This window comes from Equus przewalskii, chromosome 7 (genome assembly GCF_037783145.1).
Source record: "Equus przewalskii isolate Varuska chromosome 7, EquPr2, whole genome shotgun sequence".
Taxonomy (NCBI): domain Eukaryota; kingdom Metazoa; phylum Chordata; class Mammalia; order Perissodactyla; family Equidae; genus Equus; species Equus przewalskii.
The window spans coordinates 13703131-13772860 of NC_091837.1; the positions used below are offsets into that span (position 1 = coordinate 13703131).

General features: G+C 54.1%; 1 protein-coding gene and 1 long non-coding RNA gene across 8 annotated transcripts; one reads left to right on the forward strand and one right to left on the reverse strand.

The window, feature by feature from the left end:
* Positions 1 to 876: 876 nt before the first annotated feature.
* Positions 877 to 4632, reverse strand: LOC139084443 (uncharacterized). Of its 2 annotated transcripts, none has more exons than XR_011541811.1 (4): positions 4336 to 4507; positions 3306 to 3511; positions 3000 to 3200; positions 877 to 2616 (listed from the first exon to the last, which is right to left on the reverse strand). It is a non-coding gene; the product is annotated as an uncharacterized lncRNA (long non-coding RNA). The 2 variants fall into 2 exon arrangements; XR_011541812.1 differs by having other exon boundaries at positions 2173 to 2616; positions 3000 to 3197; positions 4336 to 4632.
* Positions 4633 to 6811: 2179 nt separating this feature from the next.
* Positions 6812 to 54831, forward strand: CMKLR1 (chemerin chemokine-like receptor 1). 6 transcript variants are annotated; one of them, XM_070627067.1, is made up of 4 exons: positions 7090 to 7380; positions 8016 to 8251; positions 51405 to 51480; positions 52122 to 54831. In XM_070627067.1, exon 4 carries the CDS (start codon positions 52125 to 52127, stop codon positions 53238 to 53240), a length of 1116 nt encoding a protein of 371 aa, XP_070483168.1. In that variant the 5' UTR covers positions 7090 to 7380; positions 8016 to 8251; positions 51405 to 51480; positions 52122 to 52124; the 3' UTR covers positions 53241 to 54831. The 6 variants fall into 6 exon arrangements, with proteins under 6 accessions (XP_070483167.1, XP_070483168.1, XP_070483170.1 ...); XM_070627066.1 differs by lacking the exon at positions 8016 to 8251 and having other exon boundaries at positions 6812 to 7380; positions 52122 to 54635; XM_070627069.1 differs by lacking the exons at positions 7090 to 7380; positions 8016 to 8251 and adding an exon at positions 18675 to 19099.
* Positions 54832 to 69730: the final 14899 nt, after the last annotated feature.

Sequence of the window (69730 nt, forward strand, 5' to 3'; positions counted from 1 at the left end):
CACGTGCCAGACGCTGCTCCAGGAGCCTTACAAGGCTCTGCGAGTCTTTAATTCTCACAATACCCTGCCAGGCAAGGACTGCTACTATCTCATGTTACAGAGGAAGAACAGGCTCAGAGAGGCGAAGTCACTTTCTTAAGGTCACACAGGAGCGGCAGAGCTGGGATGCAAATCTGAACACCTGGCTCCGGAATGTGGCTTCACTTCTTCTGTGTTGACAACGCAGCAAGAACAGAGCCTTTGGTGACCGATCCAAGGTCAGGGCCAGGAGGGAGGGTGGGTGCAGGTGGGCTTCCAGAAACGACCCACAATTATGGCAACACCATGTACTAAGCGCTTACTCTGGGCCCCGTGCCTTACACGCTACATGTGTCATCTCAGAGAATCCTGCCAACCAGCCCTGCAAGGCTGAGATTACAATCTTCATTTTACAGAAAGGACAAGAGAAGCCCAGAGAGGGCAAGTGCCTTACTCAAGATCACACAGCAAGAAAGTGGCAGGGCTGCGATTCAAACCCAGGTCTTTCCGACCCCAAAGGCCTGTGTTCTTGACCTCTAGGCTGAAATGCAGTGGGGTTGGTGCTTCTGATCCATTCCTAGTAGCTCACAGTAACAGCTGGCCCTGGGGAGGGAGGAGTGGGCATGAGGGCTGGCTCAATTCATCACATGTTTCCAGTATGGGTCGGGTCCGGTGTCGGGAGCTGGGGTGACAGCAGGCCAGAGGTAGAATGAAAAGGCAGTGTGATTTAAGAAGGGGTGGATGTGTTGGCAAAGCACAGACTTGCCCGGCAGAAGGGGCGATCAAATTTCCCAGGTAGGTGGGAAGAGAAGGGGCAACTCCGGAAGGCTGCCTGGAGGTGAGGACACCTGAGCTCGGTTTTTTTTTTTTTTTTAAAGATTTTATTTTTCCCTTTTTCTCCCCAAAGCCCTCCGGTACATAGTTGTATATTCTTCGTTGTGGGTCCTTCTAGTTGTGGCATGTGGGACGCTGCCTCAGCGTGGTTTGATGAGCAGTGCCATGTCCGCGCCCAGGATTCGAACCAACGAAACACTGGGCCGCCTGCAGCGGAGCGCGCGAACTTAACCACTCGGCCACGGGGCCAGCCCCCTGAGCTCGGTTTTGAAGAATGACGAGGTTACCAGGAGGCTGGGCACAGGGCAGCGAGAGAGAGCGTTCCTGGCAGAAGGGGAGCCCCAGGCAAAGGTCATGGGTTTGAAACTGCCTGCTGGGGTCAGAGCAGAGGGAGGGGAAAGAGTGGGCCATGTGGCTGGAGAGACAGGCAGGGGCAATGTCACAAAAAACCTACATGTGTGTGCGTGTGCGTGCGTGCACAGCAGAGGTGGGAGAGTTCCAGGGAAACTGGGAGGAGCGTCTGCTCAGGACTTGCTGTGTGGCTTTGAGCAGCTGCTAGCCTTCTCTGGGCCTCCATTCCACACCCTGGAAAATGGAAGCTTTCCCATCAACAAGCCATGTGCAGCCAGACACCACCTGAGGACTGGGAACAGCGGGCAAGCTCCTCCCATCCGCACGGCTGGGACAACCCTGCTGTCCGCACCCCCAGGCCTCCAGGGTGGTCCCACCACTCCCTGAGCGGAAAGCTGTCTCCTCCAGCAGGAGGAGCTGGGTGGGTGTGGCCCCAGGGCTCCCGGGGGAGCAGCGGGCCTTCTCCACCCCCACCAGGAAAGCCCCCGCCCCTGGCCCCAGACCGAGCCTTCCCGCTGTGTCCCACCCAGGCCCCACTCAGTGCTGTTAACCCTTTCCAGGCTGGACGGAAGCTCAGTGGCTGGGCGCTGGCCGAGCGCACAGAACCAAGCGGGCTGCCGCGTCCTCCTAACTCTGCCTCCTTCACAGTTCCCAAAACTCAGCTTCTCGCCTGTGTTTCTTCCCTTCGCCTCAGACAATCCCCACCAGCTCCAGGAACCCCGCTTCCGTCTCCCGGCCTCCCCGGGCCTGGCCTGCAGGACGGGAGAAGGAACTGTCACCTTACTGGAACACACAGCGCACAGTCACAAAGCACGTCTCCAACACAGTTTTGGGCTCGACCCACCCATCGGGTCACTCTGCAGTCCTCCCGGTGGTTGAGAACCAGACGTTGGCCGTCAGGAGGAAGTGCCTGGGTCCTCGGCCCGGCTGGCCTGAGCGGGCTGCTGGCTGTGGTCATCCATCTATTCATTCAATTGACAAACATTTATTGAGCAGCTACTGTATGCCCAGCACCAGGCGCCGCCCCGCAGAGCTTCTGTGCGGAGGGGGAGATGGATGTTGCGTCCACAACATGAAAGATCGTTGCATTACAATAGAGCTGGAGGCCACCGCAGGGACAGGCTGCTGTGAGAATGCACGACAGGGGTGCTGACCCGGAGAAGGTGACATGTGAAGTGACATCTGAAGGTTTGGCTTCTTCAAGTCTTATCTCAGCTTTGCCGTCTCTTTAGTTTTCTCCTTCCTGGGAGATGAAGGAGGCAGGAGCCCCGTGCAAACAGAGTGAAGACGTTGTACTGGGGAGCCACGGAATGTTGTTGAGCAGTGGCATGCCACTGAACAACATGGAGCATCAGGAAGGCGGCTCTAGCAGTGTCCCAGGGGAGAGGAGAAGCCTGCATTTGGGAAGGTAGCCTAACGGAAGGGGAAAAATTCCAATAATTATTGAGAGCTAACTGTGTGTTAGACTCTGTTCTAAGCATGTTGTGTGCATCAACTCATTTCATTCTCCCAACAATGGTTGGAGGTAGGTACTTTATTCCTCCCATGTGCAGAGGAGAAAGCTGAGATTCAGAGAGGTTAGGAAATTGCCCAAGGTCACACAGCTAGCAAGTGCAGCAGGGACTCAAACACAGATCTGCCTGCCACCAGGCCAGTATTCTGGTCTCCTCTGGGAACAGCCCTGTATTCATTTCCTATTGCTGCTGTCACAAATTGCCACAAACTTAGTGGCTTAAAAAATACAAATTTATACTTCTACAGTTCTGGAGGGCGGAAGTCCAAAACGAGTCACTTGCCGCTAAAATCAGGGTGTCAGGAGGGCTGATTCCTCCCGGAGGCTCCGGGGGAGAATTTGTTCCTTGCCTCTTCCAGCGTAGAGGCTGCCGGCATTCCTTGGCTTGCGGCCGCAGCACTCAGATCTCCGCTCCAGTCCTCACCCTCTCCTTCTGACCTCAGGCCTGCCTCTTAGAAGGACGCTTCTGATGACAGTGGGCCTGCTTGGATAATCCAGGACAATCGCCCTGTCTCGAGACCCACAATTTAATCACCCCCATAACTTAACCACAGACCATTGAAGGAATCGGAGAAGACAAACGACTTACCCAAGGCCACACAGCCTGTCATTGGCTGAAACGGAGCTCCCATTCCTAAAGGAAATCCAAAATAGGCAGAGCTTGGACTTCCGGAGAATCCTTCGCGTCTCTGAAGCTTCCTGTGGTTTGACAGCCTCTGTGGCGGGCGCAGGTTAGCATCCTATGACCAGGGGGACTGAGGAAGCTTCAGGCAGAGGGTTAGGAACCCGTGAGCGCTAACGATGGAAACGGATACCAAGGGGTGTGGAATTAAGACATAAGTTCATCTACACTGGGGTGGGCCAATCCCTGGGACAGGATGGGGCGGACCGGGACCAGCCCCCAGCCTCCAGGGCCCGCTGGGGACTTTTGCCCGAGGACAGAGTGGGATGGACCAGGCAAAGCCCCTCCCCGGGTCCAGGGCAGGCATTGCTAATCGATCACCGCGCTCTTTCCAGCCAGGCCGGGATGCGGCCTGAGATGCCCTTTGACACAGAGCTCCAGGATTCCAGGACCAGCCAGCGGCAGCGGGGCGTCGATGGAGCTCATGGAGCATCTTGGAACTACACACGGTTTCCCAGGGAGTAAACGGAGGCCCCTCCGCATGCCCCGGGGGCACCGCGCTCGCAGGCCCCGTATCCCCATGTCAGGACTTAAAGAGTTTGGAATCTGTTATTTTTTTTAAAAATCCCAACTCCTTTTCACTCGAAGCAAGGAAAAGCCAAACTTCTCAGCCGTGTTCAGAATGGTGGCCGGAGACCTGCGGCTTCTGATCGGCCGGGGCGTCCCGAGGCCCCTGCTCCTCCCTGCGGACCCCGTGGGGCTGTGCCTCCCGCCTCCATCTCGCACGCAGGGGCCTGGCCTGCAGTCCGGCATCCTCACTCTGCCGCTGGTGGAACCCGCACCTCATCACAGCCTCTGGCTGGCTCGGGAGGCAGCAGGAAGCCGGCTCCAAGCACCCGTGCAGCGCCTGCTCACCGCCCCCCTTCCAGGATTCCCGCCGGCCTGCTCTTCGCACAGGCTGCTTCCTCCCCTCCTCCTCCTCCTCTTCCGCCCCTACCTCCTTCCCCGTCTTCTCCCTCTCCTCCTCCGTCCACAGCAGGTGAGGAAACTGAGGCTCAGAGAGGTGAAAGCACTTGCCCAGCTCACACAGCTCACGGTGGTGGAGACGGGGATTCCATCAAATCCATCCCGTCTGGTCCCAGCACCTCCGTTTTCCATCACTGTTCGCCGGAGGGACGCGGGGGTGTGTTCCGGGATCCAGAACATATCCCTGATGGAAACGCGTGTATCCGTGGGTCTCAGACTTGAGCGAGCACCAGAATCCCCTGGCAGCTCGTTAGCGCACAGCCGTCTGGGCCTCCCCGAGAGGGGTGATCCGGCAGGTCTGCGGTGGGGCCTGACCGTCCGCCTTTCTGACGAGCTCCCCAGTGACGCTGCGGCTGTTGGCCCGGAAACCGCGCCCTGAGAACTGCGGGTCTCTAGTCACGATGAACCTTTACATGGTGGTGTGTAGGGTCCCCGTTGCATTGTGGGAATAACCTGTCCCGTGGACCAGGAGACTTTGGGACGGCTGCTCTGCTGCTAACTGTGGGGTGACCTCGGGCGAGTCCCTTGCTTTCTCTGGATCCAGTGTTCCCATCTGCAGTCAGGGTGTGGATGAAATGCTCTTAGGCCCCTGGGCAAACCTGGCAGAGTGGGGAGGAGAGGGGTTTGGAGTCAGGCTGGCTCTGACTTCTGACTCTAGGGAGCTGTGTGACCTTAGGCAAGTGACTTAACCTCTCTGTGCTTCCAGTTATTATCTTTGAAATGAAAGAGTTAGACTAGATGGTTTCTAAGTGTAAATCTGTCTTACTTAAGGGTTGAGGATTGTGGGGAGAGGAAGGTGAGCTTTTAAGGCTCCTCGGATGGTAAAGGACATGTTTCTCCACCTGCGCAAGCCTTTGAGGCTCAAAGAAGAGGAAGTGTCCCTCCTTCCCTCCCTCCCTCCTCTCTGTTTCTTTCTTTCCCCTCTCCGCTCTCTTCTCTTCCCTCCCTCCCTCCTCTCTCTCCGTTACCTTCTTCCTTCTGCTCCCCCCGCCGCCCTCCCCTCTCTTTCCCTTTCTACACAAGTTATTTTCAGCAGCCTCGACTTTGGAATCAGACAGACCTGGGTTCAATCACGCCTCACCATCTGGGGGCCTTTTTCCCGTCCGTGGCCCCAGCATACTCATCTGTAAAATGGGCGAGTGGCCCTCCTGCGGCATTGCTGGAGGTCCCATGACTTACTCCACGGGAAGCACTAGGCACAGGGCCGTGTGCACAGTGGGCCCTTCTGTTACTTCTAAGAGCCCGGCTCCGGAGCCAGACAGCCTGGTGGGAATCCCAGCTCTGCCACCTACCAGCTGTGTGGCCTTGTGGGACTGACTTAACCTTTCTGTGCCCCGATTTCCTCATCCGTGAAACGAGGGCAGAAATAGTATGTACTTCCTAGGGTTCCAGGATGATTAAGTACCAAGTGCCTAGCACCCTGCCTGGCTGTCAGCTATTTTGATTATTTTGCTGCTGATGGCGATGATGTCACAGTAATGCAGGCGATGAGCCAGGCACCGTGCTTTGTGCTGGGGACAGAGCAGGGGACAAAATACAGTCCCTTCCCCGGGGAATTCCCAGGGCAAGGGAGAGAGACCCCACAACAGCAGGGACAGCACTGCATCAGTGCCAAGATGGGGGGAGCCCCAGGGCCGAGGGGAGCCCAGAGCAGCCCCCAAGGGGCGGGGAAGTCTTCCCCTCGAGGTGGCCCCCAGGCTGAGACCTGAAGAGCATGCAGGCGACCCTCTGAATAATAAATATGCTCATAGGAATTTTGTGTAAGAAAATAATTGAACAAGTGTGAAATGGTGTGTTTATCACAGTCACAAAGTTGAAAATAACCTTCACCAAAAAACTAAATAAACTGTGGTGCATCTATTTAATGAAATAGCTGTTAAAACAGAGTCGGGTATGTATTATATATATATGTATACATACACCTTGTCATTGATGAAAAAGCAGGTTGCCGTATGGTATGTATACTATGACTGAGCCATTTTGCATTTATATAAAATATATATATGGATGTGTGTGTGTTCATAAAAGGTGTTAATGATATTTGTCTCTAGGGCGCAGAGTTTGGGTTGAAAACAGACTTTATATTTAAAGAGCAAAGGGTCTGAATGAAACTAAAGGTTTTGATGTATTTTGTCTCAGAGCTCTCGGGAAATGGTGTATCAATGTATATTCCACTTACATATAAGATTTTTGCTTGCCTATAACATTTACTAAAATCAAACATTATAAAACATTTTAATCTTTGTTCATTTGATAATTTAAAAAAATCTCATTGCTGTTGTAATTTGCAAAAAAAAAAAAAGAGAGAGAGAGAGAGCGCAGGAGGTCATCAGGGCACAATTAGGGGCAGGAAGGGCGGCCAGGTGGAAGGAACAGCACGCACAGGGCTGGGGTGAGGCGGCGGCCAGGGCGGTGGGATATCCGGCAGCCAGTCTCGCCGGCCGTCTGGAGCTCCCGAGGCCCTTGCAGGGAGCGGGCGCCTTCTCCCAGCCGCGGGGCTGCATGTGCTCCTTGTTTGCGCTCAGACGTGGGCACTGCTCCCAGCTGGGCTTGGCCGCCAGAGGGGAGGGTCGTCCTGAGCTGGCCTTGCCACCAGCCACCACCCACGAGCCTGGTCCCGGGCTGGCAGAGGCCCCCACTCCGTGCAGCTGGCCACCCCCGCCCTCGGTCAGCCCAATTTCCTGCCCCTCCCTCCCGCTCTCCTGCCTCCAGCTGTTTCTCTGGCAGAGTTCTGTCTCATTCGGGACAGCAGCCCCAGCAAGCAGGGAGCTCAGCACAGAACGGGGCCTCCCTGGGAGCCTCCAAAGGGCATGAGGGTGTTCTAGGCTGGGCTGCCCTCCGGGAGAGTTCAAGGGATCTTGAATGAATGAATGAACTACTTTCTGGGCAAACAGCCGCAGTCAGAGAACCGGGCGACTGGGAGAGAGAAGTCGAGGGACACGGGTCTCCTGCACAGCCTGGAGTGGCCTGAAGTGAGGGGAACCCTCTGGAAGACCTGGGCGAGACCAGCCACAAGGTATCATGCTTGGCTTTGACATGACCCCAGGGGCCATGAGAGGGCAATGCTAGTAGAGACAGAAGTTTTTTGGTTCTTCTTAAAATTCAGTTTTCATCAAAATGAACACAGTTCTACTATGATGCTCAGATTTCCAAAGTAATGCGTACTAATTGTAAAACATAGCAAGGTGACCCCAGTTTTCAAAGCAGTGAGCTCAGCGTTTTCCGTAGTCACTCTGTGAATGCTCACAGCAACCCTGCAAGGGAGGTGGTTTCGTTGTCTTCAGTCTACCGGTGAAGAAACGAAACCTCAGAGAGGGCAAGGCACCAGCTCAGGGCTGCAGAGACGGTAAGCTGGGGCGGGGGGTGTGTGTGAGATTGGAATGAAATGGACTGCACAGCCCACCTTCTTAGCCGCTGGGCTGTACCTCCTCTTAGGAGGGGGTGCTGACCCAGAGGTGGCCTTTCAGGTGCCTCTCTCCATCGCTCACACCCTCGCTCACTCACTAAGTTACCTGTGATGTTTGCTGAGTGCCTCCAATGGACCTGACCCATATAAGTTTATAAATGTGGATACCCACATGCATTTATCCAACATTTATCTTGTTGGGTAACTTCCCTTCCTTCTTTTTTTTTTTTCATTATTATAAACAGTGTTTCAATGACCGCTCTCGTAAATCATCTTTGCATGAGTGTCCGACAGATATGTTTCCAGAGGTGACATCGCTGGGTCAAGGTTCGCCTGTTTTTAAGGCTCTTGAGGCTTTTGGGCACATTGTCCCCAGAGCGTGTGCCGGCCTGCACTCCCCTGTGCCAATTTGGGGTGTGACATTCTCATGGCCTCATGCACCGGCTGCTAACTATCTCCTAAAACTTCCCTGATGAGAAAGGTGAGCATAATGTCTGGCTGCTTCATTTAACATTTCTTTGTTTGTGCCGATGATCTTTTATAACCTTATTGTTGCCTTTTCTGATTATTGTGTTCAAGTCCATTCTCTTTGTTTTCCTCTTGGCATGTTGATCTTTTTCTTATTGACATTTAAGAGTTCTTTGTATATGAAGGATAGGAACCCTTTGCCAGTGTTATCTGTTGAAAATATTCCATTCTTCCTTCTGCTTTCAGACTAGCACATTTTGAGTGGGTGAGCCATACACACCAGTTTTGGGGGAAAATTTCAAAGAAACAACACATCATAGGGACTGAGTAACTGCTACTTGATGTAAGTCTGGTCAGTTGGACCTGTGTGGTTCAGAGAGGCCAGTGGGGAAGTGGCCAGGCCCTGCGTCTGCCTTCTCTTTCCATTAAGAGGCCTGGTCCCCAACTTCCCTTTTGGCATTGCCCACGCCCTTGTCAAGACCAGTCTTCCCTGTGGTTCTTGCTGTCTCTCCTGCTTTCTCCAGACTTGATCAAAGGAAGGGCTCTGCTAAATGCCTCGGTGGCTGAGATGAACAGGACTGGCTAATCCAGGCCTCCAGGAGGGGGAGGTGGGTGGCTTGGCATTTTCTTAAGAAAGAAGGTTTAACTTAAACCAGTGATGTTCAAGTGGTGGGGTGTCAGGCCCCGAGAAGCCCATGGCAAGACTTATCTGTTGGTACACAGGGACCTTCTCTGGATTCTTCCAAAACTTCAGGGAGTAGATGAACTTGACTTTGGGCAAGTTGCTCCCCTCTCTGGCTTGACCCCTTCTGATAAGATCCCCCCAGTTGGGTCAAGGCCTGTCCACTAGGCTGTCTCAGGGTCCGTTCTTCCCCCGTCATGGTGCCCATTACATTGTGTTGTAATTGTTGGTTATCTTGTCTGTCTCGCCTACTAGCCTGGGGGCTCCTTGAGGCCAGACTTGGGGTGTTATTCTCTCTGAGTCTTCAGTCCCCTGCATAAGATCTCACAATAGCAGGTGCTCAGTAAATGCTCATTGAATGAATAAAGTAACCAGGCCTCGGTTTCACCATCTGTCAAATGGGATGGTAGGGAGGTGGATTCATCTCTTGGATGTTTACTTAATAATGCCTCTCAGTTTGCAAACCACTTTATTGTGATGGTACAAGAAAACCAAAAGCCTGTGTCATGCTCTTGGAGCTATACTGCGTGGGTGCAGTTATCACCGCCAGTTTCAAGGCTATGAAGTAGACTCAGGGCTTCTGAAGTGCAACCCTGGGTCCACTGACATCAGAATAATCATGAATGCTTCTTAAAGCGTCAGTTTTTTGAATCAGAATCTCTGAGGGTGAGGCTTGGGAGTCTGCATTTTGGACCAGCTCCCCTGGATGATTCTGATGCACCCCAAAACTTGAGAACCACTGGGCTAGAGTACTCGAACGTCTTTTCTCTTTGCCCTTTGTCCAGGTTTCTGGATTCTTGGCTGCACACTGAGGTCCTTTTTTTCCTTTCTAAGCAAATATTTGTGTACTTCTGTGAGTCCGCATGTCCTGTGTCAGCAGCTGAGGCCAGGAGGCATGGCAGAGAAGAAGTGAAACTTCGTCTTGTAGAACCACAGAGCGTCAGATCATGTTAGCAATTGTTCAGTCTGCTGGCTTTGAAATTATTTTAAGCCACAGAAACCTTTCCTCTAATGAAAATATGTAGAGAAGTGCAATTTGGAAACAGATAAAAGTGGTGTTATTCTGGTTGAAACAGAAGCGGAAGACTCTAGACTCCAGCTCACTGAACCTCACTCTCATTGCTGAAGGGCCTCTAAGAACACTTATTTGAAAACTGCACATCTACTCCAAATTTTTAAGATACCAAAGTTCTTGACCTTTGCTGAATTTGCTGTGTGACCTTGGGCAAGGTACTGTCACTCTCTGGCTATAATCGTCTCATTGGTAAATAAGGCAGTTGAATGTTGTATTAGTTAGGGTAGTGGCTGCAATAACAAATAGACCCAGACATGTAGAAGGGCTCAAACAAAACAGATGTTTATGGTAAGGCAGTTATTTCTGAATGGAGGGTACCCTCTTCCACACAGCAATTCAGTGACCCGTCTCATGACCCTGACTATTCCCTTGGACATTATCACTGATGAAAGACAGCAGGGCAGTGGCATTTTGCTTCCTGACTGCCTTCTGCCCCATGTGAGAACCTGTCATGTGGCCAATCGAGTTGCAAAGGAGGCTGGGAAATGTAGTTTTTGGCAAGGGCAGTTCTTTCCCAGCTACAGCGGTGTACTGTGGGTGGGGAGCGGGCACTTTTGTGGACAGCTAGCTGTCTTTGCCACAAATGTGGTGACATCTTGGCTCTCTTCCATTCTCTGATTCTAAGGCTAAATTTTCTTTAGTCGATCTTGAAGTTAACATGATAATCTGGATCCACAAGTGCTTTCCTATCCTCAAGAAAATCCCCATAAAATATATTAAGTAAATTCCTGCCTTATAGGTCCCTAAACATGGATTTACCTGGCACTTAGGCAATTCTCTTTCCCTCATAGAAAAAGGAAATACAAATAACGATTTTACTGAGCATGGCACATTTATAGAGCCAACGATGATCATATCCATTATTTCATTGGGTCTTCCTACAACCCTACATGGAAAGCCTTCAGGATTATCATCCGCATTTCATGGATGAAGAAAATGAAGCACAGAGAGGTAAAGGGACTTGCCCAAGGTCACAGAGCAGATAAGCAAAAAAACTGGGATTTGAACTCAGAAAATCCTACTCCTGTCCTAGGGTCCCATTGCACGTTGGAGTGTGTGTGCGTGCAAGTGTGTGTGTGTGTGCATGTATGTGTGTGGTTAGGCTAGGGGCTTTCCTTGGGCTGTATTCCCCCGGGACTGGGCATAAGGGAAGTGGGAGTGCAAGAGTCATTGCCCAGGTCCCTAGAATAAGCCCAGCTTGCTGATCAGAAGGCAGCTGGGTGTTCGTGCTGGCCTGGTCAGCCCAATGTGGCTAAGTGTTATAGCCACTGGCCAGAAAAAAGAGAAAGAGATGGCACGTGAGGACCCAGACTGACGGCCTCTGGGTCCTGGATGATGCCGAGGCTTTGACTGGGCCAGGCGTGCGGTGCGTGTTATGGAACAATTTCCTGTGTGAAGAGTGAAAGCTGAACCAATGTGAGAACTGAAGATGAATCAGGCTCAGTTCCTCTTCTTAAGGCCATCGAGGGAGAGGAGGCAAACTTGTAACAAGTACTTTTATTCATTCACTCAACAAACATTTATTAGCACCAGCTATGTGTCTGGTGTTTCACGGATAGAATGATGAAAAAGGCAGGATCCCTGCCTTCATGGAACTGTGGAAGGGCCTCTGGATACTTCCGTTTGCCTCCATTTTAGAGACGATGAAAGCGGGGCCCGGGTTGGTCAAGTGACATTCCCAAGGTCATTTGGTGGGATTAGGACCTGGGGCTCTTGGTTCCCAGGCCAGGACTCTATGCCCCTGGCTGAAGGGGAGGCCCTAGTCCAGGCCTGGGATGCAGGTGCTGTGATTTGGCAGCCACTTTGTGCTGCTTCTGGACTCCAGGACATGCTGGTTTCAGGCAAAATTAGGAAACCAGTTAATCTGCTTTTCTTTGGAACCTCTATATTTTTGCAGTGATGGGCACAAGCATGGCAGAGAAAGAGAAGAATTTCTTGCCCTGCTGGATGGAACCAAGAGGCAGTAATTCCACACAGTGTGATCAAAGAAAGAAATACTACCTCCTGGTTGGCATCGGTTGACAGCACAACATGGTCATAGACTCCACAGCCAACCGCCCTGGAGTTCAGATCCCGTCTCTGCCCCTTAACCTCCTGCCACCACAGTGTCCTCATCTGTAAGGTGGGGATACTGTCGGTGCCTACTTTATAGAGTTGTTGTGGATTTAGATGAGTTAATATACATCAAGCACTGAGAACAGCACATGGTCAACCCATCGAAGGCATTTCTATTTTTATTTTCAGGCAAGCAGGCATTGAAATTCACCTTTGCACGTCTGGCTTGATGTGGGCATCTGGTGCCTTGTGACCTCAGGTTCCCAGGCTGGGAAAGGTCATTTCAATCTTCTGGCTTCCTGCCTCGCCTGGTGGAGAAGTCCCGGGGTCCAGTGGTGGGGGCGGGGGGCGGGGGGGGGGGGTGGCTCCACCCACCATCTAGGCGCTCTGGCAACCTTGAAAGTTCCAGCAGCTGACTCAGCTGGGATGTCAGCTGCTGTCTAGGCAGAATGTCAGAATCGGTTCTGCTTTCTTAGGATACATGACTTGGGTCCTCTGATCTTAGCCCTGGGCTCGTGCTCTTGTGCAAGGGGGTGGGTGGGTGGGGCGATGGGTGCAAGAAGCGCTGGGTTTTTCCTTCTGGGGATCAGAGGTCAGAGAACAGGAGGGCCGGTGGGAAGCGGGTGTGGTGCAGCCAGGCCGACCTGGGTTCTAGTCCTGACTTTGGCACCAGCCACCTGTGTGAGCTCCAGCGACTCGCATAAGCTCTCTGACCCCTGTTTCCTCTTGTCTCGGACTTCCTGAGAGCTTCTGCAGAGCTCAATAAATGACCTGGGGCGGTGATTAAGGACGAGGGCCGGGCCGTTTGAAAATACATCCATGCTATTATCAGAGCTTGTGTGAACAGTTGTCAGAATCTGTGAATTCCTGAGCGTGAGATGAAGTCAGAGCTCAGATAGCCAGTGGATAAGTTTCCTGTTTCCGTTATAACAATCACCACAAACTTAGTGGCTTAAAACAACACACGTTTATTATCTTAAAATTCTGGAGGTCAGAAGTCCAAAGGAATTTCATGGGGTTAAAATCAAGGTGTCAGCAAGATCGCATTCCTTCTGGAGGCCCTCGGGGGAGAATTCATTTCCTTGTCTTTTCCGCCGTCTAGAGGCCGCCCCGTTGGTTGATTCATGGCCCCTGCCTCCATCTTTGAAGCTGGCAGCAGTGAGCCTCCTCACACGGGATCACTGGGTGTCCTGCCCCCCTCTTTCATTTATAAGGACCTGTGCAGTGACTTTGGGCCGCTCAGATTATTCGGGATAATCGCCCCATCTTGAGATCCTTCACTTAATCACACCTGCAGAGTCCCTTTTGCCATGCCAGGTAGCATGTTCTCAGGTTCTGGGGGTCAGGACGTGGCCGTCTTTGGGGGCCCGTTATTCTGCCCACCACAGTGAGGGGTATCTCAAACATTGACCTGCGTCTATTTGTTTCCTGAATTTGGGCATTGAGGGCCCAGATGGCCATCCTTGTATTTACAGTGGCTCATCGGGGCACGGACCAATCAGAACAGATGCAGGTGTAGCAACCCACGAGGCTGTCCCAGCACGTATGGAGTGGTTATCAAGCTTGGCTGAGGCCCCAGGCTTTGGCATCATTCAGGCTGGATTCAAGCCCCTGCTCCACTTCTTACAAATCTCCTGGCTCTGAGCAAGTGAGTTTTCTCACCCGTGAGATGGGATGGCCTTATGCTTTCCACAGGTGGTGGTTAGGAGGAAATGAGAGCGTGGTTAGGAGGAAATGAGAGCGCTCGAGTTAGGTGCTTAGCGTGGCACCTGGAACCTGGTGAAGGGCTCGACATGAACCAGTGGTCCCCGGGTCTCCACGTTGGACACTGGCCATTTCTAGACACCCTCTGTTTCTGCCCCATGCTGGGGAGAGGTTCTGGCCTGGCTCACGGGCTGCAAGGAGCAGAGCTCCCTCCTATTCTCTTGAAGGAAGAGAGTTCATCGTTGAGGATGTGTGTGCAACTGGGGGGTGGGGCGGACAGGTCCTAGCCAGGCTTGTGTTCGCCCAGAAGATTCCCAGGAGCTGAGGTGTCTCGAGGCAGGGGCTGTCTCTGTCCCCTCGGCTGCAAGACCCTGCAGCTCCCGGTTCTGCTGTTCTCCTGTCACTGTGGCCCAGTTTCCTCCAGTCCTGTCTCTGTCTGAGTTTCTCTTTGAATTGGATTGACACTGACCTTGACATTCTCTAACCCAGGGATGGAGTTCCACACGCCTCACTCATGGGCGGTGGCCGACGTCACGAATCCAGTCGTGTCTCTCCCTCCAGCTGAACCCAAAGGTTTCAGTTATTTATCTCCGTGTATGAAACCACTCCAAAGCGTAGGGGCTTGAGAGGACTCACCTATTCACCATTCTGTAACTGGGCAGAGTTCTGCAGTGATGGCCATTTTGTTCCATATGGTGTGGGTTGGGTCACTCACGGGTTGCATTCAGCTGGGAGCTCGGCTGGGGCTTGGATGTGTAAGATGGTCTCGCATCCCCCTGGGACTCCTGCTGTCTCTCTCCGTGTGGCAGGACCGCCCAGACTTCTCCCCCTGGAGACTCAGGGCTCCAAAGGGTGAGAGCAGGAGCCGCCGGGCTTCTCGAGACCCAGGCCTGGGGCTGGTACAGCGTCACTTTTGCCACATTATGTTGGTCACAGCAAATCACCAGCCCAGCCCCGATTCAGAGGGAGGTGAAACAGAGTCTACGTCTTGGTAGGGGGAGTGACATGCGTCTGTAGAGGGGGCGATGTCAGAACCCATCTTTAAAGACTTGACCTTAAAGTCTGATTGGTGGCAGTGGTCACCTGAGATAATCATTGGTCATTCCTGCGAGTCTTAGTCCGTTCGGGCTGCTGTCACAAAATGCCTCAGACGGGGTGGCTTCTAAATGGCAGAAATTCATTGCTCCCTGTTCTGGAGGCTGGAAGTCTGAGGTCAGGGCCTGGTGAGGGCCCTCTTCTGGGTCGCAGACTTCTTGCTGTGTCCTCAGATGCTGAAAGGGGCAAGGGAGCTCTCTGGGGCTTCTTTTATAAGAGAACTAATCCCATTCGCGAGGGCTCCCCCCTCACGACCCCCTCACCTCCCAAAGGCCCCGCCTCCTAATACCATCACCTTAGGGGTTAGGACTGCAACATATGGATTTAGCAGGGTAGACGGGAACATTGAGATCGCAGCGCTGAGTCAGTCCACACTTGCACTTTTCAGATGGGAAAACTGCAGCTGAGGAAGTGAGAGGGACTTGTCTAAAGGAGCAGAGGGAGGGAGTGGGAGAGCTGGGATAGAGCCTCCTTGCCCCCCAGCAGCATCTGCTGAGCACCTGCTGTGTGCCGGGAGCATGGGATACAGGAAGAGACAAGCCCAGCCCTCAGGGGCTCCCAGCTGCGCAGGAAGACGAGTGTGTGACCAGAGTGGGGCGTTCAGCCGGAGGGTCGGCTTGAACAGCAGGATGCCCGGGCCAGCTGCTCCTGAGTCACATCACCCATGACGATTCTGTCCATCATCCATGCAGTGCCGTAGGTGAACCCTGGGCCGTTCTGACCGAGAGCTTACGGTTAAATGCACTCAAGTTCGTGCCTGACTGGTGCATTCAGGGTGCAGTCCTACGGGAGCAAAGGGGGTGGCTTTGATCTGGGAAGTGTCAGGAAATAGTGCCTGGAGAAGGAAACATGGGTTTGAGCTGGTTCCAAGGTTGAGCAGGCCTTGAGTGCCTGGAGGAGAAGTTGGCCAGAAATCAAAGATGCTCTCCAGGCGAGGAGAGCAAGCAGCGCGAGCAGAGCTCGGAAGTTTGATGAGCGAGGGGTGTCTGGTGCGGTGGGTGGAAGCAGGGAGTGGCCGGAGGGAGTCTGGATGTTCTGTGGGGCCTTGAAGGTCTCATCCAATCTTCTGGGTGGTCTAAGATTCCCCATTTCACCGGAACAGCATCCTGTTGTCCCCAGGCCTCGCCCTCTCCAAACTCGTGCTTAACCTCGAACATTTGGACAGTCGAAGATTCCAGACGATCCCAAGCTAATTGAGTCTGAAATTCCAACTTGGCAGAGGGCATGTCAGTTTGTGGTTTCCTCTCCTGGATTGTCTGGTCCGTAAACCAGGTCGGAGGGGAGAATATTTCTTTGCGTTGGTGGCTTTCTGGACTGAGGGATGAGCCCCCTCTCTCGTCAGGCCCAGAACTTGCTGACTGATGTAGGCACACTTTGGGAGAAATGAAGAATTTCCTCCAGGGTTAAAGAAAGTTAATTTCAGATGGCACCTGTGGTCAGCCCGTGACGTGTTTACTGAGGGGACAGTGGTCCCCACTGCCCGCTGGAGCTGGACTGAGCCGGGCTGGGCATCAAGGGGTCCACTGGCTCCCCAGCCGAAGGGGAGGTACAGCCGACTGATGTCACGAGCGGGTCTTCAGGGAGAGCGGGCAATTCTCAGTCTCTTTTATGACAGACTGGACTCACAGGGGGTCTCATCAACTGTCAGGGATTTGGGTCACGAAGAAAAAGGGCATCCCTGGAGTAAAAAAGGAACGGCCACCCACTGTGTAGAAGCAGGAACTCCACCAGCTCGCAGACCTGTTTTGAGATCCGTTTCTGCCACCTCCTGGCTCTGACACCTGGGAGAGGTCACTTAACTGCTCTGTGCCTCAGTTTCCCCCACTGTAAATTGGGGATCATGGAAGGGCTTTCCTCATAGGGGTGTTATTGTGTGGCTTACATGAAATCACATGTGGCTCAGAGTCGGGGCTGAAAACCAAAATGTGGCCCTGGAGCGAGGGGGCTGGCTGCGGGGATGGAGGAGCGGTAGGGACTGGAAGTCCTGAGTCACGAGAGGCTGGGAAACGCCAGGTGTGGACCGTACCAGGGGCGTAGCTCGGCCCAGGCTGCCCGTCCATCTCCTGCGTTGGCCTGAAAACTTGGCAGGGCCAAGGTGGGGACCTTGGGCCACCAGCCTCTCTGTTCCTGGGGTGAGTAGGGCCTGTCTGGCGTAAATGGGCCTTTCTTTTTCTGTTTTAACCTCTCCTCCCGTGAAAAGCCTCAGACGTGAAGGAAATCAGAGAAACAGGGTCTGGGGAAGGGAGGGCAGCTTCCGGAGCCTGCCTGGGTGAGGGCCCCCCCATCGCTGGTTCCTGGGGGGCCTGGGGGTGGTTCACGGGGTTGGGACCCTGGGCCTCCTCCTGCCCGCTGGGCTGGCCCCTACTCCAGCTTTCTGCTCGCTCCTCCTTCTCAGCCCTCTCGCAGCTCTGGCGTCTCACGTTTTCCAGGAGGCTGGGGAGCCAGCACCCCGTCCCCCTCCCTCCTTCCTCCTTCGAGAGCCTTCTGTGTTGTTTCCACTGCCTGTTTTCACTTGCAGAGTCCAGGCTGGGCTTCTGCCCAGACCTTCCCGCCACCAAGATTGTCTTCTGGGGCTGGTCACTCTGGACGGATCCCGGCAGACTCATTAGAGATGTGCGAGGTGGGGCAAACGGTCCCATATGACCGCCGAGGAGACCGAGGCCCAGAGAGAGGATGCGTGCGCACGCGCTCCTTCGTCCTCTAACCCAGGACGCCTTCGTTGCCAGTCTCCCTCTGTCTGTGAAATGCACCTGCCTCCGGTGGTGTGAGCCCTTTGCCCGCTGTGGGGCCCTAAGCGTCATGACTCAGTTTGGAGTCACAGACCTCAGTTCGAATCCTGAGTCCCTTAGTGACCAGCTGGATGATCTCAGGTCGGCTTCTCTCTCTCGGCCTCAGTTTCCCCACTTGTAAATGAGAGCACTGACAGGATCTGTCCTGAGTAGTGTGGTGAGGGTTAAATGAGATAATCCACTTAAAAGTTTTGGCAGTGGACCCCATGCTCAGGAGGTCCCTGTAAAGTGGGCGTGCCTTAGGCTTCTGGGCACTTAAAAAGAGAGGGGGTGCATGCGAGGCCCTCGGTAAATACTTTCTGACGTGAGACTGGATTCTTTAATTGCCCCCTCTTGCTCCAACCCTCAGCCTGTTGGCAGCCATGTTTTCCTGTCCAAGATAAGGCTCAGAGACTGAGGATCAGAGAGGTTCGTTGGCTGCCTAAGGCCGCACAGCTCGTAACAATAGGAGACAGGCTCCTATAGTTGCCTGTACTCCAGAAGGCCCCTTCTCCAGAGCCCACTTACTCTCCCCATCTGTGATTTCCAGGCCTTTCCACTTTACCTACGCCACAGACCCTCCTTACTCCAGTTAGGGCCACCTCTTATATCTTTGCTAGCTCGATCAAGACTTATTAGTCTCATGCCCCATTCCCTCAAAAGCCCATTGTCATCCAGATGTCCAGTTGAAAACCAAAGCAATCAACTCTTTCACACTGAGGTGGTTGCAGCTGACGACAGCTTGCAGGAGTCGGGGTTGGTGAGCCTGGTGGCTTAAGCCAGCAGAATGTCCATGATGGTGGACGCTCTGTGGACACAAGGTGAGAGGAGCTTTTGGCCAGGCACCTTCCTGGTGGTAAATGAGCAGCAGCGTCCCCAGTGCAAGGACCCGAGGACAGGAAGTCACTGAGTCAATTCCCGAAGAGAAGTGTGTAGCTCCAACTTGTTCACACTTTCACCAGGCCTCTCTGTCCCTCCCTTTTCTGGTAGGTGGAGTGGCTGGAAATGGGCAGACTTTTTTTTTTTTACGTGAAAAAGCTGCGTGTCAGCAGAGCTCAGAGAAACAGGGCGAGCCTGGGAGGCTGTGGGGCAAGTGATGCAATCCTGGCACACCCTGTGTCTACACTGCCCTCGCGCTGGACTCCCACTTTCTGACAGAGCCCGTGGGCAGAGCCGGTTCCTCTGGCTGTGTCCTGTGTCCTGGATGAAGAGTCTGGGGTCCATGTCACCCTCTGCTGAGCTGGTAAAAGCATCTCCTCACTCCCGGGCGTGCCCTCCTTCCTGGAGCGGGCGGTGGAGCCGGTGCTGGGAGAGGAGGGGCCGGTGCCACCAGGCTGGGGATTGGTGTGGGGCGGAGCACGTTTGTCACCGTGTGTTTGAAGAGGCAGGACCGCGTGGCAGCCGAAGCTTCTAGAACCGGACCGCTTGGCTTCAATTTCCTCGACTTCCTAGCTGTGCGTCCTTGGTTTCCTCGTCTGGAAGGTGGGGTGGGAACGACATTGCCTCACGGGGTTTTGGGGTGGGGGCAGGAGACATGGATCTGGGGGAGACCACATTTTACTTTATTGTTTGTCTTTGTTTTTTTGGTATTTGCGACAGCCAGTTGTTGAAAGGAGAGAAGTGGAATTGGGGAAGTTGGAAGTGGGAGTCTGCGGAGGGGACGCGCTGAGCTGGGGGCCCGGCGCTCAGATGCACGGCATCCACTGTTTGTCGCTCGCCGTCCGCGTCCCCGGGCATGGGGCGGGTTACTGAGAAGCGCTGCCGCTCTCTGCTTCTCACCGTGCGGCTTCGTGCAAGGTGCTTCATCTCATCGAGAGGCGCGCTCGTGAAAACTGGGCGTGCATCAGTGCCCTCTTGAGTGGTTGAGGGTGTTGGGGTGAAGTCAGGTTCGCCCCTGGCCAGGGGCAGGGATGTTTCCGGAACCATCGGAAAGGCCTCTCTGGGCATCACCTGGCTTCCCCAGGGGTGGTGGTGGCCAGCCTGCATCTCCCCTAGGATGACACATGGAAAATGCTGGGGCATCATGAGTCGCCTTCCTCAAGGGTCTGCAAAGCTCTGGGGTTCTGTGTTGTCGCCCCAGACCTGGGGCGCAGAGCAAGGTCACTGTGAGGAGCAGGGTCAAGGGCTGGCTGCCTGGCCCTTGTCGTCTCAGTGTGACCCCTCTTGCCCGTCTCCCTCCTCCCTCCTGCTCTTCCCTCCTCCCTGCCTTCTTCTGCAGCCAGTGCCCTGAGCCTTCCAGAGGCTGAGTGGAGCATCTTTGGGCAAAACGAACGGTTTACCTGTCTCCAGGGGAGGGGTCCGCGAGGCCCCAGGTGCCGGCTGGGTTCTTGGTGGTTCTTTCCCCCGGCTGTGGTCAGGGGCGATGCTGTGGAAGGAGGCGGGTCTCGGCTGTCCAGAAAACCTGCCCGGGTGCCCACACCCCTGCGCCTGGGGCATCCTGGGTGCTCCGAAAACCGTAGTGAGGGAACGGACAGAGGAGCCCCGACAGCAGAGGGCGCCCCTCGTGCTTTGAGGAACAGGATCCGGGCAACGTCTGGAGCCCCCTCCTTCCCTCAGAGAAAACCGAACCCTCACTCAAGTTATTTTGAGGTCCTGTGCTTTATTTTTAAAACACGTAAAATTATTTGGAGGGCATAGGCTTTGTTTAAAAAAAAATAAACGCACAGGAATTTTGTGGTGCCATAATATTCCCGTACATTTAAAGACAAAAACTGTAGCCCTCAGAAATCTTTGGCCCTTGTCTGTGCTCTGGATTCCTGTCTCTGTGGCTCATTTGGAGAAACTTGCAGTAAAGAATGCATGGATGGTCAGGCCTGACACGGGCGCTCATAGACGACTGAGTCCTCCTCCCCTCGCCTCTTCACTGTGTACATGAGGAAATAGAGGCACAGAAAGGTTAAGTGACTTGCCCAAGGTCACACAGCTGGTAAGCAACAGAGCCAGAGTTTGAACCCAGACAACTTTAACCACAATTGCAAAGGTGCCACTGTGGTGAGCCGTGTTCCCGGATGCTGCCCTACATCTGTGGCTGGGAAGCCAGAGCATGTTTCCTGGACAGCTGAGACCCACATCCTTTCACAGCTTCGCCCCTGATCACGGCCGGCTCCCAGAGGGAAGAAGCAGCAAGAACCCAGCCAGCACCTAGGGCCTCGAAGCCCCTTCCAGTGGGGACAGGATAGTGCTTGGTTTTGCTCAAAGATGCAAACTTTGGGGCCCCCAGCTGGAGTCCCAGAGCTCTGGTGTACGGATCCCTCAGTCTCTCTGGAGCTGGAAATCTCCCCAGTGCCTCTCATCTGAAGCACTGGCTGTGGGGCCAGCCCTCTTTCTCCAGCCAGTTCAGCTTTTGCCGCGTCGCCACCCCTGGCTCATGTGCCACTGTCTGTGAGGCAGCTGGGAGTTAGCGAGGGGCCTAGAACTCACTTCCAGAAAAGGAAACTGAGGCCCAAACATGATGTTAGAGAAAGTGGCCTGGTGCCCAGTCCTGTTTCTCTGGCTGTGCGGGTTCATGAACTCGGGCGTGGCCTGTACCCCAAGTCCTCCATGCTCGACTGGCTGGCACCTTCCAGTTCCGTGTCGTCTGGAAGATCTGGAGGCTCGGGGCTCAGAGAGGGGAAGTGGGGCATGTTCTCTGAAAGCAGGAACAGAGTTGGAACAGCATCTTCTCCTTTCCTGTTTCCCTCGGGGGACATTCAAGAACCAGGGTTTGGAGGGGAAAGACAGAGCTGCTCTCTGGGTCTCAGTTTCCCCTGATGTCGAATAGGAGATTGACAGCCCCAGCCCACTGGAATGTGTACGTGGCCAAGTTTTTGCCAGCCTACAGAGAAAGAAAAAAAGGAGAAAATGTTGACCATAGAATGAATGTTTTCGTAAAGCGAAGTGTTTTCAACCATGAGAGATGAGTCTTTGTCCTACGGATTTTGTTGGTATTAACATGTCATTTCCTTCCTGAAATGGTGGATATGGTTTTAATTTTGCAGTGTCCTTACTTGGCAAACACAGAAAGGTGAAAACTCTAGGACACTCTCAAGGCTGTTTGGGGGATGTAAGTGGTTCATGAAATCCCAAAGTTTGGAGTTCACTGAGCTCAGATGGTGTCTTGGGCTCCTTTGCACTCAGGGGGAAGCTGGGCGAGCACAGATGTGGCTGACAGGGGGCGACCAGAAAGAACCAAGAGGCTGGGCCCGGGCGGTGAAGGTTCCAGCTGCCAGAGCTGGACTGCGGAGGGGGGAATGTACCTGGTGCGTAGTGGGTGCCGACTGGGCAACAGGACAAGAGGATTCCCCTGTGAGGGCTCCATTCATGAATCAGTCAGGGCGGTGGGCAGAGAGAGGACCGGAGAAGAGAGAATGAAAAGGGGAGATGCTGATCTTGGGCAAGAAGGACACAAGGAGGCTGGTGGGAAGAGGAGCAGGAGGGGAGCCGGGAGCCTGCCTTATCTGGGAGGGAGGGCAAAGTCTTGATGAGAAGTGGGCTTTGTGGGGAGGAGCTGAGAGAGGGGCATCAGGGCGTCTGTAATGATGGGGGATACACAGGAGAGGAATGAGGAAAAGAAAGTTCTGAGAGGCTTGTATCGGGTTCAGAGCTGGATCTCTGTCTTAGGTTGGTTTCCGCAGATGCAGAGCCTGAGGCAAGGATTTGGGTGAATGTGAGGCAGGGAGGGTGTGCTCTTGGGCAGGGTGGGATTAGGGTGAGGCGAGGGAGGCAGGCTCATGAGAGTTCAGGGTTGCATCCCATCTTGAGTTAAAATGTTGATATTTTGCTCATCATGCATTTTGTGCATTAGTTTAGATTTTTAGAAAATATTGCGTTAAAATATCATCTACTTCAATTAGTGAGTTTTTGAGCACACTGTACATTTGCATTCAAGGACAGGGTGGGGCGGGGGTGGGTGAGGAGCTCAGTGAGGATGTGGTCCTGGGCAGAGACCAGCCTCATCCCGATGCCCCAGGGAGCACTGGAGCCCGTGCCATTCCCCAGGGCAGCTGGGGAGAGGCAGCTCCTGTGTGGCTGAGGGCAGTTCTCGGGAGAAGCGGGCAGCTGGGAGCCAGGAGCATCTAGCATTCTCTGCAGCTATGGGATGAGTGTCCCCCCGCTGGTAATGGGCATCAGACCCGGGCCCCAACAACATTGACCACAATCCTCTTTGTGCTGCTTTGAGAGATGGCAGTAAAAATTCAAATTATTTATAAGTGCTTTTGCTGTCGGACTGTGTTTCTTTGACTGTGACTGTGCTGGAGCTTCCAGGGCCAGGCATCTATTCTGTGATAGAATGGAGGAAGGGATGCTTTTCAGCCGGGAGGGTGTCCTGGGTGGGGTGGGTGGGCTGGGAGCAGAAACGTGGGCGGAGCCAGTGTGGCTGTGGGCATGGCCTGCGGGTGGGCTCATTTCCCTGGAGGGTGGGGCCCCGGGGAGGCAGGAAGGCCAGGGCAGAGTGTCTGTGACTGTGGCCAGGAGGAGAGGCAGAGGGAGGAGGAAGAGCTGAGAGGAGGGAGGAAGAAGAAAGTGGGCAGGAGAAGGCTTTGCCCCTGGGTGACCAGGCAGGTAGTGAGGGTCCCAGGGGTGGCCTGGCACTTTTGGCTCTTCCTAAACTGGGGAGGGAGGGTGAGGGAGCGGTGGAGTCCTGGGATCTGGGACGTTTAGTTCTGAGTCCTAGATCCCTGGAGTGGGTTGGGTTTCGTGGTGGAACTTGGGGAAAAGCACCAAAACCTTAGATGTTACAGACCTCCCAGGGCTCAGGGAGAGAGTCCCAGGGTTTCTCCCCTTTATCACACCCCCCCCCCGCCCCACTTTGGGATTTTAGGGAGACTCAGGGTCTGTATGTTCTTGCTAAAACTCTGCCTCTGCTCCACACAGTGCCTGAGTTTCCACCGTGAAAGCTTTAAATCCCAACTCCATTCGTAACATTCTGCTCCAGCCGTATTACGTGAATGTGCAAAGTTCTTGTGCATCCGAGCCTCGGCCTCTGCTGGTCACTTGGCCTGCGATGCCGGCCTGGCCAACTCCCACGTGTCCTTCAAGTTTCGCTTCCTCCAGGCAGCCTTCCCTGACTTGCCAGCTGGAGCTGATACTAAGCCCATATGTTCCCCTGGCATGCAAGCTTACTGTGTTATGATTACTCATCGTCTGTCTCCTCTGCCTGGCTTTAGGTTTCAAGGGAGTAAGAACTATATCTTTGTTTTACCAGCTCCTTGCCTGGTACCTGGCAGATAATATGGACTCAGTCAAGTTTATTGAATGTGTGAATGAGAAATATGTAATCTGTCATCAGATACTTACACCTCAGTGTGAAAGAAGCTCTGAGAGGTTTTTTACAATCACACTCCTTTTGGACTGTACCACGTTCAGGTCTAGGACAATGTCATATAATTGTGAGAATCATAATCATACTCAACAACAACAACAACAATAATAATAATAGGAATAGCAGCAGATGACTCACGGGGAACTTGCCAGAGGCCAGGCAGTGTTCTACGTGCTCTATGTTCCTTTTCTTAGTTAATCCTAATACCCACCCTATGAGGTATGTGCTGTTACTGCTGTATTTTACAGATAGGGAAACTGAGGCACAGAGAATTTAAGAAACAGAGAGGTCTCACAAGTAGTAAGTGGCAGAACTGGGATTTGAACGTGGATGGTCTGGCTCCAGAAAATTCCCCCTTCACTATCACACATTGAGGATGGCTTTGGGTTCAAGTCCTGCCTCCTCCATTTTCTAGCTGTGTGACCTTGGGTGAGAGGCTTGAAGCCTCTGAGCTTCAGTTTCCCCATCTGTGAGGTGGGGGTGGTCATCAGGGCCGCTGGGAGGCTGGAGGAAAGTGAGGGACGAGAAGGACCCAGAGGGATGACGACGGCCGTTCTCATGCTCAGCGTCACGGCGGTTTCGAGGGCCCCTGCTCGTGGCTGCAAACCGCGGGGGCCCTTGGAAACCTGCCCCGGTGGAGACGTCACCAGGGCTCCTGGCAGGAGGGTGAGGAAGCAGGGAGGAGGGAGACAAAGGCTCCTCTGTTGGCCGCTTGGGCCCGCCCTTGGGTGGCGAGTTGGGAAGATGTAAGTGCCATGGAGAGGGAGATAGGGACCCCGCCTGGGAGTGGGGTGGGCACCCAGCTGTCCGCCAGGATTTGTTCTTTGTGCGCAGTGGGTGGAAAATTACTTTGGATCCTTTCCCCGGGGGCCGGAAAGGCGAGGGCCAGTTTGTGGAGGGGAGAGCTTTCTCTACACCCCAGGAATGCGATCACTGCTTTATTTTAAAACAGAATAACAGCAGAAAGCAGCTTCAAACTGGCGGCTGCCCGGGGCTGCTCACGGCTGCCAAGCCAGCTCCAGAAAATGGCTCCTCGAGTGCTCGGCTCCGGGCCCTGAGATTGGGGACAACACCGGAAATCTGCTGGCTGGCCTGTCGCTCCCTGCTCTCTGTAGAGCCTGCCTCCTCCAGCCTGCCCGGCTTCTTCTCTGGGAACCCAGAGTGTCCAGATCTACCCTTTGGGGTTATCGAGGGGGCCTCGGGCTTAATCCTGTCTCCCTGACACCGTGGGTAGTTTCCTACATGCACAGAATTCGTTCCCAGTCTCTGATCCCCACAGTGGTGCTGCGAGCGATTGTTGTCTCCCTTTGATAAATGTGCAGACTGAGGATAACCAGTTGGAACAGCCGGGCGTGGGATGAGCATCAAGATTCTCTGACTCCCTGTGAGACCTTGGCCCAGACGCAGCCCCGGTGCTGTGGGAGCCGACAGTCTAAGGGGCTTGGAAGCATTTTCTCGATAGATTAAAACAGAGAATAGCCAGTTCAAAGGGAGGGCTTAAAACTTGTTTGCTCATCATAGAAGATAAGGGCTTGAGAGCCCCAGGTGCTATTAAGAATAAGTGGGAGATGATACACACAGAAAATGACTGATTGCCACATTGTAACACATACGTAATGATAAGTTGTAACAGTGAGAGATGGGAAACAAGCTAAGTGCCCATCCCCAGGGGACTGATTAAATAAATGATGACAAATCCAATGGTGGAATACTACGCAGCTGTCAAAAAGGACAGATGCTTTTGACACACTGATGTGAAATCATCTCCAAGATATTTGGTTAGGTAAGAAAGACAAGTTGCAAAAGAGTGTGTATAGTATACTACCTTTTATGCAAAACAGGAGAGAAATGAGAATCTACATTTGTATTTGCCTAAGGACACTCTGGAATGAGACATGAAAAGCTAATAAAAATTGATGGGCGCCGTGGGGACTGGGGGCCGGTGGCAGGGTAGGAGTAAGCATTTACATTCTAACCTTTTTCTAATTGTAGGAGGTTTCGAACATCACCCATTAGATGGAGTTGTGTTGCCCAGTCAAAACTTTAAATTAAAAGAGGCAAATTAGAATTGTGAATGGATGCCCATTAGGCTAAAAGTAAGTGTTGCTATGAAGTGTGATTATAAGCTCTAAGGTCCACCGCTTCCATCGCCATTATCTCCTTGACCATCACACGAACACATTAGGGATTTTAAACTTAGTTCTGCCCGACTTCAGCTCCTTGATGTCACAAGGGGAAGATCTGAACCTCTGGCCCATCTGAACCCAGCCTGAGAAGGTCCTGCTGAGCCTCACGCAGCGCCCGCTCCTCCCTCCAGAGGCCAAGGGATGTGCTCCTGGTGGCCCCCTGTGGCCGTGGGTGGTCAACTGACTCTCACAGTGGACTTACCATCTCATCCCAAGAGAACCCTTGAACGCTCCGTGAGGTGAGGTGACTATAGGAAAGGAATGTGGGCTCGTGGGCTCACTTTGGAGAGATGTTTCAGAGACGATAATGACTGGAGACCCAGGCTGAATTGAGAAAACATGCTGCTAGGGCTTTCAGCCAGCCTCTTCTCTGCCAGGGTGCCCAGACTCTGCCCCCACCCCAGCACCAGACAGGCTGTGTATTAAATATACTTACCGTTTCCTGTTAAAATTAACCAGAGACACTGACGAGCCCCCATCGCGTATTGTGGCCACCAACTGCCCTGTGGCTGTAACTTTCCATCCCAAGGCGACGCCCCTCCCATTTCTGCTGGGCTCTCGCCTCGCCCCTAGTTCTCTGATCCTTGGGGATTTTGGAAAGACCCCAGGACTGCCCTCATAGCTCTTGGGCCTGCTGTAAATACGCGGGAAACGCCCCCATACCTCCCACTCCCAGCTGATCCTGGGCCCCACCCCTGCCCGCCCCGGGTGGGTCCGTCAGGTCTTCCTGAACCTTCTCAGGAGTCCGGCAGATAGGTCCCTTGCAGCTTCTTCCTCTTCTGCCTGTCTGTCTGTCTGTCTGTCTCTGAGTCTTTGTATTTGCTCTGGCTTTCTTTCTTCCCCACTCTTGCTGTTCTGCGGTTTCTGTACTGTCACTGCGTCTCTCTGTCCTTGTCGTCCCCATTCCTGCGTCTCGTTGTCCCCCTCCTGCCGCATTTCTCTGTCTCCTCTTCCCCCTGTGTTTCCTCCACGCCTGTCGCTCCTCGCGGCTCTGTCTACGCCGTGGTGCCACCGCCCTCTGTTCCCTCTGCCTTCTCTCTGTCCCTCTCTCTATCCCCTTCTTGGCTCCCCGGCTCCCTCCTCCCCACTGAGGTCACCGCCCCCACCAATTCCCGCCCTGCTGGGGCCTGAGGTGGGGAGGACCCTTCTCCCGACCCCCAAGAGCTGAGGGGCAGGCCCGGCTTCGTGGGCTAGTGACCGGGGCGGCCCGGGCTCAGAGGGGCCTCACTGGCTGATGTCCCGCAGTCACTGTCTCGAGATCCTTACTACTTTCTGGTAAGGGGCCTGTGCGTCCACACGCACCGGGCCCCGAAAGGTGTGCAGCTGGTCCCGCTGGGCGTTGTGAGCTTCTGGGAGGAGACACCCTGGGGCTGAGATGCAGGTAGTCTGGTTTCCAGTCCTGCTCTGCCCCTTGTCCACCCAGTGGGAACTGACACCTGGACGTCCCCTGAGGCTTCCCGGGTGCTCCCAGTGGGTGGTTATCCTTCAACAACAGAAAGCAGTTGCCAGAGTCACTCCTATTTTTCAGATGAGACAGACCAAGGCTCAGAGAGGCCAAGTCACTTGCCCAAGAGCACACAGCTCGTAGGCTGAAGTAAGCTGCCTCTGGAATCTGGGTGTTCAGGCGGAGACCAGAGGGGCCTCGGCAGGCTGCCCTTTTATCTGCGCTCTGAGCTCAGTCTCTGCGTCTGTGAAACAGAGGTGACGACAGTAGCTGTCTCTGTGCAGAACCCACGGGCATCTAAATCCTGGAAGGTTCCTGGCACAGGGGCCTGGCACGTGGCTATCTTCTTAAACAGCAACCACAGCCTCTCTGAGCCTCAGTTTCCTCATCTGCCAAATGGGGATCTAGGTGGTAGCCGCCTCACAGGGCCCAGCACAGCTCGGGGGCCCGGTCAGTGCTCCGGCCTTCTGTTCCACCAGCCCCTCTCCTGTGGGGCAGAGGAGGGTAGATCTGTGAGTGGGGAAACCTCATGATTTATTGTCCAAATGGGGACACTTTTAGAGTGAAAGTGGCACTCTTAACACATATGTTGGGACAAGAGGGATAAACCGGGCTCTAGGGTCATCTACATAGAGGTCACGAGTGTCCTTGTCGGCATCCTGTTTCCCGAGTGAGCGTGGAGGAGGGAGCATGACGACGCCCCTGGCCCATCCCCAGCTGGGAGAGAGCGAGGCTGGGTTCTAGCATTTTCCACAGAGCAGAGGGTCCTGCTTACCGCTGCTAACAGTATTGAGGCGTCAGTTCAGAGAAAGAAGTCAGGGAGAACGCCTCGATGGCCTCGCAGTTCAGGCCTGCTCCCACATATTCTAGAACTTTCTCCAGAGGAAGCCTGCACTGGATGTCTTGGCTGAAAAACGCTGTTGCTCCTTTGGTGGGGCGGCTGGGAAAAGCGGCTCCTACTGAGAGCTGCCGTTTGGGGCAGCGCCGCAGGCTTATGGGGGGCGGGGCCCCCGCATTCCAGCAGCAGGGGTTTGGAAGCCTCTCCGGAAACATCCGGAAGCTCGAGGCTGCGTCCACGGTCAGGGCGTCATTGAGGATGCTGGTCACCTCTCCACAGGGACCTCTGGAGGAAGTCCTTCTGCCCCCGGCCCTGGGAAGGCTTGTCAGTCCCCGGAGCGGGTTTGTTTTTGGCACTGGCACGTGACTGCCGGAACTGCTTCTCCTTTTCCAGACTGGGAGCCCGGGTGTCCACTGCGAGGCCCGCCCATGCTGAGTATTTAGGATGTTACTTATCGTCTGCATTTTTTCTCCCCCTCCGCCAGCCCTGGCTCCGTCCTCGGCCTCCACCCACATCTCCCTTCCTCCTTCACTCTCACTTTTCCTTTCCGTTCCCCTGAATACCTGGCCACCCCTTGCAAGATATTTTCCCCTCCCTTCTGGACCGAGCAAATAATTAAGCAAATCAACGAACCCACAAGCGAAAACATCTGGCAGCACCTCGCCCCTCTGCCCAGGGAGCGCGGTCCCAGCTGGTAGCGGCCGGCAGGCGAGGGGTTAAGAATGATGCAGTTGAAGTGAGGAAGGGGCCGCAGCCAGGGGCAGGAGGTGGCCCATTGTCCTGTGTGACTCCAGGGTGCTGAACCAGGCTTGAGAGCAGCTTGCTGGGGTTCAGTTTAGCACAAAAAGGCAGTGCTTTCTAATGACTTGTGTTTTTCTAGAAATTCTGCTGGTGGGGTGGGGGAGGAGAGAAAAACGGCAGAGCCCAGGGAGAGTTCATTTCTGATTATTTTATTTCCTTGAGGCTTGGGGGAGATCTGGCCTGTTGGTGGGCTGCAAGGAAGAGGCGACTGGAGATGAGAACAAAGGTCATTCGGGAGACGAGTAAGGACTCGGGGACTCAGGAGGGAAGGTCCCAGGCGGAGGCGACTTGCTGAAGGCCACCCCCACATGTTGCCTGGGCACGGGGTTCGCCCCTCTGCCCCCCACAGCATCCCCACACCTGGCACCGTGCGTGGCACACCGCAGACATCTGCCGAATTAATTGAGTGAAAAACACAAAGCTTGTGATTCCACAGCTGGAATTCCGACTTGATGTTTCCTGGCTCCGGAAGTCGCTCTCTTTAAACCTAACAGCCAAGGGGCGCATTTCCCGGAGCCGGGGTCTTTACATCTGTAGGGTGACCAGCCTGTCTGGGATGACGGGTCCCCCTGAAGACCCTGCATTTGTGATCTCGCGTCATTTTTACATCAACCCACTGTGCAGATGGGGAGACCGAGTCCAGGACCCAAGATTACGTGGCAAGCGTGGGGTCCCGCTGACCTGGGCGTCTGGCTTTGCTGCAGCCGCCTGAGGATTAAGCTGTCGGCTGCTCCAGGCCGCTTTCTTTTTTCTGCAACGTGAGGGTGGCAGACCCCTCGATCCTAAAGCCTGTCCAGCAATGGCTTTTAGGATTCTGGAATTTCCTCCTCTTCCAGAGGCTGTTTTTTCCGTTAGGGATGGGGCGGGTGGGGGGGGGGGGCAGCTTTCCCAGCAAGACCCGTCCTGGGCAAGTCTTGGGCTTGGCCTTGGGAAAGGTGACAGTGCCGTGCAGGGTCGAGGGGGAGGGCAGCTGGTCCCCCCCGCCCCCCTTGCCTGGGAACGGGGTGGGAGCTCATACTCCGCCGGCCTGGGTGCTGGCAGCAGCGCCAGCTCTGTCGTCATCTGCCTGGGCTGCAGCCAGGGAATTCCGAGGGCCCAGACCTGCTGAGGGCCCCAGGGCCCCTGTGCCTCGGGCTGGCAGGGTGCGGCAGGGGCATCTCCAGGCTCAGAGATCTCTCGGGGGCCTCCCTCGCTGGACAGGCCTCTGCAGCCCCCGCCTTGGATGGACCCTGGTGTGTGGTGACCGCGCGGTCCAGAGGTGGGTGAGTGGGGTCGCTGGGGGCTCTTGGAGGTGGGTTGTAGATGTGTGAGATGCTGCAGCCCCGCCAGCCCTGGGCACAGGTGGGGGCAGCAGGCGCAAGGACGCAGGGCTTTGCACTGGGGGGAGGGGTCCCCAGTGGGCAGGTCACAGAACGTCAGGGCAGTCACGGTGATCGGGGACATGGGCCCTGGTGTCAGAACAGCCGAGGTTCAAGTCCCACCTCTGTCTCTTCCTAGCTGTGGGGTCTTGCTTCTTTGTGCCTCAGTTTCCACATCTGCAAAATGGAAATAAAAACACCCACCTCGCAGCTTTGTTCTGAGTAGAGGCACTGGGTGCGCAGTTGGTACCGCATAACTGGGGGTTCATATCATCGTCCCCAGCCTCTCAGTCTCTGTCCCTCTCACCCCAGGGCTGCGCCCGGGACCCCGTGCCAGGTGAGGGCTCTGAGTCCCCACGGAGAAGCCTTGCTGGTGAGACTCAAGGAAGGCTGATGGACAGGACGGGATCCCACTTGACCGCCTGCCCAGCCTTGTAGTGACCAGGCTGTCAGCCCACCCGGGTGCTGGGAAGCACTGTGATGAGGACAGAGCAAGGCTGGGCACTGTGCATGGGGGCCAGGACCCCTGGGGCACAAGGGAGCGGGTTGGTTTGAAAGGACTTGGGCTCCAAGGTCCCCTCAGGGGCCCCTCCCATGGGAAATGGTTGAGGGCTTCCCAGGAGTCCTGCAGCCCTGTTCCAGGTCAGTGACCCCAGGTCTGACCCCCCCCGGGCTGGCCGAGGGGAACAGAGACCAGTGCTCACACCCAGGGCCCTCCCTTCCTCTCTCTGCAGCTTATCTCCACCCGTCTCCAGTTCTGAGCTGCCTTTTCCCCTTTACTTCCGTCCCCTGCCTGGAGCCCTGGGACGTCAGGATTACAGACATGCGCACGCTCACCCGACGTGCACACTTTTAGCCTTTTCTCCATCGATGGTGAGAGAACAAAGCCAGGATCTGTTCTCAGCACTTTACAAGTGTCTAGTTATTTAACCCCAGAATAGTTCTGTGTAAGAGGTGTAAGTAGTGACTTCCCCCACTTTACAGATGGGGAAACTGCGGCTCGGTGTGTAAATGATTCTCTCAGTCCCCACAGCTGGCTGAGATTAAACCCAGGCTGCCTGGCTCCTGAACTGGGGGTCCCTCCACCACCCGGCCTCGGTGACAGCCTGAGTTGGATAGGCTGGGTGTTTAGCTTTCTCCAAAAATCCTGTTTTGGCAAATAACTCGTGATAACATAATAGTAACATTTCCGGACATAAGCTGTCCTAGGCGGCTGCCCTCGGCTCTCCTACCTGTGAGGCCCCAGATTCCTCCACACTCACACCCCAACTTTCTTTTCTTTCTCTTTCCTTCTCCCCGTTTCCTGCGCTTCAAAGTCTTCCCCTCTCAGTCCAACTTGTCCATTTTTAGAGATGTGGAAACTGAGGCTTCACCAGAGAGGGAAGGTGCTCGCCTAAAGTCACACAGCGAACTGGGAATGCAACAGGAGCCCTGTTGGTCTGGTCGCTACATTTAGCCCCCAATGCTTCCCCAGGTTTGCTGGAGTGGAAGATGGAGGGGGCCGGGGGGATGAAGTTGCATCTTTGAGATGTCCCCCGCCCCGTCATTTAGCATCAACCATTCTCTCCTTCTCCTCTCTCCACACCCAGGACCCTTCCAGCCCCGCCACAAACCAGCCTGAACCAGTGGAAGGGTCTTTTGGCCGGCAGGCTCCCAGGGTCCCTGCGTGAGCTCCTGGGGCCGCGTGGGGGTGGGAGTGATGGAGAGGGGGCCCCAGGGCCGGGTGGAAGGAGATCCAGGCTTGGAGTCTTCAGGGCTCAGGTACCAGAAAGGGTGCTTTCCACGTGCGGGCTCCAAGTGAGGGTCCCGCCCCATCCGGGTGCCTCTCTCACTGTGTTATGCCAGCCAGAAGCCCTGGGGCATCTTTGCCGCCTTACCCTGCTGCCCCCCCAGGTTCAGTCCCTCCTCACGTCCCGTCGGTCCTGCCTGCTGCCATCCCCCGTCTCCACACCCAGGTCACCGCCGTGCTGTCTCCCGGCTCATGGATCCCCTCTCTCCTCCCCACGGCCCTGCTCTGCACAGAGCCCTCACTGGTCCCCGCTGCCTCAGATTAATGTGCCAGCTCTTCACCACGGCCCCACGGCCTTCCTTCCCGCCAGGCCCCATGATGCCTCCGGCCTTATCTCTCATACTCCCACCTCTCCACCCTGCCCTCCTCCTCCATTCTTGGCCACCGAGCTCCCAACTCTTCTATTCTGTCCTGCCGCCCTGCCTTCTCTCGTGCTGTCCCCTCTATGCCCTTCTACGATTTCCCCCTCAGCTGGGACTGGGCCCTTCCTCCTCCTGGCTCCTGCTGTGTTCACACAGACATCCACCACAGCACCCGGAATGCGCAGACTCCTGGGTTCGAATCCTTCTGCAGCTTCCAGGCTGGGCAACCTTGGACAAGTTACGTAACCTCTCTGAGCTTCTACTTCTTCCTTTGTAAAATGGGGCTTGGTGATAGTTCTAACCTCACGAGACTGATGGGGGGAATGAGTTAATAACATGGAAATGCCTCCCACATAGTAAGCTGTCAAATCATACGTTTATTTAACAAATTTTATGGAGCGCCTCCTAAGTGTCATGCACTATTTAAGGTCCTGGAGTAGCAATGAATAAAATGGAGCAAAGGGTCTGCCTTCAAGAAATGTCAGCTCTGATTGATGCATCTAATCTGTCCCCACCTCCTCTGTCCACCGCCCCGTGAAGGTGGGGACAGCGTCCAATTCATTTGTGCATCAAACAGCCAGGGCAAGTTCTGGCCCATAGCTCCTTTGTGAAATGAAGAAAAAGTCTCCAGTTTGGGGATTCCCTGGAGAGCCTGATTGCCCTAGAGGGTTTATTGCCCCTGAGGGAGCCCCTTCATGCAGAAATGGACATTGTAGGGTCAGGCAAACAGGTCTGCGGGGCCCTCAGTCTCGCTCTCGTGCTACCGGAGTAGCCCGGCTCCCAGATGTTGGTCTCTCCCCATCCCTGAGCTCTCTTCCTTTGGCCTTGGTCTCATCTCCATTAGATCTGCCCACGTGGTGGCAGTGCTGGTGTCCTGCAGCGCCGGGCTTCCCTCCTGAGCCCTGGCTCCAACAGTTTTAGCAAGAGTCCCAGAGAAGGCTCTCATTGGCCAGCTGGAGGCCATGTGCCCAATTCCGGAAGCAGTCATTGGTCGCTAGGGGAAGGGGGTCTTCTCATTGGCCAGGGCTGGAGCAGTGGGTGGGGTCAGCGGCTTCCAAGCCCCGCAGCCTGAGCTGGGGGGAAGGATGGCTTTGCACTAAGAAGAGGTGCTCAGGCCACTCCACAGCAGGCCACTCCTGCTCCACCAGGAGCAGGTGTAGGTTTTAGAAGGAAACTGCAGAGAGGTAGGTGAGGAGGAATAGAATAGCGGGTGAGGCACCGGCCCTGGAGCCAGAGCCCAGTCCAAATGCAGCTTCCTAACTGTGTGGCCTCAGGCAGGTTGCTTAACCCCTCTGTGCCTCAAATTCCTCGTCTGTAAAATGGGGACGATGATACCTCCTGTGTTTTTACTGTCCGGATTATATCAGTTCACGTGCGTCGAGCATTTAGAACAGTGCCTGGTGCCTTGGACACTGTCAATAAATGTTCACCACTGTTTTAGTCTGTTGAGGCTGCTGTAACAAAAATATCACAAACTGGGTGGCTTTTAAACTACAGAAATTTATTTCTCACAGTCCTGGAGGTTGGGAAATCCAAGATTGGCAGTTTTGGTGGTTGGTGAAGGCCGGCTTCCTGGTTCAGAGATGGCCGATGCCGTCTTCTTGCTGTGTCCTTACGTGGTGGGTCTGGGGAGCTCTCTGGGGTCTCTTAGAGAAGCCCTAATCCCATTTGTGAGGGCCCGCCCTCGTGACTAAGCACTTCCCCAAGGCCCCCCCTCCTCACACCGTCTCAGTGGGGAGTAGGTTCCACATATGAATTTGGGGGAACTTGAACATCAGTCCATAGCAGTTACTACCATCATTATTATGTTTCCTGCAGTTAACTGGGTGGGGGAGTTAAAAGTAGGACTCTAATGGTGGAATTCCAGGCCTGGGGACCGCCTTTCTGGAATCCGAAATCAGCACCCAGGGGTGCTCCTTCCTCTGCATTCGTGCTCCCCTCCTGGGGGTCTGCAGACGCACCTGCCCCGCACACCCGTCCCGGGATGAGCATATCCTGTGAGCTGCTGCTCTGGCTGTCCCTTGGCTTTGTCGCCTCCTGTCGCTCCCCACCCCTGCGCCGAAAGCTCCTGGGTCCCTGGGCCCAGGGATGGGGAATCAGCGTTGCCATGGCAACCAGATTTCGTCTGTGGCATCAGGGATTCTGCGGGTGGAGGGTGGGCCTCAGCCCCTGGGACTGGCCGCTGTGGGCCCCACTCCGGAGCCTGGCTTCTCCCAGGATGCCTCATCCGGGTGTCTCTGGTCCCCGTTCATTTGCTCACCCGAGCCCTTTCTCAGAGCATTCGAAGTTGTCATGGAAACGGCTCCAGAGGCAAATCTGCCTGTGTGGGCTGAGGAAAATCCCTCAAGAAAACAGGGCCATTGCCAGCCTCCCCCCACCCCCTCCCGGCTCTCTGTTGGGACCCTTGAGTCCTGCAGCCTCCGAAGACTGCCAATGCTGAGTGGACCTGGACCTGGTGGGAGGACCCTCACTCAGCCTCCCAGGCCCCTCGCTGGTCTCCTGGCTCCCGTCTCCCCTCTTCCAACACAGTCCCCGAATCAGCTGTGCAGGAGAGAGTGGGGTCATTTCAGAAAGATGGACATTCCTCTGCCTGGAAACCATCCATGGCTCCCCAGTGCCCACAGGATGAGGTCGGTGCCTGGCAAGGGTTTTGCAGTCTGAACCCCTCTTCTTTTCTCAGCCACGTCTCTTGACATCCCCCCCCCCCAACTATACTTATCACGCCTCTGTGCCTCTGCGCACACAGTTCCCTCTGCAGCTCAAATGCCACCTCCTCCAAGAAGCTTCTCCTGATTTCCTCAGCCACCTTCACTTTACTTTGTACAGAGCCAGGGTTGCAGACTCGGCAACCAACAGGGCCAGGCAGGAGCCACGGATGACCCAAGGAGGGACATTCTTCACTTGCACAAAGAAGTACGTGGGCTGCCCCGAAGGCTGAAAGGGGGAGTGACTTGGTTCTTCTTTCTCCCCCTAGATTGCTCTCATTTCTACAAGAGCAGACACCCAGGGCAAACTCTGTAATGGATTGCAGTTGACTCATTGCCACAGCACCAAGGGGGCAATAGGGAGGGGTGGGGACTGTGGAAAACCCCCTCCTGTCTGTAATGCAGGCTCAGTGTGTCCAGTTTGCTGGAAGTCTGGACTTTAGGAGACATCTCAGAGCACTGACCATGCCATAATCTGTTCCTGCACCCATCTCCCCTATCTGAGGGCCGAGACCAGGCCACTTCACTCTCTGAGCATCTAGCGAGGAGTGTGGCACTTAGAAGGTGCCCACTAGCAGCCTTCGAATGGATGGTTGAATGCACAGATCCGGATCCCTGCTGTTTCCTGAAGCTGCCAAACTTGCTCCTGCCTCGGGGCCTTTGCACTTGCTCTTGTCACTTCCTGGAGTGCTCCCCAATCAGATGGTCACGTGTCTCCCTCTCCCTTTATTCAGGTCTCTGCTGGAAGGTCACCTTCTCAGACAGGCGGTCTCTGAGCACTCTACCTTAAATGGCACCCCATCTCTATGCCCCCTTCCTCTTTATATTTTATTTGTAGTACATATCGCCACCTACCGTTACATTCATTTTATTTTTCCGGCATTTACAAGGTACTTCCAATGAACCGGGCATGCTTCTAAAACATTGTCATTGTAAACTCATTTAATCCTCGTAACAACCTTGTGAGGGGGGAGTCACTATCACCTCTATTTTTCAGATGAGGAAACTGAGGCACAGAGAGGTGTGTGAGTTGCTCAGAGTCACACAGCAGGTGAGAAGCAGAGCAGAAATTCAAACCCAGCAGAAATTCAAACCCAGGCCGTCTGGCTCCAGAGAGACTTGACTTCTTTATTTGTTTATCTGTTACCGTTCCTCGACCCCCCGAGAATGCCGGGCCCTCCAGGGAAGCGATGCGTCTGTCTTTGCTTCCTGCTGCATCTCCGGGACCCAGAGTGAGGCCTGGCGGGTACTAGGTGTTGAATAAACATGTCTTGGAAGGATGGAGGAAGGGAGCGAGGAGGATCAGAGAAGCGGAGGAAGAATCCTTGGCCGTCTGAGCTTTCCCTTGGCCCGTCGTCAAGGCCAGCTCGTCGGAAGTCGGGAAGCTTCTGGACCCCGCCGGAAGGTTTGAATCAGCCTGTCTGGGAAGGGCCCGCCTGCCCCTCCACGGCCCCCGTGGGGCTTGCCCTCTGACCTCTCCCTGGCGAGGGTGCGCAGCCACACTCCTGGAGCGCCGGCCCAGGATGAGCTCTCTTCCCCCGTGACAGGGCCGCGCAGGAGTGACCCAGGCCGGAGGCTGGGCGTCTGGGGACAGTGAGTGAAGGCGGCTGCTGGGCAGCCAGCGAGGGGCCCGGAGGGAGCTGCCCTCGGCAGGGGTGCTGGGGCCTCAGCGCAGCTCCGGGGACGGCAGACGGGACACGAGGAGAAAGAAGCCTGGCAGGGGGCTGGACCCCAGGCGGCAGCCTCCTGGCGTCTCCTGTTTGCCCCACGCTCCCTGACATCTGGCCCTGAGCTTCCAGAGAAGCCCCTGCCCTGCCGAGGTCTCCTTGAGCCCTGAAATAACGGCCCCGCCGAGAGAGCAGCAGACACACGCTTCCCAGTTTCGCTGCCGTGAGATGAATCCCCCGTCTCCCGTCATATTAACAAGTAATGGTGATGGTGACAGGCCAGCACTTCACCAGCCTTATCTCATTGAATCCTTACAGCTCCCAGAGGTAGATGCCAAAGGTGAGGAGCCTGAGGCTCAGAGAGGTGAAGTAACCTCTACAGGGTCACACAGCCTGCAAGTGCTGGAGCTGGGGTTAAAATCTAGTTCTAAGTGATAGATCACGTGATCCCAGGGAAAACCAGGAGTCAGAAGCCAGCAGCCCAGCCCGGGGCTCCTAATACACCCGCTGCTCACTCGCTGGGTCACTTTGGGAAGGACCAGGGGACTCGTGTGAATCTCATTTTCTCGTCTGTCGAATGGGAGTAAGGGGGAGCTGACATCGTCTGGGGCCCTTGGTGCGTCGCCTGGGCTGTCTTCTTCATCTTCACAGGGGGTCGGGCCATCGGAGGGTGGGAGATGTGGAGGGCGGCCCGAGGGCCATCCTGTGTTACATCTTCATGCTCTGCGCCGGCAGACGTGGGACAATAGCCGGGTTTCAACCAAGTGGCTTTAATCAAGTTGAAAAACGCTCTGCAGAGTCTCTCGCAGAGGATGTGGGCCTGCGGGGAAGGGAGAAGGAGCTGAGCTGAGGGTAGAGGCGACAGTGGCCGCAGCTTCCTCATCCGGCCCTGGGGCAGCTTCTGGGTGGAGGGGGAGGTGAGAGGGACCGCAGGCTGCGGCCTGGCTCCTGTCCCTCCTCTGCTCCCAGACGCCACCCCGGCTCCTCGCTGAGCTCCGGTGGTTTCCGGAAACACAGCCTTTGCTTTGGCTCAGAATCTGCGCGAACTGGATCCAGCCTGGCTTTCTCCCCCTCGGGGGGCCAGGGATGCTGCTGGTTCTCGCAGATGCGGCCCCAGCTCGTTTTCCTATACAAACGTTTGCTGAGCACCTACTGTGTGCCAGGTGCTGTGTGCAGATCCTCATTTCATGGCATGCTCACGACGGCCCTAGGAGGTGGGTAATCATATCTGCCCCGTTTGCAGATGAGCACACTGAGGCTTGGAGGACAGAGGTGGTTTGCCTACGCTCACTGAACCCTGAAGGGCCTTTGAACCTGGTCTGGCTGACTCCCTAGTGGGGGCTCTTAGCCCCTGTGCAGCTTGGAGTGGAGGATGGAGCTGAGACAACCTGGTCCCCGTCAGCAATGCCCCCAGACTTGCTCATGGGGTGGTACTGGGGCGGCTGGCAAATTAACCTTGAATCTCCAGCCCAGACAGCTTAGACCTGCAAGGGATCCTCAGAGATCAGTTCATCCAGACCCCTGATTTTCTGAAAGGAAGGTTTTATGATCGCCATTTTGCAGGCAAGTCAACTACGGCTCAGAGAGGTAAAGCATCTTGCTCAGGGTCACACAGCGTGGAGCTGAGCCATGCTGTCTTTTTATTAGCACAAGGCTGGGAATAGACAGACACTGGGCTCACTCAAGTATGGCATTTTTTTCTTTTTTCTTCTTTTGGTGAGGAAGATTGGCCCTGAGCTAACATCTATTGCCAATCTTCCTCTATTTTGTATGTGGGATGCCACCACAGCATGGCTTGATGAGCAGTGTGTAGGTCCACACCTGGGACCTGAACCTGCAAACCCTGGGCTGCTGAAGCAGAGCATGTAACTTAATGCCACCCGGCTGGCTCCCAATTATGGCAAGTTTTAAAGCTGAAAGGGAGACTTTGATGCCATCAGCTCCAAGCTCCTTGTTTTACAGCTGGGGAAACTGAGGCCCCAGGGGGTCAGGGATTTATCTAAGGACGTCTGCCAGGCAGAGCCAGTGGGGCATAAAAGAAAGAACACTCGATTCTTGACCTGGGTTCGAATCCCACCTCTGCCTCTCACTAGCTGTGTGACCTTGGGCAAAACTCTTAACCTCTCTGGGCCTCAGCTTCCTCAGCTCTAACACGGCCATAATAATGGCCACCATCCCTTGGGGTTTGTGTGAGATGATGTACATAGACGACTTCTCAACGTCCTAGCACACACAGTAGGTGCTCAATAAAATAGCGTTATTTTGGTGATTATTACTAGTAACATTTCACCCTGACCTTCTGGGGTCCAAAGCTCGTTACCAAGATGGCCGGCTGGGGCTCATATCCCCAGTTGGGGCTCTGCTTGAGCCCTAGGGGCCTGATGAGGTTCTCATTCACCTGACAGAGCAACAGAGGGAGGCTGCGAGCAAAGCCTGGGAGCTGAAAACAAGGGTTCCAGCAGCAGCCGCCTGGTTGTCAGCCTCCTTGCCTTTTGGTCTCACTGCAGGTTGGGGCCCTGTGGATGGGCACTTCCTCTGGCTGCCACCTCCCAGTGTCTCAAGGTGCCAGGAGGAGAAGCCATGCTTTGGGGCAGTATCGGAGGCAGCCTGGCCCTCAGGGCTGAAGGGGGGCTGTGCTGGCCTGGATTTAGGGGGACAAGGGCTAGAACAATGGCTTCTCGGGGGGTACCCAGGAGCCCCTTCAGAGTCTAGGCTCCAGGCCCACGCGGTGAGCAGGACACGGGGCGCATGCTGTGAGCTGGCTCCTGGCTTGGGGCAACCACCCCTGGCAGCCTTCTCAGACCACATCCTGAGCGGCTCTGCTAAACACCCTCAGTGCCTGTGGCCTTCCAGATATGCTGTGTACACAGCTCGGGGATTATTTGCGTGAGTGGACTCAAGGCTGACTTCAGGAGATTAAGCAAATGGGGTGCTGGGCCTCCCAGACCAGTGGCATAGAAGCAGGGGAGAAACTCTGTTTACAGGCTGCCTCCGGGGCCTCCAGCAGTGTTTACGAGGAGAGCCACAGGCTATCGGCCCAATGGCTTTGGATGCAAGCTGAGTGGCCAGGAAGACACATGGTGTCTGTGCATTGGACCCATTGTTGGGGGTCAGAGTGGCTTTTTGGCCTAGAAGAGAGGCGCCCATCCCAATGCTCTTGCTGTGGGGCTTTTGAGGCTGGGAGTGGCTGCTGGGTTTGCAATCAGATAGCGGGGCTGGGTTTGCAAGGAAGTGTCTACACCCTGCCCAGGCCCGGAACCCACTGCCGGGTGAGCCTCAACTCAGTCCTGGGGTGGACAGAGGCCTTGGGGACTTCGGCAAGGAGCTGATATTATTCCAAGAGCAACGAGAAGCTGCCGATGGGTTTTAAGCGGGAGTGCCGTGAGGTCATGTGCATTTTGAAAAGGTGTCCCTGGCTACTCGGTGGAAAATGAAATCGTAGTTGAAGCGAAAGGCCGGCTAGGGGCCCGTGGCAGCATCCAGGTGAGCAGGGCTGAAGGACAGATTTGTGAGCTGTTTAGGAGACAAATGGGTAGGATTTGACAGACATGGGGATGAGGGAGCGAGGTTCTCAGCAGGAAACAGATGACCCACTCAGACGGGGCGATGGATGAAAGCGAAGGCAAGGGAGGACTTAGAAGGCGGTGGACAGTATGAAGGGTGGCGCAGCGACGAAAGACCTAGGATGCAAGGAGACCTTCCGGCCCCCAGGCTGAGGGGCCAGGAGAGGGAGTGGCTCCTGCCACCCAGGGAGGGTGGCTGTGGCCGACTGTTGGAGATGCTGCAGGGAGGGACCTGGGAGAATGAGCAGCTGACCTCGCTGTCCTCCTGCCTTGCAACCCCGCTGGGCCTCTCACTGATCAAACCAGCTAGCAGTCAGAGTGCATGGAGCCTACTGATGTCAGTCCTGCAGGTCAGGCTGTAGGGCCCAGAGCAGGGGGCAGTGGATTTGGGGGCTGAGCACACTGGGGAGGAAAGAGTGGCATCCAAGGGGGGCTGCCAGGCCGTGGAGTGGCTATCTGGCGTCTCCTGCTTCTGTGCTCTCCTCAGCTGCTGGCAGTCTCTGGGCCTCTGGCCTCTGAGCAAGGGAGCTCTCCAGGACCAGGGACATAAGCTCCTCGCTTTTGTTCCCGGCCACAGAGTTGTCAGCTCAAACATGGCCCCATCCAAACCAGAAGAAAATGGGGCAGCCTGTTAGGCAGCCAGCGCCTCCCAGCCCCTCCGCGGTGACTCAGCGTGCGCTCCCGGGTGTGGGCGTGGGACCAGGGAGGAAATTCTCTCCTCACGCAGAGCTAATTCCGTCCTGGGGCTGGCAGCCAGGCCCGCGGCTGGGACGTCTGCTGACGCTGAGTGGTTTCCAGGCTCCTGGGTTTCTCAGAGCTGGGGATCCAGGCATCGCAACCCTGGAGGTGTCTCTGGGAGCCATCTGTGGGGGCCCCTTCTCCCTGCCCTGAAGGCTGGCACCAGCCAGGGAGCTCCGGCAGTGGACAAAGACATCAGGACCTAGAGTTGGCTGACCGGGCCTGGAGGAGGCAGGGGTGCAGCTGAGGAGGGGCATTTGTGAGGGGGGAAAGTGGTGCCTGGAAGGTTCCCTTCATTACGTTTCAGCTGCTGGCTGAGGCTGTGGTCTTGGGCAAGGAGAAATAGCAAAGGTTTTGGTGTCAGAGAGTCCTTGGTTCGAATCCCGGGCTGATACAAAAGGCTGTGTGAGCCTGGGCTAGTCACTTCGCCTCTCTGAGTGAGCCTCCATTTGCAAATCTGTGCAATGAGGATGTCGGGAGCAGGGGTGAGGAGTAAGGTGTGGGAGGTGCCAGGCACAGTTCTAGGCTCTGGGGATATGCCACGCACCAGACAGACCAAGGCCCTCTTCTCTGTGACTCAGGAAGGTTCCCTCAGGCTCTCTGGACCTCAGTTTCCCCAGCTACAAAGCAGGATGGTCTCTCAGGGGCCTCCCAGCCCATAGAAGCCTTCCGGACGCCAAGAGGGCTGGAGGAGAGGCATCCGGGGCCGCCCAGCCTGACTGTCAGGGTGGGCCGTGGGGGCCGTGGGAGATGGGGACGGGAGCCAGGCCAAACACGGAGGGGAGAGCTTCCAGTTTCCCTGCCGGGCTCCCACGCCCACGGGCCCCCATAAGCCCCTGCACTGGGCCCGGGTCTGCTGCCAGGGGAGAGCAGCAGGTTGGGAGGTGGAGCGAGCGGGCACACAGGTGAGGGATGTCGCTGAGCCTCTCAGAGGGGAGGGCAGGAGACCAGGAGGAAGAGAGAGGCTGAGAGAAGGCAGATGGGGCAAAGAGAGGCACACAAGGGGAGAGAGACCGAGACACAGGCTGATGGGGAAGCAAGCAGGGAGAGACACTGACAGACAGACACGGAGGGAAAGGGAGCGAGGCCTCTGCAGCCTCAGGGCGCCCTTTTGGCAAAGGTGCTTGGGCAGCGACACGGAGAGGAAGTGGAAGGCACTCACCTGCTGCCCAGACACCTTCAGCTCTGCTGTCCCCTGAGCCCACGGGGACACAGGCCAGTAGGCGGCAGCTGGAGGAGGGGGGCCCCTGGATTTGTAGGGACCCACGTTCGAATCCCCACCCTGCGGCTAGCCAGCTGTGTGACCTCAGGCAAGTGACCCTCCTCCTGCTCTGGCCCCAGGTGTCCCCTTGGTAAAGTGGGACTAGTGACCAGGACCTTGCAAGTCAGAGGGAGGTTCAGGTGGGAAAAGGTGGGCCCACTGCCCCCCCAGCCTCCTCACCAGGGCCAGGGAGTGGCGGGCCCCACACACCCTTGCAGGATGGATGAATGAAGAGACCCCACTTTCACAGCCTTTCCCCGACAGCACCTGGGGTCATGACTCATTCCCATTCGGGCCACTACCTAGAGGCAGAGGGGTTTGGGGGACAAATCTCTGGGGACCGGGAGCCTCGTCTTGCCCCATCTGTAAAATGCACACCCTGAACCCTGACAGATCGATCTCGTGGGGGCTCTTGGGAGGTTCCACTGGGGCAAAGACCAGAGGATTCTGGAATGTTCCTAGGAGGCGAGGCAGTGGACAAGTTGAGAGAGCGAGCTTGGCAGTTCCACAGGCTCTGAGCATCCTTCTCTGTCCAGAGTGACTAATTTGACCTACCTCGCTTACCTGAGCTATCAGTGTGACCTCAGGCATGTTACTTACCCTCTCTGGGCCTCGGTTTCCTCCTCCGTGGTAAGGTTTAGAACCGTGCGTGGAATGTAATGAGGGCTGTGTACGTGTTTGTTTAATACAAATTAAGCAAATAACATCTGCCTGAGGTCTTGGCTCTGTGTGATGGGAGGAACCAGATGTGACCTTGAGAAGGGTCTGCGGTGGCCGTGTGGGCAGGGCAGGGCCATCTGCAGCAGGATCTTCTGCCTGGTGACCATCTGGTCCCTGCCAGGGGCTGGGCTTGCCAAGGAGGTCCCACCTCTGCCTGCGCTGATGCTGTTCATTTCGTTGGCTCGTCCATTTCTCTTCCTGCCTGACGGAGGAGGCTGGGGGTGGCTGCTTGTTTGGCCCTTCGCCTGCCCAGTGTGGCTTCATCTGGGACTCGGGGACCCAGGCATGGGCTGGGCCCTGCCCAAGCATGAACCCAGGCATGGATTTGGGGTGTGGGTTTGTTAGCTTTGGGTTTTTCTGGACCTCAGGAGAGGAAGGAGGGCTGACATAGTGACACCCCTCCGTGCATCCTCGGCCTCCGGAAGCCCCCACACTTCTCTTATTTTCTTCCTTCACGGCGTTCGTTTCCTATTAGCTCCATTTCCTACTCATTCCTGCCCCCACGCGCTCCCACGGAGCCATTCTAATCTGTTCAATGTGTCTTGTTCTTTGGCTGTGTTCTTGCAGAACGTGTGCTCATGTTTTGTGAGTGTTGCCACTTTTGCGTGCATGCTTTCCATGTACTTGAGTGCCACTAGGGTCGTTGGTTTTAAGATGCTCCGCGTTCTGTTCATCGCTGTGTGTACACTTGATAATCTGTTGCTTCTAACAGCCACATAGCATCACCCGGCTCTTCTCCCACATGGACTCTCGGGAGTCTCCACCTTCCAGCCATCAGCAGATGCATCTATGGGCTGCCCACGTCCCCCGGATCCTTGACTGTTTTTGTGCACAGTCTCCCCGGGGCTCTGGCTCCTGATGGCCAGCACCTGCCTCTCTCTGTCGGAGGACTGACCTCAGAGACTGGGAGGGCCTGGGAATGCACACCCAGGACAGGGTGGAGGACGTAAACACTCAGCCCCCCGGAATGTGACCTCCATTGTTCCCTGAGCCCCAGCGGAGCCAAGGCCATCTTCCGTGGGACCTTGCCTGGTGCTACACCCTTGGCCGGCCTCCTCCCCTGCCCAATCCTACTTCTCCACTCCCTGACCAGGCTTTCCTGGAACACTTCCTTAATAAATCACTTCTGCAGGAATCCTCATTTGAGATTTGCTTCTGGAGAACGGAAGCTAAGACATGCCCTCGAAAACACTGCACAGGAGCATCTCAGAGTGTGGTTCCTTGCGGGGTTGTGAGGTGCACAGGTGTTCGTGGGCACCCAAGGCATGGCACCCTCCCCCGCCAACCCCCAGGGGTCTCCCTCCCAGCCTTCCAGTCTTTGCCACAGTTCTCATGTGCACGTCTTTGATCATCAGGTGACTTCTGCCTGGTTTGGGGGTCTCCCTCCTGTAAATTACCCATTCATATCATTCATCCACTTTTCTGTTGGGGTTGCTGCTGTTGTTTTGGATTTCCAGGAAGGAGTTCCTTGCACATTTTAGATGGCAATTCCTGTTGGGTTTGGAGATCGTAAATCTCTTTCTCTATCGGAGGCAGGGCTTATGTGTGTGTGTGTGTTTGAACGTGTGTGTCTGTGTGCCTCTCTGTATGTGTGAGCACATAGTGTGTATATCTCTATGTTTGTGAGCACGCTCTGTGTGTGTGTGTGTGTGTGGATAGGGTCTGGGCCCTAGCATGGGGGAGGCCGTGGGGCAGAGCTGCGAGTAAGACCCTCAAGCACGGGGTGAGTGATCTGGAGGAACCCCAAATAGCAATGTTGTTCTAACAATAATGACAACAACGTAAGAGTCATGGGTTGAATTGTGTCCCCGATGGCCATAAGGGCACTAATCCCATTTCTGGGAGCTCCACTCTCATGACCTAATCACCTCCTAGATGCCCCACCTCCTACTACCATCACATTGGGGGTTGTGGATTTTGGAGGAACACAAACGTATAAATTTGCGCGGGGGGGGCGGGGCAGGGGAGCAAACATACCCAGGGTCACACAGCTTGTAGGTTGTAGAGCTAAGAGCCCAACCCTGATGGGTGTGAGGCCATATCCTGGAACCGATTTAATCCCTTTGTTTTATTGTATTTTGTTTCATGGCATCATTGTCATCATTATTATTTCTAATTTCCAGATCTACCCAGTGAGATAGAAAAAGCGTGCATGGATCCATCCATTTGTTCATCCATCCATTTGTACATTCATCCATTTGTTCATCCATCCATTTGTTCATCCATCCATTTGTCCAACCATATTCCAGGTCATGTGCCAGAGTTTTGTAAGATACCACCATCAGGGAAAATCGGGTGCTAGGTACATGGGACTTCTCTGTACTGTTGTTGCAACTTCTTGTGAGTCTGTAATTATTTCAAAATAAAGCTATAAAAAGAATAGGGCGGAAGTGACACTGTGAATTCCACGCCCTGATACTGAGGCTAGGTCACCAAAGGCCATGCAACTTCCACTCTTTGCACTGGAACACTCACTCCCGGAGCCCAGGGCTGCCATGTAACAAGTCAGTACCCCAAGGCTGCCAAGCTGTGAGTAAGCTCAAGCCACATGGTCCTCTGGTCGATAGAGTCTGAAAAGCAAAACAAATCAGAATAAAAAGCACTATCCTGAGGACCATTTGGTGCCCACGTTCTGCTCTAACCTGAGAATGTGGAGCTGAATAAGGCCCAGATTTCACCTTCAGGTAGCTTACAATCTAGTGGGATGTGTAAGCCAGCAATAGTCATACAAGCATCACCTGCCCCACAGTGGGGAGTGGGCACTGTGGGAGCCAGAATGGGGCTGCATTAGTTTCCTGGGGCTGCTGGAAACGTTACCACAGACTGGGGTCCTAAAGTAACAGAAATGGATTCTCTCACAGTGCTGGAGGCCAGAAGTCTGGAATCAAGGTTCTGGCAGGGCCGTGCTGTGTCTGAAGGCTCCAGGGAGGATCCTTCCTTGCCCTTCCAGCTTCTGGGGCTCAGGAATTCCTTGGCTTGTGGAGCACCACTCTGTCAACTTAAAAGCAAATTCACCTGTTACTTTACCTTCAAAATGGGTTCATTCAGGACTAGCCAAAAGAATTGCAATTTGGGATCTGCATGATATGGCAAACCATAGGCAAATCGGGAAAAGAAGGAGATGACCTGCTTTTATAGAGAAAAGGAGGAGTGGAAGGGGCTGTTCTAGAGGAAAGTCCATTGGAGGAAAGTAGCAGTTCAGGGCGGCAACGCTTCTCATTGGCTGAGCTACAGCATTTCTCATTGGCTGAGCTGTGGCATTTCTCACTGGCTGAGCTGCAGCATTTCTCATTGGCTGAGCTGCAGCATTTCTCATTGGCTGAGCTGTGGCATTTCTCATTGACTGAGCTACAGCATTTCTCATTGGCTGAGCTGCAGCATTTCTCATTGGCTGGGCTGTAGTGTTTCTCATTGGCTGAGCTGTGGCATTTCTCATTGGCTGAGCTACAGCATTCCTCATTGGCTGAGCTGTGGCGTTTCTCATTGGCTGAGCTACAGCATTCCTCATTGGCTGAGCTGTGGCGTTTCTCATTGGCTGAGCTACAGCATTTCTCATTGGCTGAGCTGTGGCGTTTCTCATTGGCTGAGCTGCGATGTTTCTCATTGGCTGAGCTGTTCCGGGGTAGGGAGAGAAATCTTCCTTTGGTAGCAAAGTAGTTTTACTTCCTCTGGAAGATGCAAGGAGTGCTTCTCTTCCTGTTTGGTGTAATTGATGATGTGTGGTAGGGTGTGACAGCTCCCCTTACAGGGCTTCTAATTCCAATTTAGTTAGGGTTTGTGTTATTAGTTTCACAACTCCAATCTTTGCCTGTCTTCACATGGCTTTCTCCCCTTTCTGTTTCAAATCTCTCTTCCTCTTCTAAAGACACTTGTCATTAGATTTAGGGTCCTCCTTAATCCAAGATGATCTCATCTTGAGGTCCTTACCTCAATTACATCTGCAAAGACCCTTTTTCCAAATAAAGTCACATTCTCAGATTCTGGTGGATAAATCTTTTTTTTTTTTTTTTTTTTGAGTGGGGAGGGCATTCAACCCATCACAGGGGTAAGAGAGGATGCCCAGGGAAAACTCCTGGGGTGTCAGGAGGGGATGCTTGAACCTGGTTTTTGGGGATGAGTTTGAACTTGTAGAGGGAGTTTAAAAGGGAGTAGAAACTCTGACACACTGAAAAAAAGTGATTGTGACTTTTGGATGCTGCAAATGTGTTGGCCAAGAAAGGTCTTGTTTTCCAGTTCACAGCAGCTTTGTCTCTCCCATGAAGCTCTCAGATTCTCAAGGCCTTGACTCTGATATGGGTCTTCTGAGTCTTTCCGTGTCATCCTCACCAAGACTGGGACAAGCTGGGAGGAGGACCTGTGACAGGCACATGTAGAACATCTTGGAGCTGAGAGGGATGTAGAGGCCATCTTCCTTCTACTCCTGTCTCCAAAAGCATCTTTACTGCCTTGGCACATCCTCCTGGCAGCCCTGAGAACGAGGCAGGGCAACCAATATTATCATTCCCATTTTGCAGATTGCACAACCGAGGCCCAGAGACGGGAAGCAGCTTGCTCACAGGATACAGCAGGTCTTCTTCACCCCCACCAGCTCCTCCCCAGCGCCCCCCCCCCCGGAGACCTATGGGAACTCTCCCAAGGGAAGGACTGGGGAGACCAGCCTGGGGAGTCTGTTCCAGGAACCTCAGAGCAGACCAGCTCTAGGCCCCAGTGCTAAATGGGTGTGAGTTCAGGGTCACAGGAAGAATCTGGGAGCCAAGCCAGGACAGCTCAGCTGCTCCCTGGGCTCTCTGGGGAGCTGAGGGGGGAAAAGGGGGAAAAGCTGGCCACAGGCTCGCCTGCCCGTCTGGGCTGTGCTGGATGATGTCATTTTTGGCAAGTGATCCCCATATGTTCCCCAGACCTCAGCCAGGTTGTCCTCAAACAGGAAGGTGGATTCCTTGAGAGGCTAGGAAAAGAAGATCAATGAGGAGGTGTCCCTGGAGGGTGGAGCTGGGGACCCTGGGGCGTCAGGAAGGATGTGAACAGACGTGGAAAGATGTGCTCCACTTTCTGGAAGGCAAGGTGGTTGAGAGCAGGGCTCGGAGTTAGAGCAGCCTGGATGCGCGTTGGCCATTAGCTGACTGGGTGACGTTAGCCTCACGTCCTCATCTTTATGGTGGGAGTAACAGCAGTACCACTCCTGGGGGGTGGTGGGGTGGGGAGGTGTGAGCCAATACAATTAAAGCACTCAGTGTAGGGTGTGGGCACCAATCAATTGTTATTTATTATAAAGAACTAAAACCAATATAAAGTGTTTAAGGAAATCCCAGCGTTTGGCATAGGCTGAGTGCTCAAATAAACGTTAGCTATGTGTATACGCATTCTGAGGGAGGGGTTTTACCCCCAGTAGAGAGATGAGGAAACTGGGAGTTAAAGAAGCAAAATTCTTGCCTGTGTCGCCCTTGACCTGCACTTGAACCCACTTGAACTGGGGAGACAAGTGGGCAGGATGCACTGGTCCTCTGGCCTTCTTGGTCCCTCCTAACTTCCCAGGCAAAGGCCATTGTAGGAAGGAAGCCTGAGAAATAATAGTAATAACAGCAGCAACAGGAATAATAACAATAATGGCATAACGCTTACCCTGTATCAGGTCCCATTCGAAGTACGTGTGACACTTAATCCTCACTGCCCTTCCATGAGTTTGAAACTTATGATCACGCCCATTTTACAGATAAAACAGCTGAAGGGCAGAGAGGATAACTGACTTGTCCAAGGTCACAGGGAGTTCATGCAAACCCAGGATTTGGATGCTGGCAGCCTGGCTGGGCCCGAGTATGCCCGTGACTCCTCTGCTGGACTGGGGACGGAGAGGGGCTCAGGACAGGAGAGATGTGTGTCAGGACAGAGCGGAGGCTGAGGGCAAACCTGTGATGGGGCCCCCTCCAGGGAGGTCCCAGGGGGTAGAGTGAGGGGAACACACCAACAATGATTCGCTCAATTCCTGGTGGGGTGACGGGGGAAGGGTGGACAGACAGACATGCCCAGAGGATGTCAGTGCCACCCTATGCTGGCCCAGCCTGGACCCGCTCAAAGTTGAAAGGCCATGGCCTTTGACTCCGAGCTGCTCCCAGCCCAGCAGGAGAGCCAGACATGATGTCATCTGTGTCTGTCGCGTCTCTGCAGACACCACATGCAGAGTGTTGGGTCCTGAGACCCTGCTGTCCTCCTGGGGTTGACACACACTCCTGCTGCCCTTGAAGGGGCAGGCTGGGGAGTAGGGAGATGGCTTGGCATGCCTTCCTTCCCTCCATCTTCTTAACTCCTAGCTGTCCTTTAAAACTCAGCTCAGAGCACGTCTGCCCCGGGAAGCCTCTGATGCCCAGGCTGGGGAACTCCCCTCCTTGGGGCTCCTGGGGGCGTCCTGGCCTGGCCTCCCTACCTCTGTCTTGTGCCTCCTGACTGATGGTAAGCCTCTGTGGGATGGGACCCTAGAGAAGCCATTTCCTTGTCCCTGGGGCCTGCCCAGCCCAGCACAGGGCAGGTGGACATGGTCGTTTCTTCCTCAAGGATGCACTAGGCGGCGGTCATGAGCTCATGATTTCCGGAGCAGTGTGGAGTGCTGCCGGCCTGGTTCAGATCCCCGCTCTCCCACCTCCTGCCTTGGAGCCTCAGGCAAGGGTTTTCAGCTCCCTCAGCCTCACTGTGGCCTCTCGTGGGGTTGAAGTGAGACCATCCGTGTGAAATGCTCAGCACAGTCGCTGGCACACGCCCATTATCCCGATCACCAGTCCCACTTCCCCGCATCCCGGTGGTGGGGGTGGCTGCAGGGTCCCCACCTTCTCTCTGCATCCCAGTGCTAAAGGCAGCCCTCAGGGACCCCTCATTGGGCACCTCCGGAACACCTCCCAGCCTGCAGAATGAGACGACGCCCAAGCTTAAATTCTGAGTCCCTTGGGCCCAGAGTCCTCAATGGAATTTTTGAAGTGGCTTTTATTTAATAAAAGCCAAAGATGATTTTTATGCAGTAAAATATAACCTCAAGCCCCTCAAGGACCAGTAATGCGTTTCTATGGAGGGAGGTGGGAGGTTTTTATAATGACGCATCGATTGGCAGTCTCGCGGGGCCGAAATACCTGGTGAGGATGGGAGAGCTGGGCTGGTGGAGAGTGAGTGGGCTCTGGGGTGTCAGAACCCTGGGTTCGAGTTGCAATTCTGCACCCCCGGGCCATCGTGCCATCACTAATATTTGTTGAGGGTTTGCTGTGTGGTAGTACGGAGCCACGTGCTCCACGTCCCCGATGCCTGTAGTTTCTACGTCCGCTCTGGGAGGGAGCATGCATTCCCATTTTACTGACGAGGAGACTGAGGTTCAGAGAGGACCAGTTGCACTTTCAAAGCCACACAGCTGGGAGGTGGCTAAGGTTGGGTTTGAACCATGCAGGTGACCACTGCGTCCAAGACCTTCCAAGCTCTCAAACTCCTCAGAGTCTCGGTTTGTTCTTCTGTAAATTGGAAAAATAACCAACAAAGTTATTATGGGGGTTGTATGAAGTACCTGTGGAGCGGTCTGGCGCACAGTGGGTGCTCAGTGAATGTACTCATGTCTGTCTCTCCTGTGACAGCAGGGCCTGGTCCACTTCGTGGTATCCACGGGGCCCAGAGAGCGCCCAGCGAGGATGACGCTTTTCTCTCTGGGCCTCAGTTCCCACGGCTCCAAAGCAAGAGTAACAACATGTGCCTGGAGTGACGTTCTCTGGGTCCTGCCCTGGCAGTGGGTTTCCTTGAGCATCCACACTGTCTCCTGCACCCACCCCTGACGGGTTCTCATCTCTGGCTGTGCTGGGGGGGAGGTGGGGGTTGGGATGAAGGGTCCAGCGGTTGCTCTGGGTTCAAGGGGCTCCCACCGCTTCCCAGCTGAGGAGCCTTGGGCACGTCCCTCAGCCTCTCCCAGCCTCTGCCTCCTCCCCGGCAAAGCTGGAGTAAGGACCGTAGATCCTGTCTCTGGCTGTGAGTCCACCCAAGCCTCTGCCTCCTAGACCTGGCTCTAACTGCTGCCTCCTGGTTCTCCCCTGCAGGTGTTTCCAGCTGTGCACGGGGGCTGATTGGCGAGGGACTCACGTTCGAGAGCCTTGGATGCCGTAACAGCCTGTGGTGAGGGACTCTTGTGGTCTGAACTCATGTCTACAGGGGCCACCAGTGGGGGACCACTGACAAGGGTGGGGGCACTGGAGAATGTCATCACAGCTGTCCCCTGGGTTTTAGAAACATAGTTGGAACTGAGTCCACAGCACCATGCATCGCTCCTTCGTTGCACTGAGCATCATTGCGATTTTTCCATGATTTTAGGAATTCTTTAATGAATGCTCATCTCCCCCACTAGCCTATTATGAGAAGGGGAGGGTCCTAGACAGGGAGCAAAAGATGGTTATGAAGAGGAGAGACTCTGCAGCTGGGGTTTGACTTCTCAGCTCTATGACCTTGGGCAAGTGACGTAAGCTCTCTGTGCCTCAGTTTCTTCATCTGAAAAATGGGGTTCATAACCTAGCTACCCCAGTGAGTTATTGCCAGGAAGAGTTCCTATGTGTCAAGCCTTTAGAATAGTACCTGGTGTACACGAGGTGCTGGAGAGGGGTTTGCTATATAAATGAAATGGCAAAACAGGAAGTGGGTAAGCCACCAAACGGGCTTTGCTCAGAGCCAGGGAGGACGTTGTTGGTCTTTCTGGTGTTGGGCAAACTCTGAGAGACAGTTCCTATCAAGGGTCCCCTAACGACCCCTGTCTCCCCTCACAGAGGATGGAGAACGAGGATTACAACCTCTCCCTCACCTACGGTGACGACTACCTCGATGATTTGGAGCCCATCGTGGTTTTGGAGGAGTTCTCTCCGCTGGAAGGCAGGGTGGCCAGGATCTTTCTGGTGGTGGTCTACAGCATCGTCTGTTTCCTCGGCATCCTGGGCAACGGCTTGGTGATCGTCATTGCCACCTTCAAGATGAAGAAGACTGTGAACACCGTCTGGTTCCTCAACCTGGCCGTGGCGGATTTCTTGTTCAACGTCTTCCTCCCGATCCACATCATCTACGCCGCCATGGACTACCACTGGGTTTTTGGGACGGCCATGTGCAAGATCAGCAACTTCCTGCTCATCCACAACATGTACACCAGCGTCTTCCTGCTCACCATCATCAGCTTCGACCGCTGCATCTCTGTGCTCCTCCCCGTCTGGTCCCAGAACCACCGCAGCATCCGGCTGGCGTACACGGCCTGCGTGGTGATCTGGATCCTGGCTTTCTTCTTGAGTTCCCCATCCCTCGTCTTCCGGGACACAGCCCACCAGCACGGGAAAATATCCTGCTTCAACAACTTCAGCCTGTCAGCGGCCAGCTCTTCCCGGTTGCCCACTCACCACCCACTGAACCCTGTGGGGTTCAACCGGCACATGGTGGTGACCATCACTCGCTTCCTCTGCGGCTTTCTGGTCCCGGTCCTCATCATCACAGCCTGCTACTTCACCATCGTCTGCAAGCTGCGGCGCAACCGCCTGGCCAAGACCAAGAAGCCCTTCAAGATCATCGTGACTATCATCATCACGTTCTTCCTCTGCTGGTGCCCTTACCACACGCTCTACCTCCTGGAGCTCCACCACGCCGCCGTGCCTGGCTCCGTCTTCAGCCTGGGGTTGCCCCTGGCCACTGCCATCGCCATAGCCAACAGCTGCATGAACCCCATTCTGTATGTCTTCATGGGTCAGGACTTCAAGAAGTTCAAGGTGGCTGTCTTCTCCCGCCTGGTCAATGCTCTGAGCGAGGACACAGGTCACTCCTCCTTTCACAGTCACAGGAGCTTTACCAAGATGTCCTCGATAAACGAGAGGTCCTCCGTGAATGAGAGGGAGACCAACATGCTTTGAGCCTCACTTGGGAAACCTCCAATGGACGCTCCCATCCTTGGAGGCCCCGGCCCAAAGCTATGCCTTCTCAGGACCACGAAGGACCCTCTTCAGCACCTAGCAGTGTCCACTGTATTTTGCTTGGGGGCGAATGGTGTTTTGAGCTGGGACTGCAGCGCTTGGAATCCCCTTCTTCCAGTGGCTTGGTGGACAGAGCGTGCCACGTGGCTCAGCCTCGGCTGAGCATCCCATGCTTCTTGGGAGACCAGCTTTGACTGATGCAAAGTAAAAAAGGGAGCATTCCCAGAAGCACTGCCATGAACTGGGATTGGCAAAGATAGCAGGATTAAGCTCTCTACCGTGTGCTTTCCAGGAATGACACAGACACTCTCCAAGGTCCACTCATGGTGGAGCCGAGGAGGTCAGAGCAAACCCAGTGTGATGTAGATCGCACCTCTCCCTCTGTACCTATCTCAATAGTCAGGTATCCTGCCACCCAAGCCACTCCTCTGGGTTAGGGCGTGTGGACTGCACAGGTTACCTGGGACAGGAAGGTGACCTGTGAGCCCGTGACCTCCGAGGACCACGGGTTTAGCTTTCAGAGGAGCTCGGAAGGCAGAGAACACATCCTAAGGGGCCGTGTGGGCTCTTTGTGAGGACGAGACAAGCCGGGCTGCATGAGGACTTGGGGTCTAAAGGAAGGAATGGAGAAAGAGAAGGAAAGAACATTCGAGGGTGCAGTGTGAAGCAGCGCACCCGGAGCACGGTGCTTCGGCCGGAGCTGCTTGGGGGGGTAAAGGGGGCCCAGCCCCTTGCCCCAGGCCCTGCTCTCACTTTGCATTTGTTACTTGGGGGCTGGGTCATGGCGGGCACCTTCACGAGCAGCCCCCGCTCCATCACAGGGACTCCCCCTCCTCCCCATTCCACTGGCTCTGGCTGAAGTGCTCCGAATAAAACACTCCAGCCTTGCTGAAGATGAGCCCCAAATCAGCTTCAGGGAGCCACCTGGGAGCACCTCAAGGGCTGGAGAATGTCTGAGTGCTCAGTCACTGAACTTGAAGCAGAATCTGGAGCCTGACCCCTTGAACTGTGCTCCTGAGATGCTGGCTGCGGGGTGCCACAGGCACAGAGCCCCCCCACCCCATGTGCACCCATGTCCCTTTTCTCATCCAGGACAGACACCTTCTTGTGCTACAGAGCGTCATTGTCCCCTTTACCAACAACGAAGCTGAGGCTCAGAGGAGGGAAGTAACTTGCCCAACGTCACACAGCTAGCCAGAGGCAGACTTAAGATCTGAACCCATCTCTGTCTGGCCCCAGAAACTCTCTTCTTTTATGGAGACTGTATCTATTGAGAATGTTCCGGGCTGTAACGATAGCCTACATTATTTAGAACTTCCTATATTAAGCACGTTACATGTGTTATCTCATTTATTCCTCACTGCAACCCTGAGTTAGGTACAATTATGACTTCCTTTTTACATGGGAGGTATCTGGGGCTCAGAGAGATTAAGTAACTTGCCTGAGGGTGCCCAGCTGGTCTCTGCAAGAGCCTGGATTTGAAGCTAGGCCTGTCTGGCTCAAATAAAGCTGCGGACTTGGGGTTTTTCAAGAGGCTTGGGGTTTTGACCATAAATATTGATTCCTCAGCAGATTAACGTCAACATCTTAACGGCCTTTAAGTCAGTTTTGTAAATAGTTTTCAAAAATGTCCCAATGTAGCAAAGAAAGTGCACTTGGCCTCCTGCTCCCTTGACACCCATCCCCATGCACCCGCCACGGCTCCCATCTGCTGTACCCTCTGAGATTGCCAGGGAAGGCAGTGGGGAGAGAGGCCTGGCGGGAAGCACCCCACTGTGGGCCCCCGGCTCTTTGGCCACCAAGTGTACACATTCTGTTCTCTTCCAGTCCCTTCGCTGTGAAGCCAGCTCTCCAACAAGACTCAGTGAACAGATGTCATGTCTACACAGCGCCAGGCAGGGTCCCGAGGCCACGGGCTGTTTGGAATCACACCTCATTAAGAAACAAACTGTTCCTTCCTTCTTGGGGTCGTTGTGCTGGTGGCGAGGCAGCTCTGAGTTGGCCCCAAGTGGGGGCCTCCAGTTGCTTTAAGAAATCTGAACTCGGACAGTTTGCGAGCAAAAGGGGGGCTGTAAATCTCGCCCAGGGCCCCCCGTCATCCTCCTCCCAACTTCACAGGGGAAACAACGAAGGCACAAGAGGGCTTTTCCAGGTCCCAGACAGTCAACAGTCCTCATTCCCTGGGCCCCTTGCCCCCCGGGAGGGTGCTGTTTCCTTGGACTCAGTTCCTCCCTCCTTCCGGGCGGTGTGCAGGCCGGGCCAGGCTGGGGGAGCCAGGAATCATTTTGTCATCGGAAAAGCTGATGAACAGGAGCAAGATTTGAACCGGCTGTCTCCCTCCTCAGGGTCAGGCTCCCTCTCTGGCTGCCCGCCCCCGTCTTCCTGTTCTGACTGTAGCATCAGTCGCAGCTGTGACCTCCCCTGCCATCCTGTCCACACGGCCTCTCATGAGGGTCTCCACAGGCCACATGGACCGAGTCCCCACGTGTTCCCCTGCGTTGCTCTATGGCAGCCGACACGCTTTGTGACCGCCAGCCCTCCCTGTGGGGCCAGGACCCGGCCAGCCCGTGGGGTCTTAGTGCTGCCCCTGGGTGGGGCCGGTGGGCCAAGGGTGCAAGGGGAGGCGGGCAAAGGGACAGGAAGAGGAGACCCTGCTGCCTGAGCTCCCAGCTACTTCAGCCCTTGAGAGAAGGGAGAGAGAGGAAGAGGGGAGGCGGAGGGAGAGGAAGAGAAGGAGGAGGAAGAGGAGGGGGAGAGGGACTCAGAAGGGGAGCTACCCCGGCACCGGCCGAGGGAGGAGTTTGGCTTAAGCCTGACCCCAGACTCTGCTCTGGAAGGCTTAGGGGCCAGGATGGGTGGGAGAAGCTGGAGGCTGACAGTGGGAGCCACGAGGGCCCTTCAGACTCGCCCAGGCCTTTCCCCTCTTACATCTCGGGGAACTGAGGTTTCCAGGGCTGCCCTTGGAGAAATCTGCTCCAGGAGGTGGTGGTGGCTTGGACGGAAGTGGCCAGTGGTTCCCTGGCTCCCGCCACTGGCCTGCTTCTCCCGTCCAGCCCTAACATGCTCTGGCAGGAGCCGGGGTGCCCCGGGCTTGTGGTTGCCAAACCCTGGGTTTGGAAAATTGTTGCTGGCAGTGATATCCAGGACCAGAAGGAGCCAGGAAGACACTTGTCCTACTGTGAAATGATTTAGTAGGGGACTTGACTGCTTCCTCCCTTTGAGGACAAACTGTCTCTTAAATAAAAGAGACTGAAGCTAGTGTGGGGCTCAGTGCTGAGGTTCCTGCCACAAACTCTCCTGAAACATCCACCTCACGGAACAGCAGCAGAGGCTCAGAGCGGGGAAGGGACCTGTCCAAAGTCACACAGCCATGTTGTGAGACAGCAGGAGAAACCCTGAGATTCTCAACCTACCAGTCCCCCAATCTTGGACTTCCAGGAATCTATATTTTGAAAAATTTTCCTCCACTTATTTCATTTTCCTAGCGGCCAAGGATAGGAGACAGGTAGTGACTTACCCCAGATAACACAGCAAGTCATGAGAGATGGGAGACTGCAACCCAGGGCTCCTTACTCCAAAGTCCATGCTCTTGGACACCACATCAGCCACCCGAGGAGAATTGTTCCCATCCACACGTTCATCCCTCCATCCTTTCCCCACCACTTATTCACCTTAACACCCGCCCATCTATCCAAGCATCCATCCATGCATTTACACCAACATCCTTCTACCCATCCACCCACCCATTCACCCCAACATCCATCCACCCACCCACCCATCCATCCACTTATCTATTCACACATCCATGCAGCTACCCGTCTATCCACCCGTCATCCATTTACATAACCATCTCTATATCTACTTATTCATGCATTCCTTAAACATTTATTTAATACCTACTCTTTGCCAGGCCCCGTGGAAGGCACTGGGAATGCAGGGGTGACCAGAATATTCAGTCTCTGTCCTCATGAGTTCATCCATTGGCTAGTAGGAGAGACAGCCAATAATTTTAAAAAACACCCCCCAACGGGATAACAACTGCAGGAAGTGCTGCACACACATCACAGAGAGATCTGAGCCTGTCCAGAGGCCAAGGAACCTGCCTCGGGTGGGAGACACTTGAGATACGAAAGATGGGTAGGCCTGGATTCGGTGGGGATGGGGACGTGCGGGAGAGGGTGCTCCAGGTGGAGAGAACAGCATGGGCAGCAGTGTTGGTGTAGGAGGGAGCAGAGTGATTGCAAGGGTCAGAGAGGGCACCGGGGCTGCTGCAGAGTGAGGGGAATGAGCAGGGACCAAGAGGGTGGAGAGGAGGCCGGGCCAGACCATGGGAGGGCCTTCGCCTGAGATGAAGGGGAAGCCACATGCATTCGAGGGAGCGATGTGCTCAGACCTATATGTTGAAACAGGCCTGGGGCTGCTCTGGAGAGGAGAGGCCGAGGGGGCCGAGGGGGATGCTGGGAGGCTGCTGCAGCCTCCAGATGGGAGCCTGGGCTGGCAGAGCGAAGGCAGAGCTTGAGAGAAGTGGACTTTTTGGGGGATGTTTAAAGGCTGCCCAAGCTCTCTCAGGGGAGCAGTTAGTGGGAAACCAGCCCAGGGCCCATTGCGACTGCACAGAGGCCTCGGCGCGTTGCTTTATGGACGGAAATTAATTGTAAATATTATTCAAATTTGCCTTGCCATGCACAATTACATTTCTCGGGGGAGCCCTCTGAGCACATAATAAAGCCCCATTAATAATGCATATATTAACCTAAGAGGAGAGGAGGCCCAGTGATGCTGCCGTTGCGGGTGGGGGCTGTGGGGAATTTATGCACACGAGACTCCAAGTGCTTGCACTTGGGGTTCAACTTTGGAGGTCACCCGAGTTCTGTCCTGGAGGATCTTCCAGAAGTCTCTGCCCCCCGTATCCCCCTGGGCATGTCAGCTAGCCACTGCTCCAGAGGCCTTGTCCAAGGGCAGGTGGAGGCCAGGAGACAGCTGGTGAAGGCAGGGAGAAGCACGGGTCCATGAAACACTTCCCTGTGTGCTCAGAGCTTCAACAACAGCAACAACAATAATAGTAGGTAATCTTAACTGAGCATGTCCAAGGTTTGGGCACCCTCCAAGCACTTTACTATCTCATTGAGTCCTTACAACAGCCTTTGTGGTAGGGGAGTTAGTATCTCCAAGTCCAGATGAGGAAATTGAGGTTCAGAGAGGTGAAGCAACTTGCCCAACGTCACACAGCTAGTCAATAACAGAGCCAGGATTTAAACCCCGGTCTCTCTGACTCTAAAGCAACTTGTAAATATAACGCATCCTTGATGAGGCTCGTTCCTGGGGAGCCAAGAGCAAGCTTGTGCTCTCTCTCCAGTGTCAGATTTCGAGGAGGTGGGGGTAGGGGGATCTGAGAGTATTGCTTTTTCCTTCGGAGGGAGGAAATGGTGTCTGGATGGGCTTGTCACTTCCTCCCGGCCCCAGGAATCTGAGGATTGTTGAGTGTGGAAGAGACTCTCCTTCATGACGTTCGTCCCTCCTATCCCCCCATTTTACAGATGGGGAAACTGAGGCTTCTTTGCAAATAGAGTTGGGATCTCCCACCTCACAGACTGCAGTGAGCTGTGTGCGAAAACACTCATCTGAGTCACTTTTAAAGCACCGTCATGCTAGAGACCTGGGCATTCACGCAGCTGTCCTCATCACTTTTCAGTTTGTTGACAAGGGCTTTGCTACTGGTCTGCCCTGAAGGACCCCTGCCCGGGAGCTGGGAGTCACTGGTGAGTTTCCAGCAGAATCCGGGCTGAAGGGGAGGCAGGAGATTTTGGAAAAACCTGCTATAGGGCAGAGGTGTGCTGTATTTGGGGCGTAAACTTTATCCTTCCAAATTGTCCTGGTTATGAGGAAGGGGTGCTCTCTGTCTTGATGTAGGTGGTGGTTACATGGCTGACTTTATGTGTAAAAACCCATTTATTTGCGCATGTAAGATTCCTGCACTTTACTACAGTAAGTTATGCCTCAATAAAAGTATTTTTAAAAATAAAATAACTAATGGTGTCTGCAGGAATGACTTCCCGCTTCCTTTGGCACTCTGGACAGAACCAGGTCTGGGGGCTTCTCTCTGATTCAAAAGAGAAACTCAGAGGGAGGTGGTCCCGGCAGGATCCATCCAGAGAGGCAGCATCTGAGGACAGACTGGGCCCTCCCAGGGGTCACCCCGGCCGTGCCCCTGACTCAAAGGGCCTTTGATGGTTAAGACGTAGGATCACCTGGGCTCAGGAGTCAGACTCCTTGGGCCTGAGTCCCAGGCCCCCTATTTACATCAGCTGGGGTTAGGGCTACGGTTAAAGCTCTATGACCTCGGGCAAGCTACTCAACGTCTCTAAAGCCTCAGTTTCTCATCTGTAAAATGGGTAGCATAAGAACTTGCCGCTCACAGGGCTGCTGTGAGGATTGAATGAGATGCCACACGTAAGCGTTTAGCAGGTGCACATCTTTCATCTGGATGTACCTCAGCCTCCTCGCTGGTCTCCCCACTTCCAGCCTTGCCCGCCACAACCCGCTCTCCACAAAGCAGCCAGAGCGAGCTTCCGTCCCAGCGTGGAGTGATCCGGTCCCCTTCCTGTGTCTTACAAAGCCCTGTAGGCTCGGCATCGTTTCCTCCTCATCTCGTGCTGCTCTCCAGCCAGAGGAGCCTTCCTGCCTCTCAAAAACAAGGTAAAGCAAACCAGATAGACAGCACCGTACATCCAAGATTGTTCCGCCTCAGGCCTTCGCATATGCTGTTCCTTCTGTTCCGGGACCACTGACCGGTTCCTCCACTGAGCTGTGAGGTCTCAGCTCAAATGTCACCTCTTCAGAGACCCTTCTCGACCCCTCCCCCCACTGAAAGTAGCCCCAGCCCCAGTCACTGTCTACCAGATCCCCGTTTTATTGTCATGATAGTACGTCCTGCTGTCTCATAACTTCTTTATTCGTGTGTGGCTGCTCTAAGTCTGTCCCCCGACTAGGCAGTGGGCTCCATCAGGGCAGGGACTGTGTCTGTCTTGCTCACTTGTGTATCCCCAGCACCCGCAGCACTGCTTAGCCCAGAAAAAGTGCACTCAACTTTTTGTTGAACAAATGAAGAAGTAACCATAAGCTGACGTTATTTTTATCATCATCGTCATTGTTGAGTTTCATGATTATTGTTACAATACACCACTCCCAGAGTATTTTCACATTTTTTCCCTATCTTGATGAGATCTGGGTGGGGGGTGGGCGTGGGATATGCCCTATTTCACAGACGTGGAAACTGAGGCCTCAGGCCGCTTAGTCCAGAAGTGGAGAAGTGGGGTTCTTTCCCTTACACCCTGAGGAGCAGCCACAAACGAGGCAGGTTTCCATGAAACGCTTCTGCCTCCCCTGGCCTTTTCCTTTCCCCTTTGTCTGATTCACTGCAGCCTGAACATAAAGGAACCAGATGCCTCCCTCCCCCGCCTCCCCCTCCTCCCATTGTTTTGTGGCTCTTTTCCTGACCAGGACTCTATTAAGGATTTGGCTGGTACAGCCACGACTGCAAACTTCCTGTGTTTATCCTTCTGCTTAGAAATCGTAGATGGAGCAATCAACCAGGCGCCAGGTCTGCATTGGGCACTGGATGATGCTACAGCAGAAAACACAGCCAGATACCTGTCCTCTGACGCCCAAGTGTTCCTGGAGCCCAGATGCCCAGCTCTGAGAGGTGGACCCCGGAATTATCTTTTACCTGGTTTCCACCATGCAGATGTTTGGCACCCATAGAACAAACATCTGGATGAGGGAATGAGTTTCTGCTTGGCTCCTGGATGTTGGTGCCGTGGAGCAGAGACACACACAGGGAGGTAGGAGCCCTTAGTCTCGGCTGGTGGCTGCTAATAGCCTCGAAGCCCCTGGTGGATGGTGGGGTTTCTGATGCCTAGGCCACGGCCCAGGCCCCAGCGCTTTGCTGGGAAGGACTGACTCATGACGGAAAGCAGCCAGAGGCAATTCCACATCCATCATCCCATTTCATCCTCATGAGAAGCCTGCAGAGCAAAACCACCTTAACTTTAGAGATGAAGAAGCCGAAGCTCAAAGGGGTCAAGTAGGTTTCCCAGAGCCGCGCAGACATCCATCCATTGACTTTTATTGAACACCTACTGGGTGCCAGCGCTGCGCGAGGATCCGAGGATACGTTGGCAGTCGCCATCCTTGCTTTCGTGAATCATACAACGTGTTAGTACGTAGAAGAGTTGGGATTTGAACCCATGTCTGTAAAGCTTCGTGGCCTCAATACCTTGTTGAGTTCTCCTTGGAGAAGCTACAGTAGAGCTGAACTTCCGCAGCCCGAAACTCAGGCCCTGGGAAGCCGGCAGATCTAACCAACCTGAGCTTTCTGTCCACCAGCCCAGGCTCTGTGTCCCTGCCCCCACCTCCCTTGGGGCAGAGGGAAGAGTTCTTTGCAGGCTTTCAGAGGAGGTCAGCCAGCTCAGGAGGGGGTGGTGGGATGGGCAGTGAGCACACACACAGGCTCTGGAATCAGGCATTTGGGCAAATAACTTTCCTTCTCTGAGCCTCGGTTTCCCCATCTGTAAGATTGGAAGTGGAATGGAAATGCTTTGTAGATTTGCATGATGATTTGATAAAATGATCCATGTAAAGAGCTTATCACAGCCTTTGGAAAATATGATGTGCTTAAAAAGTTGCTAGCTCTTGCTGTTGTGACATTTGATTCCATTCTTTTCTTTCCTGGAGCTACATGAGTGCATTTGCTCTGTGATCTCTGGGGGCTGCGCCTAATCCAGGCCATTGATTCAGGAGGCTGTGCAAATCTGCCTAAATTACGTATTGGGGTTGCACATTGAATGCTTGCTACAATCTGGGTATGTGACGGAAATGTAATTTCTTAGTCTGTAGCTGATCTGGTCTTCCTTATGACATCTCTCCCAACCTCTCCCACCTCCCCTACCCCTCACTGGCAGAAAACAAAACAAACAACAAAAAATTAAGCTTTACCCATGTTATGGGTCGGCATGTGTCCCCCTCAAATTCATATTTTGACGTCCTAACCCCCAGGACCTCAGAATGTGCCCTGCTTTGGAGAGAGAGTCTTTACAGAGGTCATCAAGTTAAAATCAGGTCGTGAGGGTGGGTCCTGACCCAACATGACTAATGTCCTCATAAAAATGGGGACAATTGAATGCAGACGCGTACAGATAGAAGACGACATGAAGAGACACGGGACGGGGGCAGGATAGCCTTCTACAAACCAAGGAGAGAGGCCTCAGAGAAGCCAACCCTGCAGACACCTTGACCTTGGACTTCCAGCCTCCAGGACTGTGAGAGGATACTTTCTGTGGTTTCAGCCCCCCGCCCGTGATACTTTGCTACAGCAGTCCCAGCAAATGAATGTAACAGTTTTAACATTGGTCCAAATGATAGTTTTACAGGCTCCCAGAGGCGAGTCTGCCCTGGACGAACCCACTCATCCTCTCCGAGGGGCTGCCCTCCTCTGCTTTCCTCCTGGGGTGGTTTCGGGCATGTGGAGGGCGGGGCTTGGTCTGATGGTCTCAAGGGAGCACAGAGGAGTCAGGAGCTCCTGATGGTCCTCTGCCCTTCCGAGTGTAGAGGGATGTCTCCATCCTCCCTGGTCCCAAATGGGCAAGTGGAAAACTGTGGAAAGAGGGTCTCACTCTGGGCTTGACTGACTAGCTTCCCCTCGGCTCCCCTGAATGTGCCCCCGGGCGTCCTTGCTCTGCCCTCCTCTGGGCTTGTCCGGAGGTCACCCTGTCCTGCCCCATGGCTGCCCTGCTGATTTTCACCTGCATCCACGCCACATGAGAACTGAGGGTGCCCGAGAAAGCCAGTGAGATGGGGCTGTGGCCAAGAAAGCCTTCGCAGTCCTTGGTGCACCTGGAGCAAATGTGTGAGAGGAAAGACCGAGCAAAGCTGGTCCACGCTCCAGAATTCCTCTCCCCTTCTGCTTCTGTCAGTCCTGGTTCCGGAAAGAAGCAGCTCTTCTTCTCCTCTCCCCGTGTTGTATTCTCCTATCGTCTGGAGGTAAGCCTCAGAGTTGTGGAGGGAGGGGATCTGCTCCTCATTCTGGCAGAATCCAGGAGCTGGGCTTCCGGACGTGGCTTTTGCGCGTTAAAGGAAGAGAATAAAAGAAGTCAGAAAATCCTCCTTCAAGACAATAGCCTACCTTTAGTTCAGTGGGGCACAGACCCGTTTCACATGTCAGAGCAGAATAGCACACCGTTCTTCTTATAGAACCAATGCCACTCTCCTCCCACGCACAGGGACACTTGGGGCCAATTGAACAAAGATCGTGTATTCAGAACGCTAACAAGAGCCCCCTCATAATTTCCAGGAAAGCCACCTGTTACCATTAGTTCTTGACTCTTTCTGCTGCTCCCAACAGGCTTTAAGTCTTAAAAATTGGAATGAAAGTGTCATAGTGATTCACTATTAAGATAATTAACAACTCCGATAATTATTGGCAATTATTCTACGTTTCGCTGATGAGGAATGGAAGCTCAGAGAGGTGCCCTCGCTCGCCCAGGATGACTAGGCTGGGGGGATAATAAGGCGATGGGAGTTGAACCCACCTTCATCTGACTTCAAGCTGCCTATCATTGCGCCACGAAGATCATCGCCTCATGGCAGCCCAGGAGGGTTTGGCGTTGCTGTACTCAAGCTCCTGTACACAGTCGCACGTGATTTTTCTGCTCATTTACGTGGAGTCGCTCACCAGATTCCTGAGAACCTGGAGAGCGGCCAGCAACGGGGTTGGAAAAGCTCCCTGGAAAAGCTCCGTGCTTCGTGCCCTCCCCTGAGGTTCCTAATGTAGCTGTAATAGGATTAGCATTGCCTGCGATTCGAGGCGTCTGCTCTCCCTTCCTGAGCTCTGTCTCCTGGGTCTGAGGGTTGCCAGGAATTAGAAACCCATTCTGGGTTTTTGGAGACTATGAGAACAGATGCTTAAGCCGTTCCCCAAATGTTGTGTGTGGAGTGCTGTTTATAGGCAGTTGTTCTGGCTTATGCGGGGCTTTCACCCGCTTGACCTCTCTCCACCCCAGATGCTCAGTGGGACACGGGTGACGAGCCCTTCTTTTAAAGAGGAGGAACCAGGAGCTCAGGGAGGTCAAGGCAGGTGCCCAAACAACGCAGCTAGAGAATGGCGATGCCAAGACCCAAGTCCGGGACACGGTGGCTGTGGAGTTCCTGTGCTCAGCACCCAATAGGGTGACCCTGGCCACTGAATGCCTTCAACACTCTGAGCCTCAGTTTTTTCATCTGCAAAATGGAGATGCAGTGCAGAGTCTGGAATGACATGCTAGCTTGTGTTTGAGCCTCAGCTCTGTCCCAGAGTCTCTGTGTGACCTTGAGGAGGTCACATTCCCTTTCTGGGTCTCAGCCTTCCCTTCTGAAAGATAGGGAGGGGAAGGAAGTGGGTTTTGACAAGGGTGCAGTTATCAGAAGTTGGCGTATAACGAGTACCTACTATGTGCCGGACATTTAGGGTGCACATCACTTCATTGACTCCTCCCCAAACCCTGGCAGGCTGGCACGGTTATGCACATTTTATGGACGTGGACGCTCAGGTTTGTGTGTTTCCAGAGCTAGTTCTTGCCCAGATGGCCTCTAAGGACGCTTTAAGATCTGACACCCCAAGATTCCAGGAAGAGGGTTGAGACAGATCAGGACCCAAATCTGCCTCTGCCACTTCCCGGTCGTGTGACATTCTTGACAAGTGGCTTCACCTCCCTGAGCCTCAGTTTCTTCCTCTACAAAATGGATCCAATCATGCCCGCCTCGCGGCGTTACTGAGATAATTATATGATACGCGACAGGTCCACCATCTGGTACATTGCAGACGGTGTCTCTCTCTGCCCGCTTCCTGCCCACGCTCCGGGAATGCTTCGAGAGGAGCCCGGCTTAGTGAGGATGCCAGAAGATCTCTTCTCTCCCCAGCAAAACCCTGCCCCCCTCCTCGCTTCTGTTCTGCTCTACAGCACTCAAGCTCCAGCAGCTGCATTTAATTGGATTTAACGTAATAGTTTTATCGATGCCTTTTGGTTCAGGGGACGAAGAGGCCTCTGGGTAATTTGCATGTTTTTAACAAACCAAATAAAGAGCTGATAAGCATAAACAAGTCCGTTTTAATTGGATTAAGGGGAGGCTCGACTCGGGGACCGCAAACCACAGAGGAGAAAAAAGGGCTCTTAGAAATTTCAGATTTTCTGCTTCCTTGGACCCCAGAGCACCCTGCCCAAGGCACTGGTTTCCTTCTAATAAAGTGGTTGCTGGTGTATTCATGTCCATATCTTATTTCATGCATGAGATGACAGCATCTTTTCCTGCCCTCCTTCCCCTCCTGCTGTGCACCCTGTGGCAAGTGGTTCAGCCCTCCAGCTTTGGTCTCACACCCGCCCAAGTTCAAGTCCTGGGCTGCCTCTTCATGCTTGTTTTGAGCAATTCCTTGCATCCTCTAAGCCTCAGTTTCCTCAGCTGTGGAAGGGATCCTAGCGGTTTCTATCCTGTAGGGTTAGCGTGAGAATTAAGTGCTGGTAATTTTCCTGCCACTTAATAGCTTTGCCAAAATGGCAGTCACGAATACCATGAGCCAGAGAGAGGGAGCAAAGTCTCTACTCTCAGGGGGCTGCCACCTCATGGGGTCCCAGCCCAGGAAAGAGGCGGTGGCCAGCCGGTGTGATACTTGCTAAGTAGAGGGTCACATAACCCAGCCTAGAAGTCCAGGGACCACTTGCCAGAGGAGAAGAGGCTTGAAGAATGAAGAGAAATTAGCCCAAGCTAGTGCCTCCCAAAATTTATGTGTGTGCAAACCCCCAGGGATCTTGTTAAAATGTAGATTCTGATTTCACGGATCTGAGGGGGAGCCTGAGGTTGTGCTTCCAAGTAGCTCCCAGGTGATGCTGATGGGGCTGGTCTGGGGACCACACCTTGGATAACCCAAGGTCAGAGAGTTGATGGAGCCAAGATCTGAGGCCAGCCAGCCTCACCCCAAAACCTGCTTTCTTTCTTTCTTTCTTTCTTTTTTTTTTTTTTGAGGACGATTAGCCCTGAGCTAACATCTGCCGCCAATCCTCCTCTTTTTGCTGAGGAAGCCTGGCCCTGAGCTAACATCCGTGCCCATCTTCCTCTACTTTATATGTGGGATGCCTGCCACAGCATGGCTTGCCAAGTGGTGCCATGTCCGCACCCGGGATCTGAACTGGCGAACACCGCTGTGCCACCGGGCTGGCCCCTCAAAGTCTGCTTTCTTCCCTGTGCTCTAACTTCTCATGAGCCCATCAGGAGGATGGGGAGCAGGTATCCTGGGGCGTTTAGCAGAAGAGGTGGGCTAGGGAAGCTTGTAGCCCGGGTGGGAAAGTTTGTTGGCACTTCCTTATTTTTTCCTTAAACTTCCATGGCTATTTTGCATTTGACTCTGTGCTGTATTTGAGCCTTTCATGTATAAAAATAACATTCCCTTCCCTGAATATTCCTCTTCTTCTTCTATTCCAGTAAAATTGATGCTGCAGGAAGCAGCGACTTCCCCTACGCTTCCTCCAGCGAGTAGTGGTCATACGCGATTGCTGGGCTGAGCTCCCATTCACAGGCTCTTTCTGAGACTGTGCTGTCTGCTCTGGGTCCCATCTCAACCTGAGTATATTAACTCCTGGAGGCGAGTGTCCCCAGACACGGTGTGGTGGGGCTTTGTTAACACACGGGATCCTTCTGTAGGAAAACCTCTGCAGCGTACCTCTGACTGTATCAGAGCGGGGCCTGGGTTCCAGGGCTGGCCTTGCCTCGGAGCAGCTGTGTGACTTAGAAGACATCACCCACCACTCCAGCCTCGATTCCTCATCTGTGAAGTAGGGCTCGTAATAGCACCCCCTCAAAGTACTGTGATGAGGGCTAAGTGAAAAATGAACACCCAACTCTGAGCAGGTGCCTGCCCATTTTAAGTGCTCACTTAACATATTATTATCACAGTTTGAACATAGACCGTGTCCAGGGCATCTTACTAAGGGCTTTACATGTGGTTTTCAAGAAAGCGTTTAGCTAGATATTGCATATGATAACTTACACAAAAACGCCCACTTTCTGGCACACAGTTGCCGCTCAGCAAATGTTAGTTTTTTCCTCCCTGGGGCTCAGTTTGCTCAGCTGTAACATGGGAGAGTTGAGCTAGTCCAGAGGTTGGCCAACTATAGGCTGTGGACCCGTGTGCAGCCTGTTTTTGCAAATACAGTTTCATTGGCACACAGCCACGCCCATGCGTTTACATACTTTCTGTGGCTGCTTCTGTGCTGTGAAGACTGAGGTGAGCCGTCTCAACAGAGACCTTATGGCCACAAAGCCTAAAATAGCTGCTATCTGATCCTCTACGTGAAATAGTTACTGATGGACTCCAGTGAGATGCAAGCTTTCATTCGCTGAGATAGGGGACACTTCTGGCTGTCTGCCTGTTGCACATTGGGTTTTCAGAGAAGCAGGCTCAAGATTGAGTTTAAAGTGCAGGAAATCATTTTAGGGCCTACCGTTGGATCACCACTTGTGGAAGGTGGGGAAGGAAGCTGAAAGGAAGAGAGAGAAGAGGATCTGTGATGCAGACTCAATCACAGCCTCAACTGACCCCATAGAGAGAGAATGGCCCTTTCGGGTTGACTCAAGTTGGACTGAGGTTTCCAACCCTTTAAACCTTATGTCAATCGATTTTTGGATGTGGACTGCCCTGGGGAAGGCAGGACTTTGGGCAAGGTGGCTCTGAAGGGGCTGACAGCTGAGGACAAGGCCCTTGTTGTAAAGGGATCGAAAGAGGTGGCACATCCCAGAGTCCTCAATAGATTCTTGACCTCTTCCTTGCCAACAGAGCTCTGAGTTGGTTGGGACAGCAACATGACCAGCTCCAAGGGATAAACCCTACTAGATTAAGCATGTCATACCCCTCCCCTTTCCATTTCTTACATATTTGTTTTTTCAGTTTCTTTCATAGCCCCCGGTGGTCACACGACCTTAGTTCTGGCCAATAGAGTATAAAGAGAAGTCTGTGGGAAAGTAGCAGTGTGGCTCTGAGAAAGATATTCTGCTTTCTAATTAAAAGGGACAGGCTTGAGAGAAGGAAGAGTTGGCTGGCAGCCCCTCTCCACTTGCTTCCTGCCTCAAATGTAGGTATTGATGCCTGGGGCTATGGCAGCTATATTGAGGCGATGAGGCAACACATGTAAGTTCATCAAAAGATGAGCACAATAAGAATGGCAAAAAAACCCAAAACTATCTGGATCCTTGATGTCATTACTGGATCATTGAACTGGGCCTGGAATGGCCTACCTCCAGTCTTCTTGTTAGGTGGGATAAGATCTATTGTTTAAAGTACTGTAAGTATATATATATATATATATATATACACATATATATATATATATATATATATATACAATATATATATACATATATATATGAGATATATATACATATACTGATACATATATAAAGTACTGTGAGTCGGACATCCTTATTGTCCAAAGCATTCCAAACTGATAGGGCAGGTGATTGATTTTTCATATGAAACCCTGCACAAAACTGAAGTATGTGAAATGGAAAACCAGTGCTTCTCTAGTTAAAGCAAAGTTAGAGGCTTGGATTCCACCCATCCCCCCTTACTCATCTCCCTCTGGACATTTCCATAGACCTCTGGAACTGAGGAATCCTATTTTAAAGCCCATGGGATGGGTGGTGCATCAGTTACCTATTGCTATAATAATGCCGTGTAACAACTACAGAATTTCAGTGCGCACAACAATTAGGGTTTGTTGCTCACCCATCTGGGCTGTTAGGTAGGGAGCTTGGCTGATCTTGGCCGGGCTCACGTATATCTGGGGATGGCTGATTGTTGGTTGATCTAGGATGGCCTCAGCTTGGGCACTTGGGATGACTAAGCTTTGCTCTCATCATCCAGCAGGAGTGGCAGACACGCAAGAGAGAGGCCAAGCCTCATCATGCAAGTACTTTTCCTGCCTGTGATGACATCACATTTGCTAACATCCCATTGACCAAAGCAAATCACATGGCCAAGCCTGGAGTCAGAGTGGGAGGGCACTTAAAAGTCACATGGTGATGGGCACAAGGAGGAATGAAGAACTAGGGTCACTTGTACAATGTAACACATGTGGTCTCTGAGAATCCTCCTGATTGTAAACACACGACCTTGAAAACTCCGCAGAAGCCCTGTCTTAAAAAGATGCCATTTTATATTTCACTGGTTGGACCACGTGGTTTTAGGGGTTACTTCTTAGGGTTTATGTTGCAAAAATTATGAGCTCTCTGATGCTCAGGCCAGCCCGCTGTCGATCAGAAAGCCCTGTGGTTGCAAATATGACCACTCATTATGAGGATTCAGTTGATCACATCCATGTCTCTAAATTTGAGCATAAGAGCAGAAGCAC

Excerpts from the sequence above, each read along its gene's own strand:
- CMKLR1 (XM_070627066.1), top strand. The coding sequence starts at position 52,125 with ATGGAGAACGAGGATTACAACCTCTCCCTCACCTACGGTGACGACTAC.